This window comes from Neoarius graeffei, chromosome 21, assembly GCF_027579695.1.
Source record: "Neoarius graeffei isolate fNeoGra1 chromosome 21, fNeoGra1.pri, whole genome shotgun sequence".
NCBI classification, from domain to species: Eukaryota; Metazoa; Chordata; class Actinopteri; order Siluriformes; family Ariidae; genus Neoarius; species Neoarius graeffei.
Window position 1 is genome coordinate 22,913,153 of NC_083589.1, and position 72,089 is coordinate 22,985,241.

The 72,089-nt window shown below is 42.2% G+C and overlaps 2 protein-coding genes across 2 annotated transcripts; both read left to right on the plus strand.

Annotated features, from left to right (window-relative positions):
- Nucleotides 1-3,750: 3,750 nt before the first annotated feature.
- si:ch73-352p4.8 (cystine/glutamate transporter) lies at nucleotides 3,751-41,342 on the plus strand. The gene is given in 12 exon segments (XM_060903590.1): nucleotides 3,751-3,988; nucleotides 24,095-24,221; nucleotides 24,618-24,733; nucleotides 26,506-26,631; nucleotides 26,740-26,839; nucleotides 29,772-29,816; nucleotides 29,905-30,028; nucleotides 30,144-30,247; nucleotides 30,328-30,424; nucleotides 34,123-34,272; nucleotides 34,466-34,643; nucleotides 41,278-41,342. Coding segments are annotated over 12 exon segments (1,470 nt in total).
- A 9,859-nt stretch (nucleotides 41,343-51,201) lies between these two features.
- LOC132870049 (forkhead box protein M1-like) lies at nucleotides 51,202-58,487 on the plus strand. The gene is made up of 8 exons (XM_060903591.1): nucleotides 51,202-51,604; nucleotides 51,704-51,852; nucleotides 54,752-54,943; nucleotides 55,023-55,151; nucleotides 55,257-55,316; nucleotides 55,613-55,664; nucleotides 57,549-57,724; nucleotides 57,801-58,487. The coding sequence occupies exons 1-8, from the start codon at nucleotides 51,202-51,204 to the stop codon at nucleotides 58,485-58,487; spliced, it is 1,848 nt and encodes a 615-aa protein (XP_060759574.1).
- The last annotated feature ends 13,602 nt before the right edge of the window (nucleotides 58,488-72,089 follow it).

Below are 72,089 nucleotides of genomic sequence, written 5' to 3' on the forward strand. Positions count from 1 at the left end.
GCACGGTGAATTGTGTTCACAGATAATGTTCTCTGGAAATATTCCTGAGCCCATTTTGTGATTTCCAATACAGAAGCACGCCTGTATGTGATGCAGTGCCATCTAAGAGCCCGAAGATCACGGGCACCCAGTATGGTTTTCCGGCCTTGACCCTTACGCACAGAGATTCTTCCAGATTCTCTGAATGTTTTGATGATATTATGCACTGTGGATGATGATATGTTCAAACTCTTTGCAATTTTACACTGTTGAACTCCTTTCTGATATTGCTCCACTATTTGTCGGCGCAGAATTAGGGGGATTGGTGATCCTCTTCCCATCTTTACTTCTGAGAGCTGCTGCCACTCCAAGATGCTCTTTTTATACCCAGTCATGTTAATGACCTATTGCCAATTGACCTAATGAGTTGCAATTTGGTCCTCCAGCTGTTCCTTTTTTGTACCTTTAACTTTTCCAGCCTCTTATTGCCCCTGTCCCAACTTTTTTGAGATGTGTTGCTGTCATGAAATTTCAAATGAGCCAATATTTGGCATGAAATTTCAAAATGTCTCACTTTTGACATTTGATATGTTGTCTCTGTTCTATTGTGAATACAATATCAGTTTTTGAGATTTGTAAATTATCGCATTCTGTTTTTATTTACAATTTGTACTTTGTCCCAACTTTTTTGGAATTGGGGTTGTATCTATCAATTTGTGTTTAATCAGGACGAGCCACTGAAGACTGATCCCATTTCCAGACAATGATCATTTGGCTCTACCTTCCATTCACACAGGGAATAGGAGTGATGCAGCTAAGAGAGGACTTGTTTGTTGGATGGTAGATGTAGAAAACATGTCTGCTTAATAGGATTAACAGGTATCATGTATTATAGGTATGGATTCAACATTTGATATTTTCAGAACTATCTACATGTATGGGGCAGCACGGTGGTGTAGTGGTTAGCGCTGTCGCCTCACAGCAAGAAGGTCCTGGGTTCGAGCCCCGGGGCTGGCGAGGGCCTTTCTGTGTGGAGTTTGCATGTTCTCCCTGTGTCTGCGTGGGTTTCCTCCAGGTGCTCCGGTTTCCCCCACAGTCCAAAGACATGCAGGTTAGGTTAACTGGTGACTCTAAATTGACCATAGGTGTGAGTGTGAATGGTTGTCTGTGTCTATGTGTCAGCCCTGTGATGACCTGGCGACTTGTCCAGGGTGTACCCCGCCTTTCGCCCGTAGTCAGCTGGGATAGGCTCCAGCTTGCCTGCGACCCTGTAGAAGGATAAAGCGGCTAGAGATAATGCGATGAGATCTACATATATTGGCTATGAAATTATACACACAAAGCAAGATATTTAGGTTATCCTGCTAAACAGCTTTGAGCTATGCTTTAGATAAGATTAATTCAAGTCAAGTCAATTGTATTTGTATAGCGCTTTTAACAATAGATGTTGTCGGAAAGGGGCTTTACAGAAATATAATGAATTTCAGATATAAATTGTAAACAAATGAATTTGTAAACTGATACCTAATGAGCAACCTGTGGTGATTGTGACAAGGAAAAACTCCCTCAGATGACTCGAGAGGAACCAGACTCAAAAGGGAACCCATCCTCATCTGGGTGATAAGAGATAGCATGATTATGAATAACTTGCTTCTATAACTGTGTTCTATATGGTATAGACACAAAGTATAACTGTAACCAGGAAATTCATTATAGTTTTAGCACAGTATTTTGTTGATATCAACTGTTCATTGATGGAGACTTGAATGCAAATTGTTCATGACAGCTGCAGTCCTCAAGTTATCATGGTGATTGTAGTCCTCAGACATCGTAGCAAAACTAAGTGTTCAGAGCATCTTCCAAGTGTGTCTTTTGACTGTCCATGTGGGGCCGTCCTACTCAAGAGTGATGTGATGAGAACTTCAGCCAGAAGTAGGGCATCAGGATGGATCAGGCTGGCGGAGAGAGAGAGTTAGGTATTAAGATACATCAGACATTCACTACTTGCATACTCCTATACACATACGCCTGTCAAAACATCCATCCATTATCCGTAACCGCTTATCCTGTACAGGGTCTCAGGCAAGCTGGAGCCTACTCCAGCTGACTATGGGCGAGAGGCAGGGTACACCCTGGACAAGTCACCAGGTCATCACAGGGCTAACGCAGAGACAAACAACCATTCACACCTACGGTCAATTTATTGCCACTAATTAGCCTAACCTGCATGTATTTGGACTATGGGGGAAACAGGAGCACCCAGAGGAAACCCACGCAGACACGGGGAGAACATGCAAACTCCACACAAAGGCCTCCGATGGCCACCGGACTTGAACCCAGAACCTTCTTGCTGTGAGGTGACAGTGTTAACCACTACACCACCATGCTGCCCCATGTCAAAACAGTAGGTCAAAATTTTGAGACGTCGGAATTTTGACAATCAGTCTGAATTTTGAGACATTACATTATAAGTCATAATTGTGAGATAATAAATCAGAATATTGAGACATGTCAGAATTGGTCATAATTCTTAGAATAAATCACTGTTGAAACAATGTGCAAGAATTGAGAAATCAGAGTTTTGAGACAGAAGGTTAGAATTGTGAGACATGTCAGATTGTCATAATAAGTCAGTATTTTGAGATATTGAATCTTTTTTTAGGTAATAAGTCAGAATTCTGAGATAATAAACCAGAGTTTTGAAACAATATGTAAGAATTTTGTGACAAGTCAGAATTTTTAGAGCATAGGTAAGTAACACAGATAGTCAATCAGAAATTTGAGATAAGAAATCAAACAAACAGTTTGGAAGCTTAAGTCACCAGTTTGAGAGAGTAAAAAAAATTGAGATAAGTAAAACATTGAGAGAGGAAGTAAAGATATTGAAATAAGTCAGAATTATGGGATCTTAAGTCATGGGTTTGAAGTAAATTTACCAAGTTTTATGTAATTTCTATTTTATTTTAATTTTTTTTTGCACCTGGTGAAAATGAGCTTATTTAATATACTTGTACTGTGTGACCATAATGTGATTCCGAAGTTTTGAAAGTCCTGGAGCGAACACTAGTCATACGAATGACTGATGCATCTCGGTCCCTCTGCCTTTTAGCTATGGCTGAAGGAACAAAAGTGCCTTGTTGTACTTCAACTAACAGCAAAGTGAAAAGTCAGAAAGAGTAAGAGAGGGAAAAGGAATAAATCTGAGCACACAAAATCTTCTCATACTTTAGACAAAAACTAGATAGAACTCGACGCCAACGGCATCGATGGGGATGCCTCCGCCCGGTAGACTACACGCCGTATTAAGCTGAGATTTGGGGATGGACATTTGACCTCACAGTAATTTTGACCTGGTGAATTTACTTGTAGTAGCCTTAGAGATATTGTGTTCACAAGGTTCTCGGACAGACATTTGACCTCACAGTGACCTTGACCTTAACCTTTTGATCTCAAAATCTAATCAGTTCATGTTTGTCCCAAAGTGCACAAATGGTGAAAGTTTGGTGAAATTCCTTTCATTAGCCTTTGAGATATCGTGTTCACAAGGTTTTGGGAAGGATGGACGGACGGACGCACGGACAGATGGACAACCCGAAAACATAATGCCTCCTGCACCTTACGGTGGCGGAGGCATAAACATTGTTAAATCACTTATTCATGAAGAAATATTTGTGTGCACCCACCCCTAACCACACCTCCACTGTGAAGAAAGCTGTTGGCTTGTTGCTCGGCTCTGCAGCAGCAGTTTCTTCTCTCTCTGAGAAGCTGCACATGTGAGTTGTGAGGGGAACTAAAACAGACATGGCAAGCCAGAAAGGAGTGGATGAAAAGAATGAAGATCCGGTTCACCTGAGACGCAGAATTAGTCTGGTGCCTGCAATCTCCTTCATCATAGGCAACATGGTGGGCAGCGGGATCTTCATCGCACCCAAAGGAGTACACATCAATACAGGCAGCGTGGGATTCTCCCTGCTCATCTGGGTGCTCTGTGGACTCCTCTCCATGTTTGGTATGCTTCAAACCATTTTATCACTTGTGTGTTTAACAATACAGTAGATTTTCTTCTTTCCTTCAAACTTTAATCAACAAATACTACATTTATATCAACAATTAACAAAATGTGTTTTGTTGTATTCTAATTATATTGTGCCTGATTGTGTGTGTGTGTGTGTATGTGTGTATTTTAAATGTAACAATATTACACTGCAAAAAATGGCCTTTCAAAAATAAGAAATAAAAGATTAAAACAAAGCATATTTGCTTGAATCAGGTGAAAAAAAATCTGCCAATGGAACTAGTCAAATTTGACTTGGTAAGATTTCTTAAAGTAAGATGAAAAATCTAACCTGCTTTTAGATGAAATAATTCCAAAATAACATTGGGGAACTTATTATGCGAGATCTGATTAACTCAAAATAATCAAAATAGTTCTTATAACAAGATCGTACTTCTTACATTTAGCCATTCAAGTCATTTTTATTTATTTCATTTTAAGGGTATTTCACTTAAATTCATGACAAAGTCTTAGCAGTAAAAACTGAATTTAAGATAAATATACTAATATTAGGATTGTTAAATTCTACAACTAAGCATTGCTAGCTTAAAAGATTCTCCTTTTGTGACCTGTAATTAGTAAAATACTCTAGATATGAGACCAGAGACTATCTTGAATCAAGTTGACGACACGTGTAGCATTGCAACAAGTTTTTTTTTTCCCATTTCAACATTCAAACATTAAAACATCTCTTAAGATTCCACTTCCCCAGGACCTCAGGCACCAAAAATAATAATAATAATAATAAAAAAAGTCTATGTATTTTGACTTACAGTGCTTACACAACGCCAAAGCAACAGTGCATTTTGGGGGCACTGACTATTTATGTGTACGAGGGGTTTACAAGATCAGGCACAAACAAACAAACAAACAAACAAACAAACAAAAACCACTGAACTTAACTCGCAGCATTCCAAAAAGACCTCAATAAAACGCCCTCCACTCACTCAGCCTTTTTGAAGGCACTTGTCTGGTCTAGAGTATGTACAGCATCTAGAAGGACCTCACTCTGAATGACTGAGTAAACAGTTGCAGTAAACTTAGGATATGAAAGGTGACCCAAACGTCTACGCATTTTGACTTACAGTGCTTACACAACGCCAAAGCAACAATGCATTTTGGGGGCACTGACTGTTTGTTTGTTTGTTTGGTGCCTGATTTCAGTAAAGTTCATTTATTCCCAAAACAAGCATACTTGGTTTTTTTCTTGAAACAAGATGAACCGCATTTGACAAATGTCCAAAATGTACGTACTTGTTTAAAAAAAAAAAAAAAACTTGTTTTATTTTCAAAGGTGCTCCAAATAAGACTTTTTCAAGACATTTTGTCTATAGGGCGGCATGGTGGTGTAGTGGTTAGCGCTGTCGCCTCACAGCAAGAAGGTCCTGGGTTCGAGCCCCGGGGCCGGCGAGGGCCTTTCTGTGTGGAGTTTGCATGTTCTCCCCGTGTCCGCGTGGGTTTGCTCCGGTTTCCCCCATAGTCCAAAGACATGCAGGTTAGGTTAACTGGTGACTCTAAATTGACCGTAGGTGTGAATGTGAGTGTGAATGGTTGTCTGTGTCTATGTGTCAGCCCTGTGATGACCTGGCGACTTGTCCAGGGTGTACCCCGCCTTTTGCCCATAGTCAGCTGGGATAGGCTCCAGCTTGCCTGCGACCCTGTAGAAGGATAAAGCGGCTAGCGATGATGAGATGAGATTTTGTCTATACAAAATTTTCAAGATGGACTGTCTAAAAACTAGCCTTTCTAGCTAAATGAGGTTTTGCTTGTTGGGCAATTATGTCTTATAATAAGGGTGGCTAGATGTTTTGACTTGAAAATAGACAAATAAACTCATCTCATCTCATTATCTCTAGCTGCTTTATCCTTCTACAGGGTCGCAGGCAAGCTGGAGCCTATCCCAGCTGACTACAGGCGAAAGGCGGGGTACACCCTGGACAAGTCGCCAGGTCATCACAGGGCTGACACATAGACACAGACAACCATTCACACTCACATTCACACCTATGGTCAATTTAGAGTCACCAGTTAACCTAACCTGCATGTCTTTGGACTGTGGGGGAAACCGGAGCACCCGGAGGAAACCCACGCGGACACGGGGAGAACATGCAAACTCCGCACAGAAAGGCCCTTGCCGGCCCCGGGGCTCGAACCCAGGACCTTCTTGCTGTGAGGCAACAGCGCTAACCACTACACCACCGTGCCGCCCACAAATAAACTTCCTAAGATTTTTATTTTTTGCAGTGTAAGTGTATTTCATATGGTGAATAGGGATAAAATACTCAACATATTTTAAATACATAAAAAGGTTCACTTTTAAATGAGCATGGGATACTGTTTTAAAGGGTAATTGTACAAAACATATAATTATTATTATTATTTTCTCTTCACGGGCGTAGCTAGGATTTTTCGGGGGGTGTCACACACTGACTGGAAGCCTGAGTACATTATCTCATCTCATTATCTCTAGCCGCTTTATCCTGTTCTACAGGGTCGCAGGCAAGCTGGAGCCTATCCCAGCTGACTAAGGGCGAAAGGCGGGGTACACCCTGGACAAGTCGCCAGGTCATCACAGGGCTGACACATAGACACACAACCATTCACACTCACACCTACGGTCAATTTAGAGTCACCAGTTAACCTAACCTGCATGTCTTTGGACTGTGGGGGAAACCGGAGCACCCGGAGGAAACCCACGCGGACACGGGGAGAACATGCAAACTCCACACAGAAAGGCCCTCGCCAGCCATGGGGCTCGAACCCAGACCTTCTTGCTGTGAGGCGGCAGCGCTAACCACTACACCACCGTGCTGCCTGAGTACATTATATAACAAATAATTACCATTGCTAGCTTTAGGTAGCTTAGAAACCAGCTCTTCCATTATTAGTGTTCGGCTGCTGTGTGCTTGCCAAAGGCAAGCACACCATTGTTCTTCTTAAGTTTACTTATTCTGCCTTATTCCGACACGTTTTTTGGATCCACTACTCCTCCTATGGCGTTCGAGATAGAGACACCGTTCCAACTCAGACATCTGGCCTGAAGTGGTGTAGTGTGCTTGTATGCAGCTTTTGGATCAGCGCGTCCGTTCTCTTGTTCTTGTCGTTTTTCTTTTGTTTTTTTCCCATAGAGAATGAATAGGGCTCATGAATCGAATCGTCCTTCTCGGACACGCTCCATCGCAGATGCACCAAACCTCATGTGATACTTCAGGCCAACTCCCCCGACACATACATGCAATCGGTTCTGACCCGCACTCATATTTTCCTTTCTTTTTGCTCATCCCTTTTTCCCTCATAGGCTTGCATTGATTTTTGGCCCCATTGAAAATGAATGGTGTTTCAAGAGAAAAACTTTCACTCTCCAATTTTTTTAACCAAGTGACCAAACTTCAAGAAACTTCACTTGATGCCTCAGGCCAAGTCCCCGCACAGATCCATCCCCTCATCTGAGACCTGCACTCGTCTTTTCCTTGGTTTTCACGCATCTCTTTTTACCTCCATACCCAGATAGCAAATGATGTTATTTCAATGTTGATATTTGGTCAAGATGGTTGATTTACAGTTATAGTTGAACACTGATGGTGGATCAACCATTAATCAACCACTGATAAAATAAAAAGTTGAAAAAATGTGTTCGAATCAATGTAATGGTTGAAGGAAACATTTGATCAATGTTGAATATATGTTGATTTTGTTGTCATCATACACTGCACCACTGGACGGGAGCCTGGGGTGCACTCTGGGTGAGACCATTTTGTGGGAGGGGGGTTTCCTATATTTCATTGAATTTCATTTATTTAATTTAGAATTTTAATAGAGCACAAGGAACTATGAAGAATAGATTATTATTTATGGTTATGTGCAAATTTTGTGTGTGCAACATGTAAGGAAAAAACGAACAGAAAATTCTACCGTACCGGCCACTATTTGGAATGGTCCAAATAACCATCTCTCAGAAGAACTTTCAGAAGAGCTCGAGCTCCGTTGACGACGAGACTTGCGACCATAGACTGTCCGTGCTTGCGACTGAAGAAATTTGCTTCAACAACACTGGCCAGTTCTCCTCTTTGTGGTAGTGTGGTTAAAAATAGTGATTAAGTGAACATGTGCTTGTACACATGGTACTCTGATGGACAAGAACCCCATCCCACCTCACGCCCAGTGTTCCTGGCATAGGCTCCAGATTCACCACCATACTGAGTAGGATAAAACAGTGACTGAGGATTACTATACAGACTTATTATTACATGTTATGTATTCTCATCTCATTATCTCTAGCCACTTTATCCTTCTACAGGGTTGCAGGCAAGCTGGAGCCTATCCCAGCTGACTATGAGCGAAAGGCGGGGTATCTACACCCTGGACAAGTCGCCAGGTCATCACAGGGCTGGCACATAGACACAGACAACCATTCACACTCACATTCACACCTATGGTCAATTTAGAGTCACCAGTTAACCTAACCTGCATGTCTTTGGACTGTGGGGGAAAACGGAGCAAATATTCAAATATTTTGTTAGTCAGGCAGTTATTTGAATTGTACAGTAAGTTTAACTGCTAGTACTGTATTTAGGCAATATTTTATTGTCCAGGTAAAGACTGTATAATCCTTTCTGGTTCATATCATATCTGGTTCATGTCCACAGACAGGCCTTTCCATCATTGTGTATGGTGAAACATCAACATCAACCCAATTTCTCACGGTGGTGCAGTGGTTAGCACGGTCGCCTCACAGCAAGAAGGTTCCAGGTTTGAACCCAGCAGCTGGCGAGGGCCTTTCTGTGTGGAGTTTGCACGTTCTCCCCGTGTCTGTGTGGGTTTCCTCCACAGTCCAAAGATGTGCAGTTAGGTTGACGTGGGGCGGCCTTGGGCTGAGGTGCCCTTGAGCAATTCCCAAATAGCAAAAATCAGTTGAATCAACATTGAAACAGCATTTGGCAGAAAACATTGAAATAATGTTGAAATGATATTGAAAGTGTCCCCTTGAATTTGAGTTGAATCAACGTTGAATTTTCAACCCTATCAGCATTGAATCAATAGTGATTCAACCATCATCTAAATAGAAATTTCTATTTAGATGATGGTTGAATCACTATTGATTCAATGCTGATAGGGTTGAAAATTCAACGTTGATTCAACTCAAATTCAAGGGGACACTTTCAATATCATTTCAACATTATTTCAATGTTTTCTGCCAAATGCTGTTTCAATGTTGATTCAACTGATTTTTGCTATCTGGGTAGGCTTCCATTGATTTTTGGCCCCATTCAAATGAATGGAGTTTTGCTCAGTAACACTTCACCACACATCCACCAGACTTCATACGGCACCTCAGGCCAAATCACCATCACACACATGATATCGGTTCTGACCCGCACTCGTCTTTCTCTTGCCTTTCATCTGTCCATTTTTTCTCCATTTTGCCGCTAATCAGTGGAAGCTTGACTGAGTCATTCCTCCCTTCCCCCAAAGGTGATGATGCATTTGGCAAGGATCTGCTCATCTGAGACTTTGACAGCAAATCAACTTCAACTCAATGGCCACTTTATTAGGAATACTTACATGCACACACGATAGCAATTAGCATATAAGCATTCACGTGTTACCATGCTAGCTGTTAGCATGTTACCCATTACGATATCATGCCTGCTGTTAGCTCGTGAGTTGTTAGCATGTTCACCATTAGCATGTTATCATGAGAGCTGTTAACATGTTAGGATTAACATGGTAGCATGCAGAGTTCACGTTTGCTGTTAGCGAGTTCGCCTGAGCATGTTAGCATGCTGACTGTTAGCATGTCACCCTCAGCGTGTTAGCATGCTAAACGTTAACATACTAGCCATTAGCATGTAAGCCTGTTAGTTGATAGCATGATAGCTGTCAACATATTAGCCTTAAAGTGTTAGAATTTTAACAAATAGCATGTTAATCATTAGCATGTTAGAATGTTAGCTGTTAGCATTAACATGTTAGCATTAACATGTTAGCATGTTAGCGATAGCATGTTAACGTTAGCATGTTAGCATTAGCATGTTAGTATGCTAACCGTTAGCATGCTAGTTGTTAGCTTGTTGACATTAGCATGTTGGCATGCTAGCTTTTAGCATGCTAGCATGATAGCTGTTCTGCTACAGCTCAGCAAGCACACTGCATTTTCTCTGCGGAAATGCAGTCTAGTTGCTGTTTCTTCCACGTTTTCTTGATGTCGTGTTCTAGAAACAGCACACTAAAACTTAGTTTCGAAGCCACAAAATGCAACTTTGATGGAAAAAAATATATAATAAATTGCTTACCTCTCTTCACGTCGAAAGAAGGAGGAAAGTTTCGCTTGTTTTGACATGGAGAATTATTAACACAAGAGGAAATACTTGTAATTCACAACTAAAAAGACTGCAGCTACACTGGCAGCTTGACCATGCTTTCTACTGTGATCGTGTTGCACTTGCGCAGAACTGTATCAGTTCTGCGCCCCTTGGCTCGTGCACTTGAAGGCACACCTCGGGCTGCGCGCGCGCTGTAGCTTGTTAACGAAGAACACCTGTCTTTAATCAATGCACTATGCTTGGGCTATTTAAGGACTGCGCCCATGCGAGGATGATGCGAAGTATTACGCCGCATCTAGTGTGCCTTACAGAGCCTTGTTTCCTGTCCCTGTTGACATCCTGGTTTTTCGACTTCTGTTTCTCATCCCTTGAGCTTGTATAGTTTTGCCTCTGATATTCTGTCCACGCCTTGATTACGACTTTGCCTGCTGTCTGTGTTTCACACACTTTATGCTCATATCGCACTGTGTATTATTTAACATATCTGCATTTACATCCACCTCTCCTGCACACACTGTGACAAACTGGGTTTTCGCGCCCAAACCACAGGAAGTCCATACAAGGTTATAGAAACCCTAATGAGGCTGAAGTGACAATCTAGTTTAAAAAAAAATGCTAGAAAAATTACAATGGGCGCTTTTCTAATATTCTTATGCGGCTATTGACAAAATGTATGGTCCGACAAAAGGGGGGTCACAGGCACCCCAGGGGACATGCCCCTCGAATAAATATAAGATATATAAAACCAGAACGTCAAGGATGTAGTAGTTCATTTGGCCTGCCATGAAAAAAAACATGACAACCAAAACTTCAAACAGAACTGAAATGTCACAGTGTGAGAGAGGACCAACCTCCACGACAAATTGTTTACAAAAGGAAAATCAATAAAGGACTACATTTTGTTCCCCGAGGGAAGATCGACCCAAAATATCGATCAGAACTGAAATCACATGATAAATGAGAGAGGAGATACAATTCTAGTCAGAAGAAAACATGTTAAGTTGAACTAATTACTAATTTGTTCACAAAAATTTGACAATACAATTAACAAGTTTTGTGCAGAAGGTCTAGTTTTTCAAACAAAACAATCAGAACTGAAATCCATTGAGAAATGAGGGAGGAGGTACGATTTAACTGAAAATAAAGTTGTAAACAAATTGTTTACAACAGGAACATCAACAAACAAATGACCAAGTTTTGTTCCTCACGGGAAGATCTATGCAAAACATCGATCAGAACTGAATTCGGATGAGAAATGAGAGAGGAGATACAATTCTAGTGAAAAGTCCAAAAACTCGTTAAGTTCAAGTCAAGTCAAGTTTATTTGTATAGCACTTTTAACAATAAACATTGTTGCAAAGCAGCTTTACAGAATTTGAACGACTTAAAACATGAGCTAATTTTATCCCTAATCTGTCCCCAATGAGCAAGCCTGTGGTGACGGTGGCAAGGAAAAACTTCCTCAGACGACATGAGGAAGAAACCTCGAGAGGAACTAGACTCAAAAGGGAACCCATCCTCATTTGGGCAACAACAGACAGCATGACTATAACATTAATAGTTTTAACATGAAGTCAGTTTTGTTGATGTTATAACTCTTCATTGATGGAAACTTGAGTGCAAAACTGTTCATGACAACTGCAGTCCTAAAGTTAGCAAGTCAACTGTAGTCCTCAGCCATAAAAGCATTACTGTAAGAGTCCAGAGCGTCCTCCAAGTGTGACTTTCAACTGTCCACATGGGGCTGTCCTCCACAGGAGCGATGTGATGAGACTCCAACCAGACACAGGGCACCAGGATGGATCAGGCAGGTCCGAGGAGCAGAAGAGGTCAGCATCTCCATCTCAGGATTGACATGTAACTCAGAGGGACAGATTTTTTTTGGGGGGGGAGAGAGAGAGAGAGAGAGAGAGAGAGAAAACACAGGTTGTTAGGTATGCCCAATGACACCTGAATAAGTAGGAACAGTATACATATTGCACTGAATACAAGCAGGGACTCCGGCAACTAACTATGACAGCATAACTAAAAGGAGAGAGCCAGAAGGTAACACAGGCATGAGGGAGCCCCGGGACATAAAGCAGCCAGCCACTACACTGTCAACAAACTCGAGTGAGCAAGCGAGTGGGGACTGACAGCATCCATACATCCCAGTTTACCAAAACACTCTGTCTGAGGACCCTCCAGATCTACTCCTTTACCTCATAAACACCAATTACACAAGGCTTGACTAAACAGATATGTTTTCAGCCTAGACTTAAACACTGAGACTGTGCCTGATTCCCGAACGTTACTTGGAAGGCTGTTCCATAACTGTGGGGCTTTGTAAGAAAAGGCTCCGCCCCCTGATGTAGCCTTCACTATACGAGGTACCAGCAGATAGCCTGCACCTTTTGATCTAAGTAGGCGTGGCGGGTCATAGAGGAGCAGAAGTTCACTCAGGTACTGTGGTGCGAGACCATTCAGTGCTTTAAAGGTCAATAGTAGTATTTTATAATCGATACGAAATTTGATTGGGAGCCAATGCAGTGTGGATAAGACAGGGGTGATGTGGTCATATTTTCTAGTTCTAGTAAGGACTCTTGCTGCTGCATTTTTAACTAACTGGAGCTTGTTTATGCACTTACTGGAACATCCAGACCAGGCCTGGAATTTCGTCATTTTAGGGGCAAGGCCACTTGGCCTTTTGTGCTGTCAATTTTTTGAGGGCACGAAGGCCAAAAGCCAGGGCACCAAGGCCATAAAATAAAACAATGATTTTAAGTTCACAATCAATTTCTCAATCAAGGAAAATTATTGAGGAAATAAAATGAACTAAATAGACGACAAAGAAAATATTTCTGAGCTTTTATTTTTTAAAATAGCACTTTCATGTCTCAAGATCTGAAATATTAAATTGCAAATTTGCAGAACACTGTTACACTGTTAACCCGAAAGTTCATTCTATGCAAACAGTTTGAGTAAATACCACTTTTAAAGATTAGTTTTATTGCATTACTTAAACAGTATGAGTATATGAAGAGTATATGAGACAGTCATTGGGTGTACTCATTTTTGTACTTTAAACAAACTTAAACTATCATGTTTTACCTCAGGCCACAGTGTTGCCCTGTTGTGATTGGCTCAAAACTCAAGACAAGTCTGTGCTTGTTTGGCATAATTATTACTGGGGGTTAAATGAATAAAAGTAAATGTTAATGTTGTAATGACGCCAAAAACAATGAGAGAAAATCTCTTGCGATGGTGATCTCGTCAAGATGGCAGCAGTTACACTTCGGTTAAACAGCAAAAAGAAACATACAATACTAGTAACAAAACAATGCTAACTGCATAGATTAAAAAAGTGGCTATGAACAGACAACAGCACATATCACGTATCATATTATGGCAGGAACAAGCAGTAGTAACATCCATGAACTTACACTTAAAGCTCGACAAAGGAAAAAATTGACAGCAAGCTAGATAGCATTTGTTACCGGCTACAGTCGGTACTCGGCACATTAAAAGTGGGTCAACATTGTAACGACGTAACGTTACTGTACAAGCAATGCTTATTTAATGGCAACAAACTTAAGCCCTATATGTTGAAATTCCTGTCTTATTCGTTCGTTAATTTATCACACAGTCTTACCTCAGTCAACTTCTTCCCTCCTTCTGTGAAAATTCAACCTCTCAAACGCGGACACAAGTGGGCGGGGGATGCGTTTGATTAAGTCTCCTGGTTGGCTGGTGATAGATTGGTGTCATTATAGCACGTCAGCGGTTCATGCCAGGCTCGAGTCCGATCCACCACTGATGAGTTGCCCAATAAGAATCCAGAATATCATCAAAAGATGTATTTTTTTTCTCAATAGAGAAAAATGATGTTAAAGCCTATTGGCAGTCACGAGGCAGACTACAAAACCGCAGGGCATCAAGGCCACTGTGGCCTTACGGCAGATATTTTTTTCCAAGGGCACAAGGCCAAATTGAGAGGGCACGAGGGCCATGGCCCTCGTGGCTCTCGTGAAATTCCTGCCCTGATTCAGACAGTAAGGCATTACAATAATCCAACCTGGAGGTAACAAAAGCATGAACTAGTTTTTCCACGTCATGTAGTGACATTAAATTTCTTATCTTAGCAATATTTCTGAGATGAAAGAAAGTTATCCGGGTAATGGTATCAATGCGAGTTTTGAATGAAAGACTGGGGTCAGTAATCACCCCGAGGTCTTTTACTGCTGCACGTGAAGAAACAGAAAGACCATCCAGAGTTACAGTGTAATCAGAAAACTTACTTCTAGTTGCATGTGGTCCTAGTACAAGTACTTCAATCTTGTCAGAGTTAAGCAGAAGGAAGTTAATAAGCATCCAGTGTCTAATGTCCTTCACACATTCCTCAATTCTATTAAGCTGGTGTCTCTCATCAGGTTTTGCAGAAACATACAACTGTGTGTCATCAGCATAACAGTGGAAACTAATACAATGTTTATGAATAATATCACCCAAAGGTAACATATATAAAGAAAAAAGCAGTGGACCCAAGACAGAACCTTGTGGAACAAGGTTGACCTAAGTTGACCTAATTAGCAGTTCATTAACAAAAAATGAGACAAAACAATGACCAAATTTTGTACAGAAGGACTAGTTCTTTCAAACAAAACAATCAGCGGTAGGTTTCCCAAAAGCCTCTTAACGCTAAGAGCATCTTAACTAGGAGAGAGAGTGAGTGTGTTCATTGTGCTGCTTGCTCTACCATTTAACGATGATCTTTGTGCTACGATGCTTTTGGGATACTCACACCAGAAATGAAATGTGTGGAGAACTGACAGAGGAGGTATGATTTAACTGAATTGTGGACGACAGACACCACACCATGTCCTTATGGACAGATGAGCTAAAAATTAAGTCAGATATGTGGCACAATATCAGCACTAGATGTCAAAAAGAAAGAAAAAAAGGGAGGGGGAGTCAAATAGATAGAAATAACAAAGGAAAGCTATCTATTCAAAACCAGCTCCTAAAAATTTAATGATTTCACTGAATGAACTCTATCATGAGGAAAATATGAATCAAACAATATCATTACATTTTCATTAGACGCTAACATGGGGCATGATAAGTTGCTCGTTTTGATTGGTAAATATCAAGAAGGCAAGATGTACTTAACTCTTATAAACAAGTCATGGGAATTAGCCATGGCCTAAAGGTTCGAGAAGGAGCTTTAGGACTAAAAGGTTGCTGGTTTGAGTCCCTGGACCAGCAGGAATGACGGAAGTGCCCTTGAACAAGGCACCTAACCCCCAACCGCTCCCTGGGCTGCTCTGGGTATGTTGTACATCGCTCTGGATAAAATGCAACCTGGGCAAAAGCATATGGAGCAAGGAGAACCGCGAGATGTTTTCTAATAATTACACCTGAGAAAATACTAGGGTTTAACACCATATTACCACAGATACTGTTGGATGATAATCTACAGGATGTCCCAAAAGTCTCCTATAGGGGAAATTAATAACTTTTTTTTTTTTTAGCAAAATGTAACTATATTTATAAAACATCCTCCACGTGATGAACAGTTCTTTGTGTTCACACACGGCGGCGTCTTTTCCACTCATATGGGTGGTGCAGTGGTTAGTCTGTCTGCATGCGTTTCCTCCGGGTGCTCCGATTTCCTCATACAGTCCAAAACCAGACAGATTACGTCAAATGACTAGTCATCCTCTCACCCAGAGTCAGCTAGGACTGGCTCCAGCTCACCTACAACCCTTAAAGTGCCATTCCACCATTGGATGTATTCTTTGGCATAAAATACAATATATTTTGACAACATATATAAATGGTATCACTAGATAGAGAAATCTTTTAGCTTCAAAATGATATATCAAACATAATTTTTTGACAACGACAAGTATATTAATTTTGCGACCAAAGTCACCTACCCTTTTAATTTCCGCGCGTGATGTCATCGGCAGGTTCCCCTTCTTGTGTACCACGTGACGTGTGACGTGGCACATATTATCAGCAATGGCGGATAGAACGCGATAAAAATAATACCAATAAATCTAGCTAATACCAATAAATCTAGCTAACTGAAAGATTAACTCAAAATTTTTCGCAATTTTTTTGGCCCCCATATACGAGGAGAAATGACTCTCACTTTGGGGGTTTCCTGGTCTAAAAATAGACTGACACGTGGTACACAAGAAGGGGAACCTGCTGATGACATCACGTTTCACTACCGCGCGGAAATTAAAAGGGTAGGTGACTTTGGTCGCAAAATTAATGTACTTGTCATTGTCAAAAAATTATGTTTGATATATCATTTTGAAGCTAAAAGATTTCTCTCTCTAGTCATGTTGTCATAAAATATATTGTATTTTATGCCAAAGAATACATCCAATGGTGGAATGGCACTTTAAAGAACAAGTGTTGCCACACAACACTTGCAAAACAAACCTTGCCCGGCAGCACTTATTTTATACCTATATGCTGATAATGGTAATATTTCTCAATCATCAACTGTCAGGTTATAGTCCTATGAAATCCATGACCTTGAGTTTGACATTTCAAAGTCATTCAAGGTCAAAGGTCATGGTGCCAAATGAAAGCCCCATATGGCACTTCTTATAAGTTGATAATGGGAAATATCTGTCTACCATCAACTGTTTTCAAGGTACAGCCCTCTGAAAATCTGTGACCTTGAGTTTGACATTTCAAGGTCACTCAAGGTTAAAGATCATGGTGCCAAATGAAAGCCCATATGGGAGTTCCTACATACTCATAATAGTAAACATCTGTCTATCGGCAACCGTTTTTGAGTTATAATGGAAAACGGACAGATCAAGATACTTGCAAAAATCTCCAATATTCGCAAGTAACAAACCGCACTGATTACAATACCTCACCCGGTAATAAGCGGCATAAAAATGAAGGAATGACCAAATGCCCCATTGTAAAGTCCTGCTTATTCTTGAGGCTTGGGTCAGGCAGAGCTCAGGGTTGTCCACATGGTTGTATGGGTGTCCTCTGAAATGGTTAGGTAATAGTTCAAGTTCAGCTGAATACATGTTTAGAGAATAAAATCAATAATACAGTGTGGCGTATTCCATGTTTCCCCCCGTGTTGACATTTATATTGTGAGCTGTGTGCTTTCACAGAGGGCTTTTTGCACATTACATTGCTGTTATAATCAGGTCTGTGTGACATAAGTTGAGTGTTCAGAAACAATCCCACTAATAAAATCTGTCTTTATCAAATGCAGCCTTGTTAAATGTATGGTAATATGTAAAAATAATACACACAGTATACACTCACCATCCACTTTAATAGGAACTTGTTCTTGAGTCTAAGATTCCTGTTCTTGGCTGCAGGAGTGGAACCCAATGTGTTCTTCTTCTGTTGCATGCTGAGATGCTTTTCTGCTCACCACGGTTGTAAAGAGTGATTATATGAGTTACTATATCCTTCCTAGCAAAAAAGCTTGAACCAATCTGTCCATTTTCAGGAGCAGTAGCCTAGCCTAACAATAAGCAATACCGGACAATGTGCAATATTAAGTGCAATATCTCTCCTGCTGCCCCCCCCTTTTTTTTCTTTTCCCCTTTCTTCCCCCCTTCCTCTCTTCCCCATATCTTATTCTTTTTATATTGTATATGTAAATACTTAATTTAATTTATCTAGAATTTTTTTCTCTATTTTCTATTCTCTGTTTATCCTGTAATGATGCTGCTGAAATCTTAATTTCCTGAAGGGATCAATAAAGTTCAATCTAATCTAATCTAATCTAATCTAATCTAATCTAATCTAATCTAATCTAATCTAAATTTTCCTCTGACCTTTTTTATCAACAGGGCGTTTGTTTCCACCCACAGAACTGTCATTGCTCACTCAATGTTTTTTTCGCACCATTCTGTGTAAACTTTAGAGACTGTTGTGTGTGAAAACCCCAGGAGATCAGCCATTTCTGAAATACTCAAACCAGTCCATCTGGCTCAAACCAACACCCATACCACAGCGAAAGGAAGTCACACTTTGAGATCACAATTTTTCCCATTCTGATGATTTGAAGTGAACATTAGCTGAAACTTTTGATTTGTATCTGCATGATTTGATGCATTGTGCTGCTGTCAAGGGACTGGCTGATTAAAAAAAAAACTGCATAAAACAGCAGGTAGAAGTTATGGGTGTTCCTAATAAAGTGGCCAGTGAGCCATGTGCTTTCACAGAGGGCTTTTTGCACATTAATAAAATCTGCCTTTTTCAATCTCTATACTATGATTATGAATAACATTGTTAAATGTGTTGTAATGTGTAAAAAAAAAAATACACCCAGTTACAGTCGTGGTCAGAAGTTTACATACAGTGACATGAATGTCATCTTGGATATGAATGTCACGGCAATATTTGGGCTTTCAGTAATTTCTCTGAACTGTTCTTTTTCTGTGGCAGAATGTACAGCATACAGCTTTAATAATAAAAAAACACTCGAATTTGGTGCACAAGTTTTAATTTTCTTTAAGTTTTCCGAAATCAACACAGGGTCAAACTTATACATACAGGGTCAAAAATATACATACAGCACACCGAATATTTGGATAAAATGGCTCTTCACAAGATTCACCTTGACCTAGGGTGACCAGATTTCCCTAGCCTGAAACCGGGACACTTTTGCGCGCGACCATGCTCGTGCACGCACACCTTTTTTTATGTAAACGTGACACTCAGAGAGGTGCTCTTATCATTTTGTTGAAGCTCACATTTATCAACATCTCACATGAAATAAAACAAACAGGCATTTTGTTATCTAGTAGCATAGTGGTATACAGATCAGTTAAATTATGGTCAGACAACAGATTTTGTAATGGCTGAGAATAGGCCAGGCTATGTCCATAGGCCAAATTTAAACTGATTTATTTCACGTGTTTGTGAGAACACCAAGAAGAATACATATGCACATGTAGGCTATATCTCTAAAATTGTATGCACTATAGCATGAACTTAAAAAGTAGATATGTGACCTCAACATAGCCTAGGTCAGAATCAACCTTACTAACCATTCCCCACAACTGAATGAATAAAGCAAGAAGATGTGTACAAAAGTGAACACTTTAATGGAAGGTGCAACAAGCTGTTCAATATGGCCAAACTGTCAGAATGGTATGTTAAACAGAAACAAAAAAGAGACAAGTGATTTGAGAATATATACTATGGAAGCCGAGAGAGGCCCTTCATATAATCCTTTTTTTTTATTCACCTTGTTATCCGGAGATAACGACATAATTAATTCAGGATCTCGAGAAAACAACACAACTAATTCGAGATCTCGAGAAAACAAAACAATTATTCCGTGATCTCGAGAAAACAAAACAATTATTTCATGATCTCGAGTAAACAGCTGAGAAATGGTTCATTCAGGTACGCCAAGAGACTTGTGATATGCTGACTTTGGGGCTATTTCTCATTCTGTATAGATGCAACTTTGGTCATTAGAATGTCTGGAATAATCGATCACCTAATAAGGCAATATTTTGATCAGGGGTTGACACAGGGAGAGATTGCATTAAGTCTTTTAATAAGGGATAATTTCAAAATTAGTCCGCGGCACCTCCGCAGAAGACTGGCCCGGCTTCGTCTCTACTGACGGAGATACAGTGATCCAGCTGAGATCATGAAATAATTGTTTTGTTTTCTCGAGATCACGGAATAACGGTTTTGTTTTCTCAAGATCTCGAAATAACGGTGTTTGTTTTCTCGAGATCCTGAATTAATTATGTCGTTATCTCGGGATAACAAGGTGAATAAAAAAAGATTATATGAAGGGCCTCTCGCGGCTTCAGCAGTAAAGGAGGAAAGGGGCGGCAGCCCGAGGAAAGCCCCCACAGGAGCGCACAGCATTTGCAGCATAGGCTACCCAACTCAGTACAAGAACAAAGCACTTACAGTGTATGCAGTAGGCTTTGTGCGCATTGTTCTGCACCTCTCGGAGGAAGGGGTAGGTGCCCTGTAAATCTTTGGAAAAGGTACATTTTCTTTTCGGCATAATTGCTGCGGCATTACTGCTGCTAGCTGCTAGACAAAGAACATTCGCGCCAGTTAATGTTTATTTTATTGTTGCATGGCAACACGTTCTGTTGTCTGGAATAATGTGGCTAAATAAACACCCATGCCACAGGGCCAGGGGGCAGTAACCAGGAAAGTTTGCGATTCCTGTCCATTCATCAAAATAGTAAATGCAGACATTTCTCCGCTAATGATTCCCACGCTGCTCAGTTGCAAACATCGCGAGTGGCGAAAACCGGGACATATCCATGTCCTGACAGACTTTTGTCGGGACTCGGGACACACAACCCCAAATCGGGACTGTCCCAGTAAAACCGGGACGTCTGGTCACCCTACCTTGACCAAACATTTTTGTTTACCATGAAGAAGCTCCTGGCAGAATTCTGGTTGGATATTTCATGACTCTTCATGGTAGAATTGGTAGAGTTCAATTAATTTTTTTTCCTTGGCATGGACTCGACTTAATAAGCACGGTCCATATATTTTCAATAGGGTTGAAGTCAGGACTTGTTTTAAGCTTTATCCTCCACAACCAGCTCTGGTGTGTGTTTGGGTTCATTGTTCTGTTGTAACTCCCAAGTCCCAAGTTGTGTTCAAGTTTCTGATGGTTCGTGCTGAAGAATTCTGAGGTAGTCCTCCTTCTTCATTATTCCATCCACTTTGTGCAATGAACCAGTTCCACGGGCAGCAAAACAGCCCCAGACCATGATGATCCTACCACCGCCACCAGTTGGTACAGTGTCCCTCTGTACATGGTGGTCATTATGGCCAAACAACTCAATCTTTGTCTCATCTGACCATACAGCTATCCTCCAGAAGGCTTTTTCTTTGTCCATGTGGTCAGCTTCAAACTTTAGTTAAGCTTGAAGGTGTCGAATTTAGAGCAGGGGATTATTTCTTGGATAGCAGCCTCTTAGATCACCATGGACTGAACTGTAGACAGTGATCCATCAGCTTCCAGTTCATGGCAGGGCTGTGCCATGGTGGTTCCCAGGTTGTTCCTGACCATCCAAACTAATTTCCTTTCAGCTGAGGGTGACAGTTTGGGTTTTCTTGAAGCAAAGTGGCTTGGCAAAGTGACTACACCTGACTATAACTTGGATACAATTGTCTGGACTGATCTTGGAATTTGCAACTGTTTAGAAATGGCTCCAAGAGATATTCTGGAGTTGTGTATATCTGCGATCCTCTTTCTCAGATCTGCACTGAGCTCCTTGGACTTTCCCGTATTACTGTGTGTTGGTCAATCCAATGAATGCTGTAAACAAACCCTTTTTATGAAGGCACAGAGAAGCTACCAGCTGGTTTCAAAATACATATTTATGATGCGCTGGGATGCATCCTCAGTGATGTGCCTGGGGTCATTGGGGGTTTCAGGTCTTGCAACATCAGACTCCCTCACCCAGGTGACTCAGCCGGGGTTGATCGGGTTCCTGTTGCATCCCAGCAGCAACAAGCCATGGGTCTCCCCTCTTCATCCAGAGCCACCTTGTGGCTCTTTCTGTGGCTTCAGTGATGGAGCATATGGCTCCCCTTTTTTGTGCTCCAGTCACTCCAAGCACTGTCAGGGCTTTGCAGAGAGAGTGGCCTATTAACCCTCAACAGCCCACTTCAATGGCATAACAGCGAGCTCACCAGCTGTTGCTTCAACACTCCTCCACGAGCTTCTGGTATTTGCCAATTTCCTCTCATGGGCCTCCTCCATGTTTTCTTCCCAGGGCACTGTGAGTTCCCACATGATGACTTGTCTAGTGGAGTCTGAGAAGATGACCAGGTCTGGGCGGAGTGTGGAATGGGTGATGTGCTCTGGAAACTTTAGCTGTTTTCCAAGATCCATTCTCAACTTCCAGTCTGGGACTGTGGAAAGCAGGCACAGTCTTGTCCGCAGTGGTGGGGGAGCCTCACCAGCTTTTAGGAAGTTGATGGAAACTTTCTCAGGATGGAACTTGCTGGAGTTGATGGCAGTGCTTACCACTTCCGCAAACACCTTCAGCACCTGGTCGTGGCGCCAGCGATAGTGACCATCAGCCAGGGCCTTAGGACAGCTGCTAAGGAGGTGTTGCAAGGTTCCTCTCCTGCCACACTGAGGGCAGGAAGGCAACTTTGCCTTGCCCCAAGTGTGGAGGTTGGTGGGGCTTGGTAAAGTGTCATACACTGCCTGGACCAGGAATGTGATGTGGTGGAAGTCAGACCACCAGAAGTCTGACCAGGTAGTCCACATTCTCCCACCTTGTCCAGGCTCCTTGTTAGCCAAGTCCCGCCATCCTGCTGACACGTACGTCCTCCACTCCTGCCCGGACCTCCTCCTGGAGGAGATGCTGCCTCTCCTTTCCTGTGACTTTGCTGATGTTGTAACTAGGAGAGTATCCCAGCCCTGCTCTTCCTGTTGCCATGGTTCCAACCAAAGCCCTTTGTCTCAGCTGAGACTCTGCCACCTCCAGCTCTCTGGCAGCACTCCACTTTCTGCCAGTGCGGACCTCAATTCCTGCAACTGATATTTTTGGGTCCCTGGAGTCTCTGTAATCTTCGCATGACCTCCTTTGTTTGTGTCACCACAAACTATTCAGTGAGGCCTCTTAAGGGGAGCTGTAGTATGTAGGTTGTTCCGTACAGCCTAGCACTGCCTAAGCTCCTTGGCAAGCCAAGCCACCTTCGCGTGTAGCTGCTCATCATCTTCTCCAGGGCTTCCACGGTTGACACTGAGAACTCCTGCAGTAACAGGGGCCACAACACCCTGGGTAGGATGGTGTGCTGCTATATCCATGCCTTGAATCGAACAGGAAGCCCAGATCTATCAATCTTGTTTAACCAGGTCTCGAGGTCTCTGCAGGTCTTCTGAATGTAGTCAATCATGATCACTAATGGGAAGTTAAGATATCTCGGCCATGGCAAGATAAGAGACATTTTGAAAGTGTCAAGCCCTCTGAATTAATAATCTAAGTGAGTGTATGTAAATTTTTGACCCTGTATATATAATTTTGACCCGTGTTGATTTCACAAAACCTCCAAAAAAATTTAAACTTGTACACCAAATTCTAGTGCTTTTTCTTAATTAAAGACGTATGCTGTACAATCATTCTGCCAAGAACAGTTCAAAGAAATTACTGAGAGCCCAAATGACATTCATATCCAAGATGTCATTCAAGTCACTGTATGTAAACTTCTGACCACCACTGTATATTTCTATTTCAGTATACTTCAGCTTCACATTTTCTTTTTGGTCCTGTTAGCTTTATCTAGCACTGTTGCTCAGTTTATTCCATGTATTTTATTCAGTGCTATACTTTCCTTATTGCTCATATTCAGTACCTTATGATTAATTGTTCATCCGTACAGATGTCTACATCCCACTGTGTGGAGGTTTCCAGTAATTAGGCTTAATGAAATAAATGCTCCAAAGATCCAAACATAATCCGAGGTACAGTAGATTTTATTGAGGTAGTTTGTGATATGGCTTTCTCCCAGTATTCTGTGGAAATGCAATTGGAATGTTTCCTTTTTCTGATTAAAAAAATCTGACATGATCACCTCTGTTTGCTTTTCTCTGCATTTACTGTACAAAGCCTGCTGAAGCCACATGGACTGTTTTTTGTTCCAGAAAATTTTGTTTATTGTCAGATCTCAGGATGTGAGGAAAAAAATTTCTGTGTGGAAATGACTGACCCCCCTCCTATGTTGTCTTGTGTCTCCTTTAATCCAGGTGCCTTGTGTTATGCTGAGTTGGGAACAAGTTTCAAAAAGTCTGGTGGCAATTACATATATTTACTTGAGAGTCTTGGGCCACTTCCTGCTTTCCTGACGCTTTGGTCTGAGAATATTTTGATCAGGTCAGGTCTTGTCTGATTGCGTATTGAATCATAATGCCTTAACAAGCCTGTGAAGTGGCTCGAGAGCCGTGATTTGATTCTGGATGTTGTGAAAGAGGAAGTGTTGTGGAAGAGAGAAGGTGTTAAAGAACTTGAGTGATCTCCATAACAGACAACCGTATCCAAGATGCACTATTTATGAAAAACAACAACATCATGTTTTTGCTTTCATGGACATTTAAGAACAACACATTTTCAACAATGTTCATGCTACGTTAATGCCTTAATACAGACTCGGTGTTACTGGATGATATAAAAGTTGTTGTTGTTGGTGTGTGTGTGTCACTCCATCATCCCATATCACTTGGGAAAGTCAGGTCAGGGCTAAGTGTACTTCTGTTGCTCTTCTCTTTGCAGACCTGCATCGACTGCATATATTTCCCTGGCTTTTGGACAATATGTCTTAGAACCCTTCTTCATACCATGCCCAGCTCCTCCCCTGTTAGTCAGACTGACTGCTGTTCTTGGATTGAGTGAGTGAAATTTGTAAACAAGTTATTTTTCTACTACGCCAACATGTCATGGTACACGGTGATGCAGCATGTACGTAGCTTTGCAACTCCACAGTTATTCCCATATCCATGTGGGATTCCTCTGGTTTCCTCTTAATTCCTAAAAACATCTGAGTAGACAAATTGGCTATACTAAATTGCCCCAGGTGCGAATGTGTGTGTGCATGCATGGTACCAGGCTTGTAGTACTTAAGTCCAGGACTCAGACTCAAGTCTGACTCGTGACCTAATTTTAACGACTCATGACTTGACTTGGACTTGAGCACGGATGGCTCGGACTTGGACTCAGGCTCGTACATTAACTGCATTCGGACTCATAAATTGGAGACGAGGACTCAAATTTTTTCTTTATTTTTTGTAACATGACATAATAATTTGGCATAAGATATTTATGTCTGGGAGGCACGGTGGTGTAGTGGTTAGCGCTGTCGCCTCACAGCAAGAAGGTCCGGGTTCGAGCCCCGTGGCCGGCGAGGGCCTTTCTGTGCGGAGTTTGCATGTTCTCCCCGTGTCCGCGTGCGGGTTTCCTCCGGGTGCTCCGGTTTCCCCCACAGTCCAAAGACATGCAGGTTAGGCTAACTGGTGACTCTAAATTGACCGTAGGTGTGAGTGTGAATGGTTGTCTGTGTCTATGTGTCAGCCCTGTGATGACCTGGCGACTTGTCCAGGGTGTACCCTGCCTTTCGCCCGTAGTCAGCTGGGATAGGCTCCAGCTTGCCTGCGACCCTGTAGAAGGATAAAGCAGCTAGAGATAATGAGATGAGAGATGAGATGAGATATTTATGTCTACATTCATTTTTATACTAATTTTGTGCAAGAGAATACACATTCATGTCATGTTCAGGAACAAACTAACATTAATGGCGCTAAAATGCCTGGAGAGAATGCTCCTATGATTGTCTGCTTTGCTGACACAGACTTCTCGTGCAGTGGGAAAAAATGCACTGCTGTGTGTTCCATATGTAGAAGAACTATCGAGGAAACGATGGGGACAACCTTGAACTTCAATTGTCATTTGGTAAGACTCCATCCAGAGAAGGAAGTGACACGCTATATTCATTGTTCTGTTGATAGCAGGGCTTGCTTGCTGACCGATGAACTAGCTAGTGCTAACCATCTCTCATGTTATTTGCCCTGTTGATAGTGGGCGGGGCTTGCTGAGCGATGAACAAGCTTTAAATCTGGAACCTGTTAACTAAAATGGGGCAGTCAAGCAGTAACATTAGTCCAACACAGTATCAGAGATGGTTTCACATAAAGGCAGCAACAGCCACCATCAAACGGTGCAGTTGGAGTCTTGTTCTTGGACTTGACTCGGACTCAACTTGGATCAATAGTGGACTCAACTCGTACTCGACTTGAAATTTTCTTTAATGACTTGGACTTGACTCGAACTTGAACACTGGGGACTTGAGACTGGACTCAGACTCAAGGTTTAGTGACTCGACTACAGCACTGCATAGTACCATATAATGGACACGAGTCCCATATAGGATGTATCCCCACCTCACTCCCAGTGGTTTTCTGGGAGAAGCTCCAGATCCACCTCAACACTGACCAGTTTTTGAAGAGGAATAACATCTGTCCATCCATTATATAAACTGCTTATCCATCAGGGTTGTGGGGGAAGCTGAAGCCAATCTATCACAGCGCTAGAGGAAAAACATCTAACCCAGCAATATTACACTGATTTTAACTTGAACCATTTTGAAAATAATGTTCTGGTGTTTCAGCAATTTTGGTGGCAGTGAACTGCTGGAGTGTCTCGCTGGCCTCTCATACACAGGTCGTCATCTTGATCATGAAGCTCTGTGCTCTGATTCTGATCATTGTCCCAGGAATTATGGGCCTGGCTGAAGGTAGCAAAGATTTCCTATCAGCCTATGATTATTACAATTGTCTGATCGAGCCATAGTGAGCCAAAAGTTGGTCTAAAAAAATTGCTTTTACTCTATCTCCCTCTTCAGGACGAACTGAAAACTTCCAGAATGGTTTTAACTCAGAGCTTCTCACACTGACAAAACTGCCTTTCGCCTTCTACTCAGGACTTTATGCCTATTCTGGATGGTGGGTTATAACATTTTTTAAAAGAATATTAAGAAAATAAATCAGAATCACACCTCATTTTATATGACTCCAATTTCAAAAAAATTGTGACGCTGTGTACACTGTAAATAAAAACAGAATGTGATCATTTGCAAATCATGGAAACCCTATATTTCATTGAAAATACGTATCAAATGTTGAAACGGAAAAATGTTATTGTTTTTTGAAAAATATATGCTCATTTTGAATTTGATATCAGCAACACATTTCAAAAAAGTTGGGACAAGGGCATGTTTACCACTGTGCTGCATCACCTCTACTTTTAACAACACTCTGTAAACATTTGGGAACTGAAGAGACCAATTGCTGTACTTTTGAAAGAAAAATGTTGCCATGTGGCCATGGTGCTCAGCTGGAAATGGGTGGAGTGCCTACTCTGGGTCAGGGAGGAGCTGCTACCTAAAATGGAGGAGTTTAAGTATCTCAGGGTTTTGTTCATGAGTAAGGGTAAGGGGGAGCGGGAGTTGGACAGATGGATCAGGGCAGCGTCAGCAGTGATGCGGATGCTAAACCAGTCTGTTGTGGTAAAGAGAGAGCTGAGCCAAAAGGCAAAGCTCTCAATTTACTGATCCATCTACGTTCCCACTCTCATCTATGATCACGAGCTATGGGTAGTGACCGAAAGAATGAGATCGCAGATATAAGCGGTAGAAATGAGTTTTTTCCGCAGGGTGGCTGGGCTCTCCCTTAGAGACAGGGTGAGAAGCTTGGTCATTCAGGAGAGACTCAGAGTAGAACCACTACTCCTACACATTGAAAGGAGTCAGTTGATTTGGTTTGGGCACCTTGTTAGGATGCTCCCTGGACGCCTCCCAAGGGAGGTTTTCTGGGCATGCCCCACCAGAAGGAGACCCCAGGGCAGACCCAGGACACGCTGGAGAGATTACATCTTTCGGCTGGCCTGGGAACGCCTCGGTATTCCCTCCGAAGAGCTGGTGGAGGTGACCAGGGAGAGGGAAGTCTGGGCTGCTCTGCTTAGGCTGCTACCCCTGTGACCCAGATCCAGATAAGCGGTAGAAGATGGCTGGATGGATGTTGTCCCATTCTTCCCTGTTATACAATTTCAGTTGCTCAAAAGTTCAGGGTCTCCTTTGTCGCATTTTGTGCCTCATAATACGCCAAATGTTTTAAATGGGAGACAGGTCTGGACTGCAGGCAGGCCAGTTTTGCACCCAGACTCTTTTACTATGGGGTCATACAGTTTTAATATGTGCAGGAAGTGGTTTGGCATTGTCTTGCTGAAAGAAGGAAGGCCTTCCCTGAAAAAGATTTTGTCTGTATGGCAGTATATTGCTCTGAAATGTGTATATATCATTCAGCATTAATGATGCCTTCCCAGATGCAAAAGCTACCCATGTCATGTGTACTAATGCCCTCTCATACCATCACAGATGCTGGCTTTTGAACTGTGCCCGGATAACAAGCTGGATGGTCCCTCTCCTCTTTAACCTGGAGGACGTGGTGTCCATGATTTCTAAAAAGAATTTCTAAGTTTGATTCATCAGACCTCAGGACAATTTTCCACTTCACCTCAGTCCATCATAAAAGAGCTTGGACCCAGAGAAGGTGGCGGTGTTTCTGGATATTGTTTATATCTGGTTTTAACTTGCATTTGTGGATGCAGTAATAAACCATTTTCACAGCCAATGGTTTTCTGAAGTGTTCCTGAGCCCATAGAGTGGTTTCCACTAAAGACATATGTCTGCTTTTAATGCAGTATCACTTGAGGGCCTGAAGATCGCAGGCATCCAATGTCAGTTTTCAGCCTTGTCTCTTGCAGACAGAGATTTCTCCAGATTCTCTGAATCTTTTAATGATATTATGTACCATAGATGATGTGATCCCCCAAATTCTTTACAATTTTAAATTGAGGAACATTATTCTTAAATTGTTGCACAGTTTGCCCATACAGTCTTTCACAGAGCACTGAACCCATCCCCATCTTTACTTCTGAGAGACTTCGCCTCTCTGGGATGCTCTTTTTATACCCAATCATGTTACTGACCTGTTGCAAAATCTCATCTCATTATCTCTAGCTGCTTTATCCTGTTCTACAGGGTCGCAGGCAAGCTGGAGCCTATCCCAGCTGACTACGGGCGAAAGGCGGGGTACACCCTGGACAAGTCGCCAGGTCATCACAGGGCTGACACATAGACACAGACAACCATTCACACCTATGGTCAATTTAGAGTCACCAGTTAACCTAACCTGCATGTCTTTGGACTGTGGGGGAAACTGGAGCACCCGGAGGAAACCCACGCGGACACGGGGAGAACATGCAAACTCCGCACAGAAAGGCCCTTGCCGGCCATGGGGCTCGAACTTGGACCTTCTTGCTGTGAGGCGACAGTGCTAACCACTACACCAGCGTGCCACCACCTGTTACAAAATAACCAAATTAATTTTTTTAGCATGACAACTTTTTCAGTCTTTTGTTGCCCCGTCCCAACTTTTCTGAAACGTGTTGCTGACATCAAATTCAAAATGAGCATATATTTTTCAAAAGACAATAACATTTCTCAGTTTCAACATTTGATATGTTTTTGTACTATTTCCAGTGAACTATAGGATTTCTGTGATTTGCAAATCTTCACATTCTGTTTTTATTTATTTTACCCAGTGTCCCAACTTTTTTGGAATTGGGGTTGTAGATGGCCCATTTGAGAAATGAAATGTTGTAAGAAATCTGGGTGCTCTGTTGATTCTTGAGTGCCTGTGTGTTGCTGTCATTAGTAAAGCCATAAGATCCAACAAATCCAAAAAAAATCCAACTAAAAGCCCACATTTTTTGCATTTCTCTCAGTATAAGAACCGGCAGGCCATCATGTGTATGAGATCTATCCAGGTGTATCTACACAGTGCACTGTGAGACCTTGTTTGCCTTTGCTTTCAGGTTTACATTAAACTTCATTACAGAGGAGGTTATCAATCCAAAAAGGTCTGTACAACTGGAAGGATCTGATTGCATTATTACATCAATTCTTACCTTTGTAGTTGTACTTATACTTGTTTCTTGTATTAATCAGAAACATTCCACTGGCCATCATTTTGTCCATGGTCACTGTGACTATATTATACATGCTGGTAAATGGAGCATATTATACTATGATGACTGAAGATGAGCTGCTGATATCTGATGCTGTAGCAGTGGTCAGTATGAAGGGAATTTCCTGGATATGTTTGAAATGTGCAGTGCCAATTTTTTTTTTTTAATTGGGAGAGGGCTAATCATTCTCTGTTAATTTCTTTTCTCTATGGCACACAGACTTTTGCCAACAAAGTCCTGCCCAGGATGGCATTCCTGGTGCCTTTATTGGTGGCCATGTCTTGTCTTGGGACCATGAATGGGGGAATCTTTTCAGCATCAAGGTATAAAGTCAGTTAGAAGTAAATGTAAATGCTACTACATCCTGTTGCTTAATCAGTTTCCACAATGTGTGTGTATGTAGAATGTTACTTGTGGCAGCCAGAGAGGGACAATGGCCAGCTCTGTTTTCCATGATGGACATACAACGAAGGACCCCAACGCCTTCTCTATTATTTCTGGTAATGTACTGTAATGTATTATTGGCTACTCCTGTTGAGTAAAATACATGTGGATGCTCATTTTACTGCCATTCATTCATTCATTCATTCTTGATCATCCATTCATTTTATACCTCAGTGCTATTGAATGCTCAATTCTGATTGGTCAGAAAGTCCATTCTCTACAACACTCATTTGACTACATGATCACTTACTATAGGAACAATTTATTTGGAGGACTGCTTCTTCTTCTTCCAGCTGCTCCCATTAGGGGTCGCCACAGTGCATCATCCTTTCCAATCTAAGAGCCGCATATTTGAGTTGGCGTAGGTTTTACACCAGGTGCCCATCCTGATGCAACCTTCCAGCATTGAGTTGAGTCATTAAACCTCAAGTCCAAGTCCAGTCTCGAGTCCCCAAGCCCAAGTCATTAAAGAAAATTCCAAGTCGAGGCCACTGTTGATCCGAGTCAAGTCCGACACAAATGATACAGCTGTCACACACGCACACTCTCTAAAACACTTTGATAGCCTGAAATCCAAGCTTCACAATTGAAGTTCGAGGTTGTTCCCGTCATCTCCTCGATAGTTCTTCGACATATGGAACACATAGCAGTGCATTTTTTCCCACTGCACGAGAAGTCTGTATAAGCAAAGCAGACAATCCTAGGGGCGTTCTCTCCAGGCATTTTAGCACCATTAACGTTAGTTTGTTCCTGAACAGGTGAATGTGTATTCTCTTGCACAAAATTAGCATAAAAATTAATGTAGATATAAATATCTTATACCAAATTATTATGGCATGTTACAAAAAATAAATAAAAAAATTCAGGTCCTCGTCTCCAATTTACAAGTCCGAATGCAGTTAATGTCCGAGTCATCAGTGCTCAGGTCCAAGTCAAGTCATGAGTCTTTAAAATTAGAGCACGAGTTGGACTCGAGCACTACAAGCCTGCAACCTTCTCCAGTCTGTCCAGGCTTGGGATTAAGTATGCTCTGACTTGTGCAACTCCAGTGGCTGGGTATTTGTCTTTGAACTGTGGTAGGAACCTGGAGCACCCAGATGAAACCCATGCAGACACGGGGCGAACATGCAAAATCCACACAGAAAGGCCCCTGTCAGCCATCAGGTTCAAACCCAGAACCTTCTTTAACAACTTGTATGGAGGACACACAACATAATTCACACCACAGACTTAAAAAAGTGCATAATTGTTGATATGTTTGTTTTTTGTTTGTTTGTTTTTTAGGAGACTTTATTGAGCGTTTTTGGAAGGAGTCTCCTGTGTCAGAGCTTTGTAAAGATCAGAGATAAAGCTGTACATTTCCCTAAATGGGACACTTTTTGACTTAATAACTGAAAGACCCAGGGGCGTGTTTAGCCTATTTTTGGGGGTGCTCAAGCACCCCCAAAAACGAGCTCAGCACCCCCTAGCTCAGCACCCTCAAAAACACTGCTTTTGGACGTAATTTTCAGAAATAAGTGCCCTTGCGCACTGCGTAATGAATGTGTGCGCGGGCGTGTGTGTGTTCTTGAATTCACCTGTTACGTGATAGTTCTATGACCAGTAAAATACCTCTCCTCCTTGCGTCCCCTCTGATTGGGTTGCCTGTCCACACGAGTGCTTGCTACGACATGGTGTTTTTTTTAACTGGATTCCATGCCGATGAGGAACTCGAAGTAGCACCTGAGTATTACTGGCATAGCGAGATGTGAAGGTACAGACTGGAGTTACAATTGTTAAACACTACACAATAATATGCATAATGCAATATTGATGTTCCCTGGTCTATGAACAGAATGATAAAAACGGCATTTATCATACATATCGAGATACTTTTGTGCAGAGCTGTACAAGTGCTACGGTGCTAGACCACTGTGTGTTAGTCAATTTTATTTAATGTAACATAGCGTTTACTAATGTAAACTAATGTAAAATCATAATAATACACACTATTATTACACAATACACAATAACGCATTAATTAACAATTACCACCGTTCAAAATGAATAGCTCCAACATTACAAATGCAGTAGTAGGTCTTGTTTAGTTAAAAATATAACGTAAATATTTGTGTCAGTGGTTGTAAATGTGTAGATATCATAGTTTATTGGGTCAATGTCTGTTAAAACATTGCATAAGTCTAGTCTTGTCTAGTCTAAATGCGGAATAAACGTGGAAAGTCTGTCGTTCAAGCCAGGTGCCTCTGTCAGCTCTGGGGGCTAAGCACCCCCAAAGATCAGATGCTAGAATCGCCCCTGGAAAGACCTAAACATGCAGTGCTTTACCAATGATTACAATGTTTAATTAATTAACGACCTGCACATTTTAATAATCTCATCTCATTATCTCTAGCCGCTTTATCCTTCTACAGGATCGCAGGCAAGCTGGAGCCTATCCCAGCTGACTACGGGCGAAAGGCGGGGTACACCCTGGACAAGTCGCCAGGTCATCACAGGGCTGACACATAGACACAAACAACCATTCACACTCACATTCACACCTACGGTCAATTTAGAGTCACCAGTTAACCTAACCTGCATGTCTTTGGACTGTGGGGGAAACCGGAGCACCCGGAGGAAACCCACGCGGACACGGGGAGAACATGCAAACTCCACACAGAAAGGCCCTCGCCGGCCCCGGGGCTCGAACCCAGGACCTTCTTGCTGTGAGGCGACAGCGCTAACCACTACACCACCGTGCCGCCCATTTTAATAATTTGTAGTTATATTCAATGTGGTGGAACATCCAAGAGACAAGTTAATTCCTGTTCTCAGTTACTTTACACAGAAAATTAGTTGTAATTGTTATTGTAAGAATTATTACGATATTTTTATTATTAGTCTTATAAATATTATACAAGGGCGGCACGGTGGTGTAGTGGTTAGCGCTGTCTCCTCACAGCAAGTAGGTCTGGATTCGAGCCCCGTGGCCGGCGAGGGCCTTTCTGTGCGGAGTTTGCATGTTCTCCCCGTGTCCGCGTGGGTTTCCTCCGGGTGCTCCGGTTTCCCCCACAGTCCAAAGACATGCAGGTTAGGTTAACTGGTGACTCTAAATTGACCATAGGTGTGAATGGTTGTGTGTCTATGTGTCAGCCCTGTGATGACCTGGCAACTTGTCCAGGGTGTACCCCTCCTTTCGCCCATAGTCAGCTGGGATAGGCTCCAGCTTTTCTGCGACCCTGTAGAAGGATAAAGCGGCTAGAGATAATTAGATGAGATGAGATGAAATATTATACAGAGCGTCTGCTGTACAAGTCCCTGTGTCGGAGCCGTTCCTACAAAAACAAAAGTATTCGAACAAGCACATTACAGTATGTGCACAGTAGCTATGCTGTTATACCAAAATACTGCACAGCTTCTGACCAGACATGAGTATTTACCCACAGTGTGGTGAAGCCGTTATAACGTAATATTTCATTTCACAAACAGTGCACAAAATTTAACATAACAATAAAAAAGTGATGCATATGTGTCATTCTTTGCAAGTTTTCAAAAATTTTTTAATCATTTTCAAACTGATGTGATGTAAGAGGAATAAAACATTTCCTGACATGCAGTTACAGGAAAATAATCAACTTCGTGGTAGTAATAGTAATTCTACTTGACGTTAGGCTACGTCACGCAAACCCATGATGGATTATTTTCCTATAACGGCACGTCCTGTTGTGTTTTATCCCTTCTTTATCATTGATTGTCTCAGTTGTTATTGTTACAGTCCCCGCTAATGATTATCATGGTGGCAAAAGGAGAACTTGATCAGCTGATCAACTTTGCTTCCTTCTCACACTGGTTCTTCCTTGCCTTGGTTACACTGGGCCTTCTCATCCATCGCTATCGATTCCCAGACCATCCAAGAGCATTTAAGGTTTATAGCTGTAATTAACTACTTATTTATCAGGCCACCTCTCAATCTTGTTTAAATAAATAAATAAAATAAAAGATTTATGCCATCTATGCTACCAAGTAAGGCAACATCCAAATACGGTTAGATTTATTTGGATTGATTTGATTTTGCAATTTTTTTCTAATTTGTTCATTTATTTATTTTTTGAGCCTAGGTTCCTTTGGTGGTTCCTGTGATCTTCATAGTGGTGTGTTTCTTTATCGCGGGTCTGTCTCTATATTCAGACCCCTGGAACATAGGTTGCAGTTTGGCTGTTACTCTCACTGGAATCCCAGTGTACTACCTGACCATAAAGCACTCCTATGTACCCACCCATTGGACAAAAGCCTTTGGTGAGTTTCTCAGCCAAATGTAAGCCATCATTGCTCTTCAAGTCGAGTCAAGTTTATTTGTATAACACTTTTAACAATAAACATTGTCGCAAAGCAGCTTTACAGAATTTGAACGACTTTAAACATGAGCTAATTTTATCCCTAATCTATCCCCAATGAGCAAGCCTGTGGCGATGATGGCAAGGAAAAACTCCCTCAGACGACATGAGGAAGAAACCTCGAGAGGAACCAGACTCAAAAGGGAACCCATCCTCATTTGGGCAACAACAGACAGCATGACTATAACATTAACAGTTTTAACATAAAGTCAGTTTCGTTGATGTTGTAAACTCTTCATTGATGGAAAATTGAGTGCAAAACTGTTCATGACAACTGCAGTCCTAAAGTTAGCAAGTCAACTGTAGTCCTCAGCCATAAAAGCATGACTGTAAGAGTCCAGAGCGTCCTCCAAGTGTGACTTTCAACTGTCCTCATGGGGCCGTCCTCCACAGGAGCGATGCAATGAGACTGCAACCAGACACAGGGCACTAGGATGGATCAAGCAGGTCTGAGGAGCAGAAGAGGTCAGCATCTCGATCCCAGGACCGACATGTAACTCAGAGGGACAGATTTTGGGGGGGGAGAGGGAGAGAAAACACAGGTTGTTAGGTATGCCTAATGTCACCTGAATAAGTGTAGGCAACAGGTGTCAATGCCTAAAAATAACACAAGTATTAAGTCTGTGTGGTAGGCTCGCAGAGACAAGAGTCCTGACATCAGGCATAATACACAACAATGGCATGTTAATATGGTTAAAAAATATCATGACCTGCTCTGGCTGGATGCTTGATTGGGTGATGGGAGCACACTCCTCAGCAGTGAGACAGTTGGAATTATAGATCAGAGTGAGTGCAGGCAGATGTAGATGGGACCCTTAGGGCTGGCCAAGACAATTCAGTTACATTTCACCGGGTCTGGGACATGCGACAGAATGTCTGACGGCCGATTCCCTGCAGGCTACGAGAGCCAGTCGAGGTCTCCACCCTCTCCACCAAAAGATTTCCTGTTGACTCCATGTAACTCAGAGGGACAGATTTGGGGGGAGGGGGGGAGAGAGAGAGGGAGAGAAAACACAGGTTGTTAGGTATGCCCAATGTCACCTGAATAAGTAGGAACAGTATTCATTTTGCACTGAGTACAAGCAGGGACTCCGGCAACTGTCTATGACAGCATAACTAAAAGGGGAGAGCTAGAAGGTAACACAGGCATGAGGGAGCCCCAGGACATAAAGCAGCAGCCACTACACTGTCAACAAACTCGAGTGAGCAAGCGAGTGGGGACTGACAGCATCCATACATCCCAGTTTACCAAAACACTCTATGTCTGAGGACCCTCCAGATCTACTCCTTTACCTCATAAACACCATTAACAAAAGGCTTGACTAAACAGATATGTTTTCAGCCTAGACTTAAACGCTGAGACTGTCTGATTCCCGAACATTACTTGGAAGGCTGTTCCATAACTGTGGGGCTTTGTAAGAAAAGGCTCTGCCCCTTGATGTAGCCTTCACGATACGAGGTACCAGCAGATAGCCTGCACCTTTTGATCTAAGTAGGCGTGGCGGGTCATAGAGGAGCAGAAGTTCACTCAGGTACTGTGGTGCGAGACCATTCAGTGCTTTAAAGGTCAATAGTAGTATTTTATAATCAATACAAAATTTGATTGGGAGCCAATACAGTGTGGATAAGACAGGGGTGATGTGGTCATATTTTCTAGTTCTAGTAAGGACTCTTGCTGCTGCATTTTGAACTAGCTGGAGCTTGTTTATGCACTTATTGGAGCATCCAGACAGTAAAGCATTACAGTAATGCAACCTGGAGGTAACGAAAGCATGAACTAGTTTTTCCGCGTCATGTAGTGATATTAAATTTCTTATCTTAGCAATATTTCTGAGATGAAAGAAAGCTATCCGGGTAATGTTATCAATGTGAGTTTCGAATGAAAGACTGGGGTCAAGAATCACCCCGAGGTCTTTTACTGCTGCACGTGAAGAGTTACTGTATAATCAGAAAACTTCTCATCTCATCTCATTATCTCTAGCCACTTTATCCTGTTCTACAGGGTCGCAGGCAAGCTGGAGCCTATCCCAGCTGACTACGGGCGAAAGGCGGGGTACACCCTGGACAAGTCGCCAGGTCATCACAGGGCTGACACATAGACACAGACAACCATTCACACTCACATTCACACCTACGGTCAATTTGGAGTCACCAGTTAACCTAACCTGCATGTCTTTGGACTGTGGGGGAAACCGGAGCACCCAGAGGAAACCCACATGGACACGGGGAGAACATGCAAACTCCGCACAGAAAGGCCCTCGCCGGCCACGGGGCTCGAACCCGGACCTTCTTGCTGTGAGGCGACAGCGCTAACCACTACACCACTGTGCCGCCCCATCAGAAACCTTACTTCTAGCTATATGTGTTCCTAGTACAAGTACTTCAGTCTTGTCAGAGTTAAGCAGAAGGAAATTAATAAGTATCCAGTGTCTAATGTCCTTAACACATTCCTCAATTCTATTAAACTGGTGTCTCTCATCAGGTTTTGCAGAAACATACAACTGTGTGTCATCAGCATAACAGTGGAAACTAATACAATGTTTACGAATAATGTCACCCAGAGGTAACATATATAAAGAAAAAAGCAGTGGACCCAAGACAGAACCTTGTAGAACACCAAACTTTACCTCAGTACATCTAGAAATATCACCATTTATATCAACATACTGATAACGATCAGTTAAATAAGAGCTGAGCCAGGAGAGGGCTGTTCCCTTAACTCCCACAACATTTTCTAGTCTATCCAGAAGAATGGAATGATCAATGGTATCAAATGCTGCACTAAGGTCAAGCAACACAAGTAGCGAGACACAGCCCTGATCAGACGCCAACAGTAGGTCGTTTACTACTTTAACCAGAGCTGTCTCTGTGCTATGATTAGGTCTAAATCCTGACTGATACATTTCATGGATGTTATTCTTATGTAAATATGAGCATAACTGCTGTGCCACAACTTTTTCAAGGATCTTGGAGATAAAGGGGAGGTTTGATATTGGCCTATAATTGGACAGCTGACAGGGATCAAGGTCAGGTTTTTTAATCAGGGGTTTGATAACTGCTAGTTTAACCCTTTGGTGACTGACCCCTTGAACATGGTTCCTCCAGGAACGATGACGTTTCAGTCGTCAAGACAACGGAAAAACTAAAATACAAGAGCATTTTGTTTTGTGCACAAGAGCATTGTGACGTATCTTTCTGTTTTTGTATTTTAGTTCTTCTGTTGTCTTGACAACTGAAAAGTCATAGTTCCTGGAGGAACCATTTTCAAGGGGTCAGTCACCAAATTAAAGGATTTGGGTACATAGCCAATTGTGAGAGAAAAATTTATTATTTTTAGAAGCGGTTCAATTACTTCAGGTATTATCTGTTTAAATTGCTCTTCATCTCCATCCATCCATCCATCATCTGTAGCCGCTTATCCTGTACAGGGTCACAGGCAAGCTGGAGCCTATCTCAGCTGACTATGGACAAGAGGCGGGATACACCCTGGACAAGTCACCAGATCATTGCAGGGCTGACACATGGAGACAAACAACCATTCACACTCACATTCACACCTACGGTCAATTTAGAGCCACCAATTAGCCTAACCTGCATGTCTTTGGACTGTGGGGGAAACCGGAGCACCTGGATGAAACCCACGCAGACATGGGGAGAACATGCAAAATCCACACAGAAAGGCCCTTGTGGGCCACTGGGCTCAAACCCAGGAGATGGCTGTGAGGCAATAGTGCTAACCACTCCACCACCATGCCGCCCTCTTCATCCCCAGTAAACACTTTATCCTGGTTAAGGTTACAGTGGACGCTGAGTCTGTCCTGGAAAAACACCCCAGCTGGGACACCTGTCAATCACAGGGCACCTTCCACATCTTCTTCTCATATGTCAGCCATAGTTGACTGTTTTACTGCAGATTTGTTAGCGAGCTCAGAAGAGCTACCCAGAGTGAACATCCAGGACATAGAGCAGTTCCCACCCAACCATTCTCTCTCTCTCTCTCTCTCTCTCTCTCTCTCTCTCTCACACACACACACACACACACCTAAAGGCAATTTAGAGTAGCGAGGCTACCCTAACTGCATGTCTTTGGACTGTGGGAGGAAACCCACACAGACACAGGGAGAACATGCAAACCCCACACAGAAAGGCTCATGTTGGCCATGAGGCTCAAACCCAGAGTGCTAACCACTGCACCTCTGTGCCACCCATTACCTTCTGCATGCTCTTCTGAAATTGGTGTCCATTTTATAAACCTGATACAGTATGATTCAAACTCAAAGTCCTTTCCATACCATAAGGCATAGTCTTTGGCCTCTCATCTATTACATAGCTAGGGTTACAGTGGGGGGCTAGTCCTCTGGTAACCACAAGAGTTTGACTCCCTACTCACATCTATATTATGGCCTCGTCAGATGGCAGTAGGTGCCAGTTTTATGATGGTCTTTATCATGATACTATTATCATTACCTTTTAAACTAGTGTTTACTAGCAATGTAACTGTAACCGGGAGAGCGTGGATGGGGACGGAACCATGGTGAGTGGTGAAGCGTTCTCCCGGTCCTATTTAAGCACCGGACTTATGGCGTCTCCAGGGCTGTAGCCGGTGGTTGTGGATCTGGAGAGCTGTGAATAGTTGGCTGTGCCTTCATGCTGTCCGTTTAAGCTCATTGTGAGCTGCGCTGCTCCGTTACGGTTGCCGTGGTGGACTTCATGAGCTTCATGCGGTTACAACAGACTCGGGCGTTGCGTAAAGGCCAATTTATGCTGACAACCCAGTCCTCGCAGAAGGTGTCACAGACAGCGTCTGCGCAGCCCCCCCACCTTCGCAGATGCTCTGCGCGCACCTCCCAAAAATTGTGACCACCGCAGAAGCCTCGCAGACAGCGTCGCAGACAAGAGGGCTCTGATTGGTCCACTCTACATCCGCTGTACACGCACTTCCGCTTCCCTACTTTCCCGGTTTGGTTTGTTTTCACTACCGCCATTTTTAAAAACACGAGCGAAGATGGAGCAGCACGAAGAGCGGTTGATCAAGGAAGTGAGGAAGTACGTACATCTATACGACTCCAGTTCTAGTCATTATAAGTAACCGGAGGATAAACACTCCACTAACCACACCCACCAACTACTCCTAGCGATTTCACGACTTCGTGCCCCCTTGCGTTGTGGCGGTGAATAACATCGCGCATGCCTATTACTCCCCGCTCAACGATAAATTACAACTGTCTGCGAAAAGCTATCTGCGAAAGCCTTGTCGCAAGAGCATGCAGAGGCCCTAAGTCCCGCTGATCGTTGTGAATGTGGAGGCAGTACTGTTGTTTCGCTTGCCGTGTGTGCAGCTATTTACTCCTGCCACGCCATTGTCTTGTGGAAACTCGGAAACGTGGTGTGTAGCCATGCAAGAGATTGTGAAATGCGGTGCATCCAATATTTAATTGGCAAGCAGCACGACCAGCTCCAACCAGAGGTCTAACCCCAACAACCACTGCCGTTTTGCCTGGAGTGAGTGATTGCAGTTACTGTTTGTTTGCCGTGGTCCCTTGTCACTTCTTGTTCGTCACAGCTCCCAGTTTGGTGTGAGAGACCTGTGCTACCGTGGAGCTGAAACCTGTGTGAATGTGTGTGTATGTGTAACCGTTGTTTTGTGTTGTCTTGAGTTTGTGTTTTTGTTTGCTTTAGTCCTATGTGCCTGTTGCATAGTGTTGTCTTATTTCGCGTTGCTTGAATGTTTGTTTTGTTTTTTTGTTTTGTGTGTTTTGCTTTGCATCTTTACCATTGTCCGTGTAAGTTTATTTTGTCCTGTATGTTCATGCTTATTTTGGGTTCTTTTCAGCAAGCAATCTAGCTACTTTAGTAGTGTAACTTGGGACTGTCCTTCCCCTTCCTCTAGCTCTCCTCCACCTGGCTCCCATGTGGAGTGATTAGGCTTATAGAGTGCAGACGTAAACCTTTCTTTTTCCCTTCTGTGTGTATTTGATTTTCTTTATTGTAGTGTGTAGAATCCTAAGTTTGTAGTGTTATTGTCTTTAACGTGCTTTCCCTTTTCTATTTGCAGTGTAGGTTGTAGTGAATTTCGGTGTGGTGTGCACTGGTGGCGGTTTCCTGTCTAGTCTGCCTATATAGCTTCTTCTTCTCTAGGTTTATAGTAAGGGTGGTGGGTGAGTGTGAGGGAGGTAAGGGACGTCCCCCTTTTTAATCAAATTGCCATTTGGTGCTGATTTTAATGAATTCATGGTTAATTATTTATATTTTTTCAGTTTGTGCGTTTGCCTTGTGCCTCCATTTATAATTACTTTGTGAATAAATAAAGATATTTTGTATTGGTATTTTCCTGTTTATGTCTTTTATTATTCTAGAGTATTCCTGCACATACGAATCTGTGAAGTTCTTGGTGTTCTAGTGGTGTTAGAGTGTTCTAGTCTTGGGGTAGCGTCCCCAAGTGGCGTAGTCGGAAAACTATTGTATCTGCCACTGGTTACATAACCATCAGTTTGATCCAAAACACTCATGTTTGTTTCTTCTCTTGCTCTGTTCAGATTACTGCAGTAAACAACTTCAGATCTTGTTGAAGGTGGTACAGCAAGAGATTCAGACCTACTGAAGGACAGCAAAAGGGGCATTAAACACTTCAACGCCATCATCTGCATTAAGACCCAACAAAATGATCAACAAACCATCCAACAACCTTTCAACTGACTGCTATGAACAAGCTGATCAACTGATTCTCTACAAGATGTGAACCAATGTTTAGAGTAATAATAGAGTAACAGGAGTAGAGCAAGTACCCTGACAAAGTACCTGTAGAGTCTGTATAGACCGGAGCCCACAGTGTGTATCAGTAGCAGCTGTGGTGATTTGTATTCATGTAATTACGAGCAAATGCAAATATTAACCATGGAATGTTAACCAGCAATCACTATGCATTTAAATATGGCACTAGTGTCAATTTAATTTAAATTTAATGGAGAGTAATTTGATCAAAAATGGACTGAAACAGAAATGTAGCTCTACACAAGTCCTTGGACTTCACCTTTCGGTCTTCTGATAAGTAATGCAACGTCTTTAATAGCCAAATAATAGTGACAGCATGACTTTTACATACACAATATGGGCTTTCAGTTAAGCTACAGTACTAGTCAAAAGTTTGTATACCCCACACATTCATGTCCAGGTTTTTCTGTATTTTGAGCATTCTATATTTTAGAACAATACTGAAGACATCAAAACTATGAAATAAGATATGGAACATATATGGAATTATGTGGTAAACAAAAAAGTGTTTTTTAAAAAAGTCTCATATTTTAGATCCTTCAAAGTATCCAGCATTTACCTTGATGACACTTTGCACACTACTGGCATTATCTTAACCGGCTTCAGCAGCATGATGGTGTAGTGGTTAGTAATGTCGCCTCACAGTAAGCAGGTTCTGGGTTTGAGCCCAGTAGCCAACATGGGCCTTTCTGTGTGGAATTTGCATGTTCTCCCCATGTCTTTGTGGGTTTCCTCCAGGTGCTCCAGTTTCCCCCAAAGACATGCAGGTTAGGCTAATGGATGGCTCTAAATTGACCGTAGGTGTGAATGTGAGGCTACGTTTACATTACGTCGAATCAGCGGATCATCAGATTAACGTTCTTAAAACGATTCGCGTTTACACTAAAACCGTTAGCCGTGCACACAGCAACACCAATACGCGGATACGCTCGGCTCCGCAGGCATCCTGCGCTCCAAATCACTCCGCCCTGAACAGCGAGTGCCCTCTGGAGGGTGCGCACTCCGGCCCTGCGCAGCTCACACAGCGCGCGAGTGAAGTGAACAAGCCACGATTCGGGACTGAGCCGCTGTGTGTGAGATCCCAGCGCATATCACTTATTACTTGCAAGTGGAAGGATGGCAAGCCTAAAGACAATCATAACTACACAATGGGCAGTATTTGCATCAGTATTTGCAGTATTTTCATACTTTTATACTCTTTAATGAAAGGTGATACAAGGCGGAAGTCTGCGCCATTTTTCAGCAGTCGCGTCACATGACCAACGCCAGCGAATCAGGAAGGTGGATGTCACAGTGACGTTGTCCAATGAGACGCCAGCTAGAGCTCAGCACAGCGTATTCGCGTATTCTCAATGTTTACACAGCACCGGAGCTGATACGATCTAGATTGAATACGTGGACGCTGGCGGATTCCCGTTTCCCCGCTTTTTCAGGGGGGTTAATGTAAACGGACAGTGCATCCGCGAAGAAAACGAGACAGATACGGTCTAGTGTAAACGTAGCCTGAGTGTGAATGGTTGTTTGTCTTTGTGTCAGCCTTGCAATGATCTGACGACTTGTCCAGGGTGTACCCCATGTCTCGCCCATAGTCAGCTGGGATAGGCTCCAGCTTGTCTGTGACCCTGCACAGAATAAGCGGTTATGGATGATGGATGGATGGATTAACCAGCTTCATGAGGTAGTCACCTGGAATGCTTTTCAATTAACAGCTGTGCATTGTCAAAAGTTAATGAGTGGACAAGTTTCTTGCCTTTTTAATGCATTTGAGATCAAATAGTAAATAATAAAAATACAGTAAATAGCCCTATTCCACACCACAACTGTAGTACTCCATATTTTGTCAAGAATCTCTCAACTAAGTAAAGAGAAACGACATCCATCATTACTTTAAGACATGAAGTGCCTTTTAATTCATAAAAATAAAGAAAAAACCATCAACTTAGAAGGTGTGTCCAAACTTTTGACTGGTCCTGTACGTCCAGCCTCGTTAATCAATCTTTTAGTAACATTGTGTACAACCCCGATTTCCAAAAAAGTTGGGACAAAGTGCAAATTGTAAATAAAAATGGAATGCAATAATTTACAAATCTAAAAAACTGATATTGTATTCACAATAGAACATAGACAACATATCAAATGTCAAAAGTGAGACATTTTGAAATTTCATGCCAAATATTGGCTCATTTGAAATTTCATGACAGCAACACATCTCAAAAAAGTTGGGACAGGGGCAATAAGAGGCTGGAAAAGTTAAAGGTACAAAAAAGGAACAGCTGGAGGAACAAATTGCAACTCATTAGGTCAATTGGCAATAGGTCATTAACATGACTGGGTATAAAAAGAGCATCTTGGAGTGGCAGCGGCTCTCAGAAGTAAAGATGGGAAGAGGATCTCCAATCCCCCTAATTCTGAGCCGACAAATAGTGGAGCAATATCAGAAAGGAGTTCGACAGTGTAAAATTGCAGAGTTTGAACATATCATCATCTACAGTGCATAATATCATCAAAAGATTCAGAGAATCTGGAAGAATCTCTGTGCGTAAGGGTCAAGGCCGGAAAACTATACTGGGTGCCCGTGATCTTTGGGCCCTTAGACGGCATTGCATCACATACAGGCATGCTTCTGTATTGGAAATCACAAAATGGGCTCAGGAATATTTCCAGAGAACATTATCTGTGAACACAATTCACTGTGCCATGCGCCATTGCCAGCTAAAGCTCTATAGTTCAAAGAAGAAGCCATATCTTTTTTTTTTTGGCCTTTTTTCACCTTTATTGGATAGGACAGTGTAGAGACAGGACAGGAAATGAGCGGGAGAGAGAGACAGGGAGGGATCAGGAAATGACCTCAGGTTGGAATCGAACCCAGGTCCCCGGACTTATGGTATGGCGCCTTAGCCACCTGAGCCATGACGCCCCCGAGAAGTCATATCTAAACACGATCCAGAAGCACAGACGTCTTCTCTGGGCCAAGGCTCATTTAAGATGGACTGTGGTAAAGTAGAAAACTGTTCTGCGGTCAGACGAATCAAAATTTGAAGTTCTTTATGGAAATCAGGGACGCCGTGTCATTCGGACTAAAGAGGAGAAGGACGACCCAAGTTGTTATCAGCGCTCAGTTCAGAAGCCTGCATCTCTGATGGTATGGGGTTGCATTAGTGCATGTAGCATGGGCAGCTTACACATCTGGAAAGACACCATCAATGCTGAAAGGTATATCCAGGTTCTAGAGCAACATATGCTCCCATCCAGACGACGTCTCTTTCAGGGAAGACCTTGCATTTTCCAACATGACAATGCCAAACCACATACTGCATCAATTACAGCATCATGGCTGCATAGAAGAAGGGTCCGGGTACTGAACTGGCCAGCCTGCAGTCCAGATCTTTCACCCATAGAAAACATTCGGTGCATCATAAAATGGAAGATAGGACAAAAAAGACCTAAGACAGTTGAGCAACTAGAATCCTACATTAGACAAGAATGGGTTAACATTCCTATCCCTAAACTTGAGCAACTTGTCTCCTCAGTCCCCAGACGTTTACAGACTGTTGTAAAGAGAAAAGGGGATGTCTCACAGTGGTAAACATGGACTTGTCCCAACTTTTTTGAGATGTGTTGTTGTCATGAAATTTAAAATCACCTAATTTTTCTCTTTAAGTGATATATTTTCTCAGTTTAAACATTTGATATGTCATCTATGTTCTATTCTGAATAAAATATGGAATTTTGAAACTTCCACATCATTGCATTCCATTTTTATTTACAATTTGTACTCTGTCCCAACTTTTTTGGAATCAGGGTTGTATAAAAAGCCAAACTAAAGATGACGTGGCAAAAGGAACAGAATTGGATGCAGACGTGTAGCTGTTGCACAGCGTCCTCCTTTCCTACTGCGCCATTTCTGCTGTCTTCATTGTGAATAGGTCTTCTTTACCTTCATTTTTGGATTTCTGTTCCAGGAAATTATAAATGCTCCTTTGAAGGATTGATGAGTGAATTCACTTGTCTGCGTTGTTCTCCCCGTCTGCGTGGGTTTCCCCCACAATCCAAAGACATGCAGTTAGGTTGACGTGGGGCGGCCTTGGGCTGAGGTGCCCTTGAGCAAGGTACCTGACCCCTGACTGCTCCCCGGGCGCTCTGGTGTGGCTGCCCACTGCTCTGAGTGTGTGCGTGTGTTCACTGCTTCAGATGGGTTAAATGCAAACGATGAATTTCACTGTGCTTGAAGTGTGCATGTGACGAATAAAGGTAGATTATAGGTCAAAAATGTTGCTTTATTCCTTTATACACACACACACAGCCATGTACCTACTACACCCTACACAATTTTATCCCTCCATCCATCTGTTATCTGTAACCAGGCTTGTAGTACTCGAGTCCGACTCGTGCCCTAATTTTAAGGACTCATGACTTGACTTGGACTTGAGCACTGAGCTCAGACTCGTAAATAGGAGACAAGGACTCAGGTTTTTTCTTTATTCTTTGTAACATGCAGAGTATTTTTTAAGGATTTTCCACTAGGAGACCAATTGGTCTGGGCAATACAATCACAGGCCCCAGAGTCCATGCGGCTGCACCGCTGCGGCATATTCTGTGATGCAAATTGCCGCATTATGAATCCTCGTTTCAGCCAGCATAATATCAACATAGTTAATGCAGTGCCGAGTTACCATAACTTCATCATAAGTATGGTAAAATACTAAAATTACACTATGAGTTTAAGTTATTGCTTGATCAACTTTCATAATATTATGTATTTTAAGAAACAGTAAAAAATAAGAAATAAGAAAATCTTCAATTTTATTGCTCAATGTGAAACAGAGTATCAAATAACTGTATATTTAGTCTATAATTTGGAAATTGGAACAGTCTTGACAACCCAACTTCAATATTTCTTAAACATTCCAATCCAAAGAAAACAGTCTTATGAATTTGGACCAGCAATTCAAGCATCTCCCATAATCCCATTTCAGTTTTACCTTTCAGCATCAATCTAACATAACTTGGTTTAAAATTTGGTCTCCCAGTGAAGCTGGTTTGGCATTGACTAGGAGACCAAATCTGGCCACTGGGAGACCATTTGGAACAGTCTTGACAACCCAACTTCAATATTTCTTAAACATTCCAATCCAAAGAAAACAGTCTTATGAATTTGGACCGCATTATGAATTTGCCGCAATACGAATCCTCGTTTCAGCCAGCATAATATCAACATAGTTAATGCAGTGCCAAGTTACCATAACTTCATCATAAGTATGGTAAAATACTAAAATTACACTATGAGTTTAAGTTATTGCTTGATCAACTTTCATAATATTATGTATTTTAAGAAACAGTGAAAAATAAGAAAAAAGAAAATCTTCAATTTTATTTCTCAATGTGAAACATAGTATCAAATAACTGTATATTTATTCTATAATTTGGAAACTGGAACAGTCTTCACAACCCAACTTCAGTATTTCTTAAACATTCCAATCCAAAGAAAACAGTCTTGTGAATTTGGACCAGCAATTCAAGCATCTCCCATAATCCCATTTCAGTTTTACCTTTCAGCATCAGTCTAACATAACTTGGTCTCCCAGTAACTATGTTAAAAATGCTCTGGCATGCCATAATAATTTGGCATAAGATATTTATATCTACATGAATTTTTGTACTAATTTCGTCATCAGATAGACTGAAACGCCCAAACACACTCCTCTCAGACCAACACACACACACACACACACACACACCCCGCAGGGAGGAGACTGAAACCTCCTGAATGGCATGGAGAACAGGTGGGGGGCGGGGCTTCCTTAGCTTCCTTTAGCCGAGCCATCCAGGCGTGTTTTAAAGTGGACCGGATGCTGAGGTCAGATCTCCAGCTATTCACCATTTACTGTACCTGCTGGTGTCCATTGGATCCTCCTTAAAATTCTCACACTGCTCCATCACCTTACTGTAGGACATAAAACAAACAAATAAAAAATAAACACACACTGAACCACTCTCTGAATTCCCACAGTCCATAGCAAACTGAAATAAACAAATCATCACCAATAAACGAGGGTGAGGTTTGATCTAACGGGCTTATAGCACTTGATTGTTCCTATATAGCTAACGCAGCATGTGCACATGACTTCCTTTAATGTGCACCGAATTATTTTGGTATTTGAACACTGTTAAACACAATGAGAGAAAATAACAGAGAAATCAGACAAACTGCACCAGAAGATGGATGGGTCTGAGAAAGTCACAGGAAGTGGGTTGTAGTCATTGTATGATAACTGAAGTTATTGAGGTTCTTTGTCTTACTGACTGTATATGAAACCATAGCAGCTAATGTGGCAGGTTTAAATTCTCATATTGTAATCAAACTGTAGTGATGGAAGACAAGATCAGGGGCTCTGTGCAGAGGAAATGTCCGTATTAACACTCCAGGAAGCAGTGTGATTGTGCAATCAATCAATCAATCAATCAATCACAGCCAATCTGAGACAAAACAGGAGTTAATGTCAGTCTATTTCTAATATTTTAATCTGTTGAGTACATTAGAGCTCATAGATAATGTAACTGGACTGAGATCAGTTTGAACGAACGGTGTGTTTTAAAATTCAAACGTCACTGAAATAGTTGACATTCAAAAGGTTTGTACGTTAAGTGGAGAAAACGGTCTGATCACTCGGTGGGAGTGAAAATTCAACAAGAAAAATCGAGGTATGTGATAAATATATTGAGATACTGAGTCCTAAATGTTTGTTTGAGAGCGACAGATAGATAGATAGATAGATAGATAGATAGATAGATAGATAGATAGATAGATAGATCAGATGACAGTTTAGGTGAGTTGGCATCAGTCTCCCTTGATACGTCAGAATATGAACCTGATTTCGTTTATAAGATACTACTAAATGTTATAACTTGTGCATTATTACTTTATATTATATGGACCCCAGTGTTTTACTGGGAAATACACCACTCATATTTTTCATCCGCGCTCCATCCGGGACATGGAGAACCAAAACCGTGACATAAATCTCTATATGAGACTCGAGGAAATCGAATTGTTTTGATACATTTGGGGACTTTTTTTGTTTGTGAATGTGTCAATATAATATAAAAAGAAAATCACACGTTGGCTTGAAGATATGAAGTTTATCTTCTCGTGTTGAAAAAAATGAAATACAGTGCTGAGCGTAAATGAGTGCACCCCCTTTGAAAAGTAACATTTTAAACAATATCTCAATGAACACAAACAATTTCCAAAATGTTGACAAGACAAAGTTTAATATAACATCTGTTTAACTTATAACGTGAAAGTAAGGTTAATAATATAACTTAGATTACACATTTTTTCAGTTTTACTCAAATTAGGGTGGTGCAAAAATGAGTGCACCCCACAACAAAAACTACTACATCTAGAACTTTGTATGGCCTCCATGATTTTTAATGACAGCACCAAGTCTTCTAGGCATGGAATGAACAAGTTGGCGACATTTTGCAACATCAATCTTTTTCCATTCTTCAACAACGACCTCTTTTAGTGACTGGATGCTGGATGGAGAGTGATGCTCAACTTGTCTCTTCAGAATTCCCCAAAGAAAATAATTCCTTTCCACCACAAAGGTGAAGGCTACAAGAAGATCAGCAAAGCTTTACTTATCAGTCAGAATACTGTAGCAAAAGTGGTACAGAAATTTAAGAAAGATGGAACTGCAACCATCTCACAGAGACGTCCAGGTCGTCCACGGAAGTTAACACCTCGACAGGAGCGTTTTCTGATGAGAAGGGTTGAAGAAAATCGGCATGCAAGTTCACTGCAGTCATCTAAAGAAGTAGAAAGCCAAACTGGGGTGACTATTTCCCGTGACACAATACGGCGTACACTGCAGAGGAATGGCATGCATGGATGCCATCCACGAAAGAAGCCTCTCCTAAAGCCCAGGCACAAAAAAGCCCGCCTAGAGTTTGCCAGGGCCCATGCTGACAAAGACGAAGACTACTGGGACTCTATACTCTGGAGTGATGAGACCAAGATAAATGTTTTTGGAACTGATGGCTTCAAAACTGTATGGTGTCGCAAAGGTGAGGAATACAAAGAAAAATGCATGGTGCCTACAGTGAAACATGGTGGTGGCAGTGTCCTTCTGTGGGGCTGCATGAGTGCTGCTGGTGTCGGGGAGCTGCATTTCATTGATGGCATCATGAATTCACAGATGTATCGCTCTATACTGAAAGAGAAGATGCTACCATCACTCCATGCCCTTGGTCGTCGTGCACTTTTCCAACATGACAATGATCCTAAACACACATCTAAGGCCACTGTTGGATTTCTGAAGAAGAACAGGGTGAAAGTGATTCAGTGGCCAAGTATGTCTCCTAATCTGAACCCAATCGAACACCTATAGGGAATTCTGAAGAGACAAGTTGAGCATCACTCTCCATCCAGCATCCAGCCACTAAAAGAGGTCATTGTTGAAGAATGGAAAAAGATTGATGTTGCAAAATGTCACTAACTTGTTCATTCCATGCCTAGAAGACTTGGTGCTGTCATTAAAAATCATGGAGGCCATACAAAGCACTAGATGTAGTAGTTTTTGTTGTGAGGTGCACTCATTTTTGCACCACCCTAATTTGAGTAAAACTGAAAAATGTGTAATTGAAGTTATATTATTAACCTTACTTTCACGTTATAAATTAAACAGATGTTATATTAAACTTTGTCTTTTCAACATTTTGGAAATTGTTTGTGTTCACTGAGATATTGTTTAAAATGTTACTTTTCAAAGGGGGTGCACTCATTTACGCTGAGCACTGTACATCACGGATCTGAGTGACATATTTTAATAATATTGGCTGGTGTTGAGTGGTCTATCAGATATATTCCATTCGGCGAGCATGATACTGAATGAGTTCAAGATGAGTATATCTGATATACCACGAAAAACGCCAACCAATATGATTATTATTGCACTCTTTCTCTCTTTTTCTAGTTTTTCGATGTCCATTGGTATGTTTTTCTCTTGTAAATATGTGTGAAGAATATCTAATTCAGTTTTGGGAGCCTTTCGGGTGTTCAATGCATCTTTCTCTTTCCTGGCAAACACAGAAATGCTTGTGTGCATGCGCAGCAGAAAACTTTCTCATAGAATATTCGCATCCGCTCCAACGTGTGACATCATGCTGTCTTGATAACCAAGCAATATTGTAAACCATATTCAACACTCATTCTACATTGGGTAGAGTGACGTAATACACATAGGATAAGCGATATGCTAATAATATTACATGCTATCAAAGCAAAAGAATGAAACCCACTAGAAGGGAATAGAACACATGTTTTTATTCCATTGAAAAAGTGACCTGTATGTATAATAATTGCTGATGTTTCACTCCGATGACGTCACTCCCAGTGTTTTCCTGCGGACTAGATGCGTGTTGCTAAAATGGTGAACTGGTTCAAAGTTAAAATTCTTTTGATTAACTTGCGTATATTTTTGTCGATGTGTCCATATAATATAAAGAACATTAGATGGTGGCGTGAAGATATGAACTTCATCTTCTTGTGTTGAAAAATATTTTCGCTCATTCACTTTGCTCACTCGTGATGTATCCATTCACCACTCAAAGATAAACTTCATATCTTTGTGCAACCTTGTAATATCCTCTATGTATATATTTGTTATCCAGGTATCCAGTCTGCTATGAACATGATGAGGAAGAGTCCCAGGAGACCCATAATCCTCAAGAGGAGGAAACTTCCATTTCAGAGAAACGAAGCTGACAAGCCACAGAGCAAATCTGCGATGGCGCCAGGAGTGCAGTCCTTTCCAGGTGGCATTTGCATCATGGACCATCCTACAATGCCGGACACGCAAGTCGTGGTGATCCCAAAAACTGCCGATCTTCAGAGTGTCATCAATGTGCTAACTGCCAAAGGGAAGGAACATGGCCCACAGGGGCCAAACAAGTTTATCTTGCTGAGCGGAAGCAATGGATCGAAAGATGTTGTCGAAGCACTTGGCCGTGCCACATCAGAGCATAAAAACAACCTCCGACCTGCTGCATGTGTAGCTGGAGATGCCAAACCTTTCCTGACCAGCAGATGTAGGCTATATATATAATCATATACAGTAGATGATCACTTTGCTTGATGTTTATAGCCGCCCGTATTCAACTGTTCATTCTGCCATGTGTTATCATCAGTGAAAAATGAAGAAGACTGCAGTGTGTTAGATAACAGCCCGACAAACATCCAGTGGTTGGGGAGAATGAACACACACGCCGCTGGTGCTCAGCTGGCAAAGAATGATTCCAACAAAGAGAATGTAGAGGGCTGTGTACCGCTCCAAGAGGTAATGCTTATTTACTGTTCTTGCTACAAACCTTTGAATCTTCTCAATACATCATTCCACCAGAGGTCTAGAGTCATGTATCTTTTCTTAAAGGGATCCTCCAGCAGATTTATTCTCAAACTTATTTTAAGTAAAAGTAGTCGCAGATTTCAAAAATCAAACGTGCATTTTCAGAGTCTAAATAGTATTCGAGAAAAATACTTTTAAAATGCCAGATGGGCTTGATGTGTGCAATGATGTCAGGTAGTGGTCGCTTGTATGCAATGATGTCAGGTAGTGGTCGCTTGTATGCAATGATGTCAGGTAGTGGTCGCTTGGAGCAACTCAGCTGTTTATATTGTCTGTTTACATCATATAGAGCGTTCACACGGTACAAAGTTATAGCGGTGTAGCCCCTGAAAGCTGCTTAAACCGGTGCAAATCTAACCCTGCTCGGGAGGTGGTTTAAGAAATTTACTCCGGAGTAAATGCTAGTTTGCGGGGCAGCACCGATATAAAATGGGACGTCTGAACGCTACAGGGGTAGACTCGCTACGCGTGAGGAGAGTTGATTACATACGGGTATTGCATAATTTGCATCCTGGTATTTTGCGCTTCCAAAATGGCGAATATCAACAACAACAGAACTGCGTGTCTTCCAGTGTTGCCAGATTTGGCGGTTTTAAGTGCATTTTGGCGGATTTGAACATATTTTGGGATGGAAAACGTCAGCAATATCTGGCAACACTGGTGTCTTCATCCACGTTGTTTTCCCGGCGCTTGGTGATGCCATGACAACCGGGAAAAAGAAGTACATTTTCACGCATGCGCATATTTCATTTCCGCATTATTACTATCGGAAATGATAGTAATAATGATAGGAAATGATAGTAATAAAAGGAAATATCAAAACTTTATTACTATCAAAGGAAATGATAGTAATAAAGTTTTTGCTACTATAACACGGTCGCAGAAACTGCCGTGTGACCGCAAGTGGGGCTGCACCGGTGCTGACACGCTTCTCTCTAGTAAGCAGGGTTGTGACGTGTGAACGCTGCGCAAAATTTACACCGGTGTAAGATATATCGCAACAAAATACATCGGTGCAGCATCGATGCAAATATGTGCCGTGTGAACACCCTAATAGTAACGAGTAACGAGGACCTTGACAGAAATGTAGTGGAGTGAAAAGTACAATAGTTTTGCTAATTTTACAAGTATTTTACTGAATTTATCAGTTTTTAAATAAGTATGCCTCCTTGTGTAGTGTATGAATACCACAATGATGCTAAAAAGAAAGTACAAGCTAGAACTAGACTGCATTTCTGCAGAGAAAATGCAAAGTGTGCTTGATCAGCTGGAACAGAGGGTCACTGACAGAAACTGGATCAGACATGAGACCTCACGTCTCGCGCGCGTGTGTGTGGCTGCATGCTCTAAAATCACAGTTTAAAATGGCTCAGCTCGCAGCATGACATGACACTTCGTGCTCTAAAATCTTTTTGTACATGATCTACAGCTGGTGCTGGGAAGATTAACAGAGAGAAGTTTCATGACAGGCTGCGAGTTGAGCCATTTTAAACCGAGATTTTAGAGCACGCAGCCGCACACATGCTACACACACTTTGCAACACAGACTATCTATAGGTCATGCAAAAAAGATTTTGCAGCGTGAGGTTTCATATCTGGGCGGCACGGCGGTGTAGTGGTTAGCGCTGTCGCCTCACAGCAAGAAGGTCCGGGTTCGAGCCCCGTGGCCGGCGAGGGCCTTTCTGTGTGGAGTTTGCATGTTCTCCCCGTGTCCGTGTGGGTTTCCTCCGGGTGCTCCGGTTTCCCCCACAGTCCAAAGACATGCAGGTTAGGTTAACTGGTGACTCTAAATTAACCGTAGGTGTGAATGTGAGTGTGAATGGTTGTCTGTGTCTATGTGTCGGTCCTGTGATGACCTGGCGACTTGTCCAGGGTGTACCCCGCCTTTCGCCCGTAGTCAGCTGAGATAGGCTCCAGCTTGCCTGCGACCCTGTAGAACAGGATAAAGCGGCTAGAGATAATGAGATGAGATGAGATGAGATGAGGTTTCATATCTGATCCAGTTTCTGCTGGTGATCCTCTGGTACAGCTGACCTGTGTGTGTGGCTGTGTGTGTGGCTGCGTGCTCTAAAATCTCGGTTTAAAATGGCTCAACTTGCAGCATGACATGACACTTCATGCTCTAAAATCTCTGTTTTAAACCGTGCCACACACTCTCTCTGTTAATCTCCACAGCACCAGCTGTAGATCATGTATAAAAAAAAAAAAAGATTTTAGAGCACGAATTGTCATACCACGCTGCGAGTTGAGCCATTTTAAACCGAGATTTTAGAGTGTGCAGCCACACACACACACATGCACACATGAGACATGAGGTCTCATGTCTGATCCAGTTTCTGTTGGTGACCCTTTCTTCCAGCTGATCAAGCACACTTTGTATTTTCTCCGCGGAAATGCAGTAGAGTTCCAGCTTTTGCTTTCTTTTTAGCATCACTGTAGCATGTATATGCTACACAATGAGTCATAGTTATTTAAGAACTGATAAATTTGTTAAAATATTTGTAAAACTAGCAAAACTACAATGTAACAAGAGAATATAAACAGCTGAGTTGCTCCAAGTGACCGCTACCTGACGTCATCGCATACATCACTACCGTAGGAAGCCCATCTGGCATTTTAAAGACAATTTGTTATTTAGTCTCCGAAAATGAAAGTTTGATTTTTGAAATCTGTGACTACTTTTATTTCAAATAAGTTTGAGAATAAATCCGCTGGAAGATCCCTTTAAAGTATGTTGTAGATATTTATTTATGAATCATCAGCATAATGATGATAGTCACCTCTAAGCAGTGTCGAGCTCTCCGTTTCGAGTTCCTGTGTTCTCCTTTAGCCACAGCACGCAGACGGAGAGGTGAGTGCAGTTAAGGGCCCTTTGTTTAAAAGACCACCTTATTCCTACACGGCCATGATCCAGTTTGCGATCAACAGCAAGACGAATAAGAAAATGACCCTGAAGGATATCTATAACTGGATAGAGGACCATTTCCCCTACTTCCGAAATGTAGCTAAACCGGGTTGGAAGGTAATGGATCCAGGTTGGATCATAACAATCTTTACGGTGTACTGTTTGCATGTTTTTGATTTGATATGTCCTTCATTAGAACTCTATTCGTCATAACCTCTCCTTGCACGATATGTTCATCCGAGAGAGCACATCAGACGGCAAGATCTCCTACTGGACCATTAAGCCTGAGGCAAACCGCTGTCTCACTTTAGACCAGGTGTACAAGGTAAGAATCTTCTCAGCATCTAAAAACCACTTCACATCTAAAAAGGCCTTTTCTGATCTCAATTTTTCTTTCCCAATGTGGCCACGCCTTTTGTTTCCCGGCCAGCCTGCGATTGATCCCGGGGCCCCCGCTTACCCACAAACCATGCAAGTCTGTTACCAACAAGTAAGACTTTTTTTTTTAAACTTCTCTCAGTCCATACCTCCTCACACTGCAGTCAGACAGTGAGGATACACGACTCATCATCGTCTCCAACAGATCACACTCGTTTTATTCCAGGACTTGAGGCAGGAAGAAAACAGGAAGCACATTCATGTCTACACTATTCCTTGTCTTGTGTTTTGATAAATTTTCTCAGCATCCTCTTCACTTGTAGTTCAGGCTGAATGTGTGTTCTGTCAAAGAAAACTGCACATGTGCCTTCTAGAGTTGGGAAACTGATAAGTTTTATGTCTCTGCAGCAACAGAAGCAAGTTCTGCCTGATCCTAAGAAAGCTACACCTTGCACTACAGGTAGGTCAACAAGCAACTTGGACCACAAGCGATCCAGTACAATACAGGTTTGCCCATAATAACACATAGCTGTGTATTGAGCGGGATAATGTACAGTGTCTTGCAAAAGTATTCATCCCCCTTGGTGTTTGTCCTGTTTTGTCACATTACGAGCTGGAATTAAAATGGATATTTGGAGGGTTAGCACCATTTGATTTACACAACATGCTGACCACGTTAAAGGTGAAAAGTGTTGTTTTATTGTGACACAAACAATAATTAGGATGAAAAAACAGAAATCTGGAATGTGCATAGGTATTCACCCCCTTTCGTACAAAACCCCTAAATAAGAGCCGGTCCAACCAATTCACTGATCCACCTGTGTGCAAAGTGTCACATGATCTGTCACATGATGTCTGTATAAATCTGGAAAGGACCCCGACTCTGCAACACTACTAAGCAAGCAACATGAGAACCAAGGAGCCTCCAAACAGGTCAGAGACAAAATTGTGGAGAAGTATAGATCAGGGCTGGGTTATAAAAATATCCCAAACTTTGAATATCCCAGGGAGCACCATTAAATCCATTATAGCAAAATGGAAAGAATATGGCACCACTACAAACCTGACAAAGAAGGCCGCCCACCAAAAATCACAGACCAGGCAAAGAGGGCATTAATCAGAGATACAACAAAGACACCAAAGAGAACACTGAAGGAGCTGCAAAGATCCACAGCGGAGATGGGAGTATCTGTCCATAGGACCACTTTAAGCCATACACTCCACAGAGTGGGGCTTTATGGAAGAGTGGCCAGAAAAAAGCCATTGCTTAAGAAAACGTGTTTGGAGTTTGCCCAGCAGCATGTGGCAGACTCCCCAAACACATGGAAGAAGATTCTCTGGTCAAATGAGACTAAAATTGAGCTTTTTGATCATCATGGGAAATGCCATGTGTGGCACAAACCCAACACCCTGAAAACACCATTCCTACAGTGAAGCATGGTGGTGGCAGCATCATGCTGTGGGGATGTTTTTCATCGGCAGGGACAGGAAAGCTGGTCAGGACTGAAGGAAAGATGGATGGCACTAAATACAGGGCAATTCTGGAGGAAAACCTGTTTGAGTCGGCCAGAGGTTTGAGACTGGGATGAAGGTTCACATTCCAGCAGGACAATGACCCTAAAGATACTGCTTAAAGCTACACTGGAGTGGTTTAAAGGGAAACATTTAAATGTCTTGGAATGGCCTAATCAAAGCCCAGACCTCAATCCAACTGAGAATCTGTGGCATAACTTGAAGATTGCTGTACACCAACGCAACCCATCTAACATGAAGGAGTTGGAGCAGTTTTGCCTTGAGGAATGGGCAAAAATCCCAGTGGCTAGATGTGCTAAGCTAATCGAGACATACCCCAAGAGACTTGCAGCTGTAATTGCAGCTCTATGAAGTATTGACTTTGGGGGGTGAATACCTATGCACACTTCAGATTTCTGTTTTTTCATCTTAATTATTATTTGTGTCACAATTTAAAAAAAATAAAATTCACCTTTAAAGTGGTAGGCATGTTGTGTAAATCTAATGGTGCTAACCCTCCAAAAATCCATTTTGATTTCAGCTCGTAATGCGACAAAACAGGACAAACACCAAGGGGGATGAATACTTTTGCAAGACATTGTACAGCAAGCTGGTTCTAAATCCTCTTCAGGGTGGTTCAAGATCCCTCTGTTTCATATCAATCACCCTGTCGGAATTATTTCACGATACTGTACATCTCGCTGTCCATTATCCCTTTAAATAACAGTTGACACCCTTGAAAATGACTTGCAGTGAGATATCGTGAGAACAGATATACATGAAGACAGGTTTTTAGATTTTTCAAATAATTTTTAAAATTTTTTGTCTCCAGAGAGGAACATGAAGCCTCTCCTGCCTCGGACGGACTCGTACTTCATGCCCATTCAGCTTCCTCTGACTCCTTCGCTCCTTCTGCCCTCCACAGCAGCAGTGTTCTCTCTGTCTGCCCCTCAGCAGAGTACCAGTGCCTCCAGAACGGGATGCAAGAGGCTTTGCATCGCTCCCAAGGTAAATTCTGCTCAGATGGAAACTGATAGCAAACCTAAGAGCAGTAACTCAGCTGCTTTGGTATTTTTTCCAAAAGGTCCTGAAGAGTGAGTCGAGCTCTGTCGTGATGTCTACCCCAGTCCCTGAAGTGAAGGAAGAGAGCACGTGCGTCCCCATCAGTGGAGAATCCTGCAGCAGCAAGCGGAAGGAAATGAGCAGCTCGCGTCGTAAGCAGTGTCTCATCCCACTTTCCACCGAGGAGCCCGTCCTGCTCTTCCCAGACAGCACTTTCTTCAACTCTGGTGTGGCCTCAGATATGTCTGTCTTCCAGGAAGTGGAGATTGAAGCAGAACCCTGGTGTGACCTGCAGCTGGAAAATGAAACCTCTAAAATGCCCATTAAAGGGAGCCACCCAGCTTCATCCACACCCAGCAGGGCGCTGGAGCCATGGAGGGTCATGCTGCTGGGCAGAGGGAGCCGCAGCGTGCTGGATTTCAGCCCGATCCGTACACCTCAGCAGCATGAGCACAGCGGTTTGAGCTTCAGCAGCACGCCCTTCGAAGAGCTGCCTCTGTTCAGTTCACCCAGTAAGCTGCTCACTTCCTGTTCCCACGAGCTGCAGACTGGCTCTCCTAACAGCTCACTCACCGAGGGCCTCGTACTGGACACCATGAACGACAGCCTGAGTAAAACCTTAGTGGACATCAGCTTCTCGGGTCTGGAGGATGAAGATCTGGAACTTGCTAACCTCAGCTGGTCCCAGTTTATTCCTGAGCTGAAATAAACCAGATCCTGTCAACATTTCAAGCTACTCAGATGCTTTTCACTGCCTTTTTTATTTTTTATTTTTATTAATGCACATTGTTATATCTGACCTTCTGAGCATTGACACTGATTTTTGTGCAACAGGCTACCGACCTGTTCTATCTTCATGTACATTATTAGTATTTTTCTTACTTTATTTAATCTGTAAGCATTTAAGAGCAACGCTTGAGTAAGATCGTCATCCTGAAGCACAACGACTCAGACATGAGCACCATTAGCCACACTTCAAAATGGACACATTTCACACGATTTTCACTTCCTTTGCTTCCTCTCACTGCTTTTTTTTTTTTTTTTTGTGTGTGTGTGTGTGTGTGTGTGTGTGTGTGTGTGTGTGTGTGTAACTCTGTCCTTTTACTGTATGTATTTCAGTTTAGAGTGTCATGATCACATGAGTTCTGAAAGACAAAAGTCAGTAACGCGGTGAGTGAGAAAGCATCGAAGGAATGTATTTTGGAATTGATTGATTGATTTGCACAATTTGTAATGTGTGTGTGTGTGTGTAGGTATTTTAAAATGTGTAAATGAGTACATAGATTGAAGAGAATCCCCACGTTGACACTACTGCACTCAAACTTCTGAACCCAGTGCATTGATGAGAATGAAAGACCTGTGATTCAAGCTGATGGTTTATGTTTTTAGGGGAAAGACACACTGAAATAAATCTGTAAACTCATCCTCTTTGTAGCACGGAACTGAGCTCTGTATTTTTACCTTAGGACTTTAATAATCTTGTCTTGGCATTTAGTTGATCGTATGCCAGCAGATTACGACTGTATTCATGATGAAGGAGTTATAGTTTCTCTACGGATGGGTGATGCAACGTGAAACCGGTTTACAGTGAGACACAGTGCCACGGCAAACTGATATGGTGCACGTTATTTCAGTTTTAATTCACAGAGCAGCAGATGTAACATGGTGTACAGGATCATATCTGACATTGAGTTTTATATATTAATAATAATAATAATAATAATAATAATAATAATAAATATATATTTGTGCAAATCACTCAGCCCTGGTCTCTTGCATGCATTGGCTTTCAATAAATTTTTTTTTTTTAATTTTGGTTGTTTATCATCATCATCATCATCATCATCATCATCATCATCATAACAGTCATATATGTACTGTAAAAAAAATCTTCTAAAAGATGATAAAAAAATCCACTTCAGCTGATGCTTTTAGTCTGCCCCCCCCCCCCAACATTTCTGTATATTAAACCAGTTTTGAGAGACGTTCATTAAAATGAACCGAGTGCTTGTGGACCTTTTATTAAGGACTTCATGAATGCACTGTACAACAATGTGTTTCATGCAAATGTTTGAGTTTTCAGTAATATACAGTACCAGGGGGCGGCACGGTGGTGTAGTGGTTAGCGCTGTCGCCTCACAGCAAGAAGGTCCGGGTTCGAGCCCCGTGGCCGGCGAGGGCCTTTCTGTGTGGAGTTTGCATGTTCTCCCCGTGTCCGCGTGGGTTTCCTCCGGGTGCTCCGGTTTCCCCCACAGTCCAAAGACATGCAGGTTAGGTTAACTGGTGACTCTAAATTGAGCGTAGGTGTGAATGTGAGTGTGAATGGTTGTCTGTGTCTATGTGTCAGCCCTGTGATGACCTGGCGACTTGTCCAGGGTGTACCCCGCCTTTCGCCCGTAGTCAGCTGGGATAGGCTCCAGCTTGCCTGTGACCCTGTAGAACAGGATAAAGCAGCTAGAGATAATGAGATGAGATGAGATACAGTACCAGTGAAAAGTTTGTACACCCCATACTAATTCATCTGCAGGTTTTTCTGTATTTTCTCCACTGCAGAACAACACTGAAGACATCAACACTACGAAGTAACATATGGATATTACATGGTGGCATGAACATATGAAGTTTATCTTTGAGGTGAATGTATATATCACGAGTGAGCAAAGTTAAGGAGTAATATTTTTCAACACAAGAAGATAAACTGGCGGCACGGTGGTGTAGTGGTTAGCGCTGTCGCCTCACAGCAAGAAGGTTCTGGGTTTGAGCCCCGTGGCCGGCGAGGGCCTTTCTGTGTGGAGTTTGCATGTTCTCCCCGTGTCCGCGTGGGTTTCCTCTGGGTGCTCCGGTTTCCCCCACAGTCCAAAGACATGCAGGTTAGGTTAACTGGTGACTCTAAATTGACCATAGGTGTGAATGTGAGTGTGAACGGTTGTCTGTGTCTATGTGTCAGCCCTGTGATGACCTGGCGACTTGTCCAGGGTGTACCCCGCCTTTCGCCCGTAGTCAGCTGGGATAGGCTCCAGCTTGCCTGTGACCCTGTAGAAGGATAAAGCGGCTAGAGATAATGAGATGAGATGAGAATGAGAAGATAAACTTCATATCTTCGCACCACTGTGTAATGTTCTTTATATTATATGGACACATCCACAAAAAAAAAAGAAATGCAAGTTAAACAAAAGAATTTTAATTTTGAGCCAGTTTGCTATTTTGACATAAGTCTAGTCAGTGGGAAAACACTGGGAGTGACATCATCGGAGTGAAATATCAAGAATTATTATACATACTGTACAGGACACTTTTTTGATGGAATAAAAACGTGCTACTATTGCTACAGGTTCTTTTGGCATTCTTCCATGCAAGCTGCACTGTTAATCAGTCCCTAAAATTTGTCACATCGATATACACATACTAGTAAACACTTGCAGTATATATCACACAATTACAGGGAATTATGTGGTTATGATCACTAGAGCTTCATATTCAAAGAGTCTTTCAATCCCATTTTGTTCAGTCATTTCTGTACATAACTGAATGCCGCGCAATTTTCTAGCGCTAATATCAGTTCTGTGCAGAAAACTTAAAGAGCATTGCACAGTGGCACAGTGGTGTAGTGGTTAGCATGGTCGCCTCACAGCAAGAAGGTTCTGGGTTTGAACCCAGCGGCCGGTGAGGGCCTTTCTGTGTGGAGTTTGCATGTTCTCCCCGTGTCTGTGTGGGTTTCCTCCGGGTGCTCCGGTTTCCCCCACAGTCCAAAGACATGCAGTTAGGTTGGGCTGGGGTGCCCTTGAGCAATAAGGCACCTAACTCCCGATTGCTCCCTGGGCACTGTTAGCATGGCTGCCCACTGCTCTGGGTATGTATGTGTGCTCATTGCTCATGTCTGTGTTCACTGCTTCAGATGGGTTAAATGCAGAGAGGAAATTTCACAAGTGTGTGATGAATAAAGTTGTGCTTATTCCAAAATATGAAGTTCTAGTAAACTAAGAATAATTAATTGAAATAACACAAATTAAAAGTGCAGATTGGACTTAAAATGATAAAAGCAATCTTAATATTTATTTATAGTCAACAGGAAAATAGAAAATGTTTCATAAAAGTTTTAAAACAACTGTACAAAAAGGATCAAAAATGAAAGAAATGGTTGTATTAAAACATAGTGAAATTGTTCCGAATTAAGTCGTGTTCTGTATTTTCCTTTGCTCCAGTTTTTGACAAATGTTGAGTTTTGCGCCAGTGGTTTTCTTAATAATCTTTTCTTCACTCCCTGGATGAAGTCTCTTAACAAAGTCTGAAAATAGATGATGACGAATAGCTTTATAAGTAAGTGTCATACATTTTTCTCATCTCATCTCATTATCTCTAGCCGCTTTATCCTTCTACAGGGTCGCAGGCAAGCTGGAGCCTATCCCAGCTGACTACGGGCGAAAGGCGGGGTACACCCTGGACAAGTCGCCAGGTCATCACAGGGCGTCATACATTTTTGTTTGTTATTTATTTATTTGTTTGGTCAATTCAATTTTATTATCTAGGCAATTTCTGGGCATAGAGATTTGTTATATACTTTTTTTCACACATTTTAGTGCTCAAGATTTCAATTATATGACGAAGGCTGGTGCATGCCTTTTTGTGAGGAAAGTTGTGGGCAATACCCTCAAAAACCCATGTAAACATCTACATATATAGATGACCATCTCATTTTAGACTGGAGGGAAAATCGAGTTGGATTACGTGGAACTCAGTTTTGAAAAGCCACAAACACTGGGTACATGTTCGTAACCCTTGGCTACCAAGGGCTGCCACTTGGTTAGTTTATTTGTTTGAGTTGCATGGATTTGAACTCACAACCTCAAGGCTTTTGATGGCTTTAACACAGTGTGGTTGCCCCCATAGCCTCCGAGGCCCCATTCTTGTTTTATTTGTATGAAAAATGCAATTATGCATGTCCTCCAAAGTCGTTCAAGAAATTAGTTTCTAGGAAACATTCGACATGACTTCTCAGCGCTTTTCAACAGAGTTGCATCTTGTTTTTAACTATAGTATTTCTGTCAGTAAAGAAAAAAACTATACGTACGTATGACAGCAGAAACTTTGTTTTCATCCAACATGGGTCTTTCAGTTTGATCCTTGAAGGCATTGGACTTCTTCCCTGTTATGCTACAATCGGCCAGCTCAGTTCTGGAAAACTGTTTCACATATGGTATAAATCTACTCTGCTCACATACTGTAAATTCGAAGCATTTACAGACACCCCAAATCCGAGATCAACCTGGAAATATAAAAATAAAAGAATTAAAATTCACATAATATTCTTATTGGTGGGCGGCACGGTGGTGTAGTGGTTAGCGCTGTCACCTCACAGAAAGAAAGCCCGGGTTCGAGCCCCGTGGCCAGTGAGGGCCTTTCTGTGCGGAGTTTGCATGTTCTCCCCGTGCCCGCATGGATTTCCTCTGGGTGCTCCGGTTTCCCCCACAGTCCAAAGACATGCAGGTTAGGTTAACTGGTGACTCTAAATTGACCGTAGGTGCGAATGTGAGTGTGAATGGTTGTCTGTGTCTATGTGTCAGCCCTGTGATGACCTGGCGACTTGTCCAGGGTGTACCCCGCCTTTCGCCCGTAGTCAGCTGGGATAGGCTCCAGCTTGCCTGCGACCCTGTAGAACAGGATAAAGCGGCTAGAGATAATGAGATGAGAGATGAGACAAACTGTAATTGTGTCTGGTGCCAGGTGCACAGCAAGAATTAAAATATTTGTGTGAAAAAAAAATGGAGGCATGATTTTGATTACGCTTATAGTTTCAATGAAGCAATTAGTTCATATCTCTTTTGAGTGTGGATACTAGATCTGGTCCAGTATAAACTCAAAGCAAATCTATATAGTATACATAGCTTATACTGTATACCAACACCACATTTTTACACCAAAATATTATGTACTTTTAATAGCATCAAAATTCTATCAATAGTTACATACCCTCAACAATACATAGGCTGTTTCTCAAAGCCTCATTTTCCTCTTTAAGCCTCTTGACTTCTGATCGCAGGGTAATTATCTCCTCCGCATCACCATCACTGCTGGCTTGAGCGCTACAGGAACGGGCCAATTCTCTAAATTGGGTTTTCTATAATGATAATACACAAGATATATAATGTTTTGAACAACTTAAGTCTGCAGTTAAAGGAGTGCACTTTTATTTTTCTTGTAGATGAATATAATATTCCTTGTACAAACCAAGTTAATAAGTGATATACTTTGAGGTGTTAAAATAAAAGGATATTTGTTCAACATTGATATTGATTCCTTAAAGTGACATGATTACCCAACAAATTAGGTATTTTTGAGTTTTTGCAGAACCACACAATGATACATTTTATTTTCACAAGAAGTAAAACAGAAGCTTTTAGTTAATTCCACCCTTACCTCTGTAGGTTAGGTAAAAAATTATCAAAAAAATTGACTGAAAATTTCTGTCAGAATATTTAAATGAAGAGGTGGAAGCAGAGCAATGCACATGGCAATCGTAGTTTTGGATCAAAACAAACACAGCAGGGGAGAAAATCTCAGGTCTATTTTGCCAAAAAAAAAGAAAAAGGGAGTATAAGACAGATTAAATTGTGAAAAGTGGGCTTGTCACGTAAGCCTGACCGTAACTTCTCCAACAGTTATGCAAAACACGCAGCTCTCCACATACATAAAAAGGACTATACCACCCACCTTGGACCCCTTACAGTTTGCATATAGACAGAACCGGTCCACTGATGATGCTGTTAATATTGCCATCCATACAGCCCTCACTCACTTAGAGAACAAGGACACATATGTTGGAATGCTATTCATAGACTACAGCTCAGCATTTAACACAGTCGTACCACACAGACTGTCTGAAAAGCTCCGCACCCTTGGAGTGTCACCTTCCCTCTGCAACTGGGTGCTGAACTTTCTGTCAAACAGACCCCAGTCAGTCAGAGGAAACCAGACATCAGGCATCAGAACTGTGAGCACAGGGACCCCCCCAGGGTTGCGTACTGAGCCCTCTGCTGTACACCCTCTTCACCTATGACTGTGTGGCCTCTGAGTCCAATACCAGCATTATAAAGTTTGCGGACGACACCACAGTCAATGGTGTGATGACCGATGGAGAGGAGACAGCATATAGGAGTGGTGGCAGGAAAATAATCTCTCCTTAAATACAGATAAAACCAAGGAGATGATTATTGATCCTAGGAGGAGGAGGGAGCAGCATGCCCCAATATACATTGGGGAAACAGAGGTGGAGAGGGTAAGAACTTTTAAGTTCCTCAGCACTCACATCATTGAGGACCTCACCTGGTCTCACAACACTCAGCAGCTTCTGAAGAAGTCACAGCAGAGACTGCATTTCTTGAGAAGGCTGAGGAAGTTTGGTATGTCAACCAAAATCCTCAGCAACTTCTACAGATGCACAGTCAAGAGTGTCCTCACCAGCTCCATCACAGTGTTGTATGGAAACTGCACTGCTCAGAAAAGGAAGGCTCTCCAGCAGGTGATAAAGACTGCCCGGTCCATCTCTGGAACAGAATTCCCATCACTACAGGGCATTTACAACACCAGGGTCATCAGGAGGGTCCATAACATTATTAACACACACCCACAACACAACCCACAATCTTGTAGTCTCTTTACACTCCTGCCGTCAGGGAGATGCTACCGGAGTGTCAAGTCAAGGACTACAAGACTCATAAACAGTTTCTATCCACAGGCTATCAGGTTCCTGAACAATACAACACACTAAATACTGCACTCCCCATTCTCCAGCATTGGGGAGTGCAGAATATTGGATTATTTTCCTCAATAAATAAATGACCAGGTATAATATTTTTGTCTCATTTGTTTAAGTGGGTTCTCTTTATCTACTTTTAGGACTTGTGTGAAAATCTGATGATATTTTAGGTCATATTTATGCAGAAATATAGAAAATTCTAAAGGGTTCACAAACTTTCAAGCACCACTGTGTGTAAACATTACTGTTAATATATATATATATATATATATATATATATATATATATATATAAAAGTTACTGTTAAAGTAAAATTTTATATTAAAGCCGCAAGCGGCCTCGACGGGCCCTCGCGCCAGCGGCCAAGGGGGGCGGGGGCATGCGTCCCCGCGAAATACCTTCCACAGCTTCTTTGGCAAGAGACATTACTCCCACAATGGTGACAAAGCACAGAATTGGACACAGAGTACACGGTGCGCTGAGATGTTGTCATGGAGAGAACATTTTATGGCATGGCTTCCCAACCAAATTAATGTATTTACCTCATCAGTCACCAAGCTATAGCTAAATAGGATTGTCTTCTGTTAGACATCTATTAGTCTGTATGTAACGCTACAACACTTGCTCCCGACTGCCTACCCATTCCCCACAAGTCATGTGTGTTTAAGGCAACCAAAACAACATACTCCTGGTGCCTCATGATTGTAAACACCTCTCCTGCAACTGCTACAGCGCAATGAGCGCCCCCAGTGGTGAAAGTTCACCAAATTTGGTATACATGTCAAGGGACCTATGAAGAGTTGTTTTGTAAAGTTTGATCAAGTTTGACCAATCAGAAGCCGAGATATAAACTGTTGCCTGAAAACAGCGCCCCCAGTGGCAAAAGTTCACAAAATTTGGCACATATGTCAGGTGACCTGTTAAGAGTGTGCGTATCAAGTTTGATCAAGATTGAGAAAATAGAAGATGAGATATTGATTTTTGAAGAATAAATTTTTTGGTTTCTCCCATGTCAGTAGGTGGCGCTATGCTACAACACTTGCCCCCGACTGCCTACCCATTCCCCACAAGTCATGTGTGTTTAAGGCAACCAAAATAACATACTCCTGGTGCCTCATGAATGTAAACACCTCTCCTGCAACTGCTACAGTGCAATGAGCGCCCCCAGTGGTCCACTAGTCATGTGTGTTTAAGGCAACCAAAACAACATACTCCTGGTGCCTCATGATTGTAAACACCTCTCCTGCAACTGCTACAGTGCAATGAGAGCCCCCAGTGGTCCACAAGTCATGTGTGTTTAAGGCAACCAAAACAACATACTCCTGGTGCCTCATGATTGTAAACACCTCTCCTGCAACTGCTACAGCGCAATGAGCGCCCCCAGTGGTGAAAGTTCACCAAATTTGGTATACATGTCAAGTGACCTATGAAGAGTTGTTTTGTAAAGTTTGATCAAGTGTGACCAATCAGAAGCCGAGATATAAATTGTTGCCTGAAAACAGCGCCCCCAGTGGCAAAAGTTCACAATATTTGGCAGATATGTCAGGTGACCTGTTAAGAGTGTGCGTATCAAGTTTGATCAAGATTGAGAAAATAGAAGATGAGATATTGATTTTTGAAGAATAAATTTTTTGGTTTCTCCCATGTCAGTAGGTGGCGCTATGCTGCACATGAGCGATTATGAGTTGGAAAAATAAGTGTCTACAACAGCAACATACTATCACAAGGTAGTGGTGTGAAGGAGAAGCATTATGGAATTATTTACCAAAAACCTGTTTTGGAGCAATTGCGTTGGCCAAAAACAGCGCCCCCCATGGACGAAAATTCCCAAAATGAGGTGTACATGACATGGGAGGTAGTAAGAGGGTGGCCGTGAAGTTTGACCAAATTTGAGGAAAGATTGGATTTTTTGCCCAAAAATAGCGCCCCCAGTGGCGAAATATCACAGAAATTGGGTAACATGTCAGATGCCCAATGAGTGATTAGCGTGTGAGGTATGAGCAGTTTTGAGCAATTTGAAGATATGTTATGAATTTTTAAGCATGTAAAATTTTGCATTGAAAATTGATTGACGTATAACTTCTGAGCGGTTTAAGCTACGTGAAACTTATTTAGTAACTTTTGTCAGCCATGTCTGTAGATGATGTGTATCAATTTTGGTGACATTCCTATGAACAGTCTAGGAGGAGTTGCGCCGTCTTCGTGGCCATGCATTTCGCACAAAAGTGAAATTACCTCACTTCCTGTTGGGCGTGGCTAATGCATTGGCGTTACATTTTTGTCCGGCTTAGTGAGATACATATGCGTACCAAATGGCATGCCACCCCTACAAACTACATGGCAACCAGGCACCTTAAAGCGGGAGGCCAAAATCACAACGAGTTAGGGGGCGCTATAGAGGCCCTGAGGCCCGGCTGGATCTGGGCTTTTGGTTCTCAGTAGCGGTGGCAGTCTAAGAAAAAGGAGCCAAATTTCGTGCGTTGTCGACCATGGCAAGCGCCCCAATAAGGGTCTTGAAAAGAGTTTGCTTGCCAAGTTTGACAAATCAGAAGCTGCAATATCATTTCCGCCATAACCAGCACCCCCAGGGGCGAAAGTGCACAAAATTTGGCGGACATGTCAGGTGAGCTATGAAGAGTTTGCGTATGAAGTTTGATGACAATTGAGTAAATAGAAGATGAGATATAGATTTTTGAAGAATAAATTTTTTGGTTTTTCCCATGTCAGAAGGTGGCGCTATGCTGTACATGAGCGATTATGAGTTGGAAAAATAAGTGTCTACAACAGGAACGCACTATCACAAGGTAGTGGTGTGAAGGAAAAGCATTATGGAATTATTTACCAAAAACCCGTTTTGGAGCAATTGCGTCGGCCAAAAACAGCGCCCCCCATGGACGAAAATTCCCAAAATGCGGTATACATGACATGGGAGGTAGTAAGAGGGTGGCCGTGAAGTTTGACCAAATTTGAGGAAAGATTGGATTTTTTGCCCAAAAATAGCGCCCCCAGTGGCGAAATATCACAGAAATTGGGTAACATGTCAGAAGCCCAATGAGTGATTTGCGTGTGAAGTATGAGCAGTTTTGAGCAATTAGAAGATTTGTTATGAATTTTTTAGCATGTAAAATTTTGAAGTGAAAATTGATTGATGTATAACTTCTGAACGTTTTATCCTACGTGAAACGTATTTAGTAACTTTTGTCAGCCATGTCTGTAGATGATGTGTATCAATTTTGGTGACATTCCCATGAACGGTCTAGGAGGAGTTGCGCCGTCTTCGTGGCCATGCATTTCGCACAAAAGTAAAATTACCTCACTTCCTGTTGGGCGTGGCTATGCATTCATAGGTACTTTTTTTGTTCGTCTCAGTAAGATACATATGTGAACCAAATTTCGTTCCTCTACGACAAACTATATGGCAACCAGGAGCCTTCGAAAAAAGGCAAAATTTTCAAGGCGTTAGGGGGCGCTATAGAGGCCCAGAGCCCCGCCCAGATCTGGGGTTTTGGATCTGAGTAGCGTAGGGGATGCCGATAAAATGATCCAAAATATGCGCGTTTTCGTCCACAGGAAGTGCCCCAAAAAAGGCCGAACAGCGACCGCGACTAAGGAATAATAATAATAATTAAAGCCGCAAGCGGCCTCGACGGGCCCTCGCGCCAGCGGCCAGGGGGGGCGGGGGCATGCGTCCCCGCGAAATACCGTAAAGAGTCTGCTTGCCAAGTTTGACCAATCAGAAGCTGCAATATCATTTGTGCCATAACCAGCACCCCCAGGGGTGAAAGTGCACAAAATTTGGCGGATATGTCAGGAGAGCTATGAAGAGTTTGCGTATGAAGTTTGATGACAATTGAGTAAATAGAAGATGAGAGATAGATTTTTGAAGAATAAATTTTTTGGTTTTTCCCATGTCAGAAGGTGGCGCTATGCTGTACATGAGCGATTATGAGTTGGAGAAATAAGTGTCTACAACAGCAACGCACTATCACAAGGTAGTGGTGTGAAGGAAAAGCATTATGGAATTATTTACCAAAAACCCGTTTTGGAGAAATTGCGTCGGCCAAAAACAGCGCCCCCCATGGACGAAAATTCCCAAAATGTGGTATACATGACATGGGCGGTAGTAAGAGGGTGGCCGTGAAGTTTGACCAAATTTGAGGAAAGATTGGATTGTTTGCCCAAAAATAGCGCCCCCAGTGGCGAAATATCACAGAAAATGGGGAACATGTCAGAAGCCCAATGAGGGATTTGCGTGTGAAGTATGAGCAGTTTTGAGCAATTAGAAGATTTGTTATGAATTTTTAAGCATGTAAAATTTTGCATTAAAAATTGATTGACGTATAACTTCTGAGCGGTTTAAGCTACGTGAAACTTATTTAGTAACTTTTGTCAGCCATGTCTGTAGATGATGTGTATCAATTTTGGTGACATTCCTATGAACAGTCTAGGAGGAGTTGCGCCGTCTTCGTGGCCATGCATTTCGCACAAAAGTGAAATTACCTCACTTCCTGTTGGGCGAGGCTAATGCATTGGCATTACATTTTTGTCCGGCTTAGTGAGATACATATGCGTACCAAATGGCATGCCACTCCTACAAACTACATGGCAACCAGGCACCTTAAAGCGGGAGGCCAAAATCACAACGAGTTAGGGGGCGCTATAGAGGCCCTGAGGCCCGGCTGGATCTGGGCTTTTGGTTCTCAGTAGCGGTGGCAGTCTAAGAAAAAGGAGCCAAATTTCGTGCGTTGTCGACCATGGCAAGCGCCCCAATAAGGGTCTTGAAAAGAGTTTGCTTGCCAAGTTTGACAAATCAGAAGCTGCAATATCATTTCCGCCATAACCAGCACCCCCAGGGGCGAAAGTGCACAAAATTTGGCGGACATGTCAGGTGAGCTATGAAGAGTTTGCGTATGAAGTTTGATGACAATTGAGTAAATAGAAGATGAGATATAGATTTTTGAAGAATAAATTTTTTGGTTTTTCCCATGTCAGAAGGTGGCGCTATGCTGTACATGAGCGATTATGAGTTGGAAAAATAAGTGTCTACAACAGGAACGCACTATCACAAGGTAGTGGTGTGAAGGAAAAGCATTATGGAATTATTTACCAAAAACCCGTTTTGGAGCAATTGCGTCGGCCAAAAACAGCGCCCCCCATGGACGAAAATTCCCAAAATGCGGTATACATGACATGGGAGGTAGTAAGAGGGTGGCCGTGAAGTTTGACCAAATTTGAGGAAAGATTGGATTTTTTGCCCAAAAATAGCGCCCCCAGTGGCGAAATATCACAGAAATTGGGTAACATGTCAGAAGCCCAATGAGTGATTTGCGTGTGAAGTATGAGCAGTTTTGAGCAATTAGAAGATTTGTTATGAATTTTTTAGCATGTAAAATTTTGAAGTGAAAATTGATTGACGTATAACTTCTGAAAGTTTTATCCTACGTGAAACGTATTTAGTAACTATTGTCAGCCATGTCTGTAGATGATGTGTATCAATTTTGGTGACATTCCCATGAACGGTCTAGGAGGAGTTGCGCCGTCTTCGTGGCCATGCATTTCGCACAAAAGTAAAATTACCTCACTTCCTGTTGGGCGTGGCTATGCATTCATAGAACTTTTTTTGTTCGTCTCAGTAAGATACATATGTGAACCAAATTTCGTTCCTCTACGACAAACTATATGGCAACCAGGAGCCTTCGAAAAAAGGCAAAATTTTCAAGGCGTTAGGGGGCGCTATAGAGGCCCAGAGCCCCGCCCAGATCTGGGGTTTTGGATCTGAGTAGCGTAGGGGATGCCGAAAAAATGATCCAAAATATGCGCGTTTTCGTCCACAGGAAGTGCCCCAAAAAAGGCCGAACAGCGACCGCGACTAAGGAATAATAATAATAATAATAATAATAATTAAAGCCGCAAGCGGCCTTGACGGGCCCTCGCGCCAGCGGCCAGGGGGGGCGGGGGCATGCGTCCCCGCGAAATACCGTAAAGAGTCTGCTTGCCAAGTTTGACCAATCAGAAGCTGCAATATAATTTGTGCCATAACCAGCACCCCCAGGGGTGAAAGTGCACAAAATTTGGCGGATATGTCAGGAGAGCTATGAAGAGTTTGCGTATGAAGTTTGATGACAATTGAGTAAATAGAAGATGAGAGATAGATTTTTGAAGAATAAATTTTTTGGTTTTTCCCATGTCAGAAGGTGGCGCTATGCTGTACATGAGCGATTATGAGTTGGAGAAATAAGTGTCTACAACAGCAACGCACTATCACAAGGTAGTGGTGTGAAGGAAAAGCATTATGGAGTTATTTACCAAAAACCCGTTTTGGAGAAATTGCGTCGGCCAAAAACAGCGCCCCCCATGGACGAAAATTCCCAAAATGTGGTATACATGACATGGGCCGTAGTAAGAGGGTGGCCGTGAAGTTTGACCAAATTTGAGGAAAGATTGGATTGTTTGCCCAAAAATAGCGCCCCCAGTGGCGAAATATCACAGAAAATGGGGAACATGTCAGAAGCCCAATGAGGGATTTGCGTGTGAAGTATGAGCAGTTTTGAGCAATTA

Bases quoted from the DNA above. Each gene is read 5' to 3' on its own strand.
- LOC132870049 (XM_060903591.1), top strand. From the start codon at position 51,202: ATGAACATGATGAGGAAGAGTCCCAGGAGACCCATAATCCTCAAGAGG. The intron at 51,605-51,703 runs GTAGGCTATATA...TGTTATCATCAG, and splicing joins ACCTTTCCTGACCAGCAGAT to TGAAAAATGAAGAAGACTGC. The intron at 55,665-57,548 runs GTAGGTCAACAA...TTTTGTCTCCAG, and splicing joins AGCTACACCTTGCACTACAG to AGAGGAACATGAAGCCTCTC.